Below are 72,089 nucleotides of genomic sequence, written 5' to 3'. Positions count from 1 at the left end.
TTTTTTAAACATTGCGCTCTGAGTTAATCAGATTGTTTTGGGGAGGGAAAGAACCAAGGCTTAAATGGTCGACACTAATACGCCCATACGACCAAGGGGGATTTGACATTCCTGACCTTGAAATATACTTTTTGTGTGCACAGGCGCACTACGCCTACTATTGGATACATCCCCCCGTTATATGCCACAAATAGCTGTAGAGGACTGGCTTGCAGACCCAGTACCACTGAATGGCCTGATATATGGGCCCACTCGTACATACACAACACCGCCCACCACTATCACCAGTACGGTTGATGCATGGAACCAGATAACCTCTTTATTGGCCTTGCCCGTCCTCTACTCCCCTCGACTCCCAATGACTTTCACCCTAGTCTATCACTATTTCAAGAGAAGGGATTCCTAGATCTCTGTAAACAAGTGCATATTGACACATGTGGTGACCTTTTTCATGCAGGGACATTTCGCTCTATGGAACATTTCCTACATGGAATACAACATACACCTATGGACATATTCCTATATGTGCGCCTAAGGCAGGGAATACGATCGATCATCCCTAATTTCCCACAAGAACCTCTAAACCTCATTCCGTTGCATCAAATGTTGGGATCCACTGATGGAAAACATCTAGTGTCAGGCTTATACAACAATATATGAACACACAGAGGAGGAATCATTAGCCCATCTTGCTTGCATTGGGGGAGGATCTAGGGCGTGAAACAACCGACGACCAATGTCAATATTGCTGTTCACAAACGGCACAGATCTCGGCGAGCTGTAGGCTTCGAGTGATACATTATAAGTATCTACACTGCTTATACTATACACCAGTTAGGAAACACAAATTCAAGTTAACAGACACTGATAACTGCAAGTGGTGCAAACAATCAGGGGTGGGATTCTTACATCTAGCATGGGAATGCCCAAAAATACAAGAGTACTGGGAACAGATTTTCGAGAAAATGACTGACAGTATACTAGAAAGCGACCCATTACTCACACTACTAGGCTACGTGGCGCAAATACCCAAAACTCACAGGAAATACCTCGCTATATCACTATTATTAGCCAAACGAAGAGTGGCATGCAGATGGGGGAGGGGCCAAACCCCGAAATTTAAAGAATGTCTGGCAGACCTAACATATTGCCAAGAACAGCTCACCACCTATGCTGAGTTATTGCTGCATGCCTCAAAACCCAAAGACATATCGGGACCTCTCCAAGGATACCTACTATCACAAAATTCCGAAGATATACCTCTCTCACCTACTGCAGATACAGAAACAACATAGATACACACCAACACCAGTCCTCTCATTTAGGACACATGTCCACCAAGTTCACTGGTTCTGATGGACGAATGATTACCGACTATCGACAAATGGGGCTAGGCTGCCTGTCCTTATTTATTAGTCACTTACCGCCCCTGGCTTGTCCATGCATATCGCCATATATGTTTATATACGAAGTACCCTGTCATTACTGTATGCTCAAGTGTATTATTCCATAAAATGAGTTGAAATCGAGGCACTTGACCACAAGGAGACTTTTGTGACTATATTGTAATGCACTGTACAATGCATCTTTATATATTGTCATGATATATGTTTAAAAACTACAAAGAAAGTTTAAAAGAAAGAAAAAGGCTTCCTGCCAGTCATCAGCAGTTATTGTTACCAGCTCCCAAGTCCACGCGTTGCGTAGGCACCCAAAGGAGTTTGGCATGTTGACCACAAATAATTTGTATATTGCAAAGATTTTATGGACTTAAAGCAATGCCAGTAGCACCTATGTCTCTAAAAGGCTGTATTCTGGTATAACCACCACAGCAGAGATGTATTGGGTAATTCTGTGTTTGATCAGCAAATAAAAGTAAAGTTGACATAGGTGACGGTCATATTTGTCCTATGATCTAAGTAGGATTTGAGTGCATTACTGTGCAGCAGGAGGAAAGCCAACATGACCTTGGAGATACTTTGGTTCTGGGATGTAGAAATGCCTTCCCAGGCAAGATGCAACAGGCCACCACAGCAAAGCAGTTCAGCAAAGTGACAGTCCCTCTTGGCACCACAGCAGTCCATCTTTCTGGTAGAATGTCTTAAAGTTCCAGAAGTGTTCTAAAGTGGTGGTGTCTGAGGTCCAGTAATTATACCCAGTTGTGCCTTTGAAGATGGGAAGACTTCAAAGAGAGACCTTTGAAGTCCCTGCCCTACCACCCCTGGCTCCAGACTCAGTACAGGGCGGTATGCATCCCTTTGTGTGGGGACCGGCACAGCCTATGCAGGTGGAAGTTTCAGCTCTTCCCTCCCATCCTCCCTGGGATGGTCCATCAGTATGTTGATGGCCCATCAGTCACAGCTAAGTTCCCTTTGAATATGGCTGTCTGGAGCAAATGCACACAGCCCCGCTGTCACCCGTGACAGACTTATATTTAGGGACAGGCTGAGTAACAGAATGGTTAAAGCAAGAACATGCCAACTTTCTAAAAGTGGCAATTCAGACCAGCAACTTAAAATCCAACTTTACCATAAGTTGTGATTTTAAACTGTAAGTCCAGAAATACCAAACTTGAAATATCTATATTTTCCCTTTTTGAAATTGCAAATTTTTTAGAACACTGCACCTTGTCCTTAGAGCTGCCTAGGGCCTACCTTAGGGCTGACATATGTATTATAAAGGAAGGGTTGGGCCTGGCTAGAGGGTTAACTTGCCAGGTCAACATGGCAGTTTAAAACTGCACACACAGCCACTGCAATGGCAAGCCTGAGACTTGTTTGAAGGGCTACTTATGTGGGTGGCACAATCAGTGCTGCAGACACACTAGTAGAATTTAATTTAAAGGCCCTGGGCACAGCTAGTGTACTTTATTAGAGACCTATAAGTAAATTAAAGTTGCCAATTAGGGCTCAGCCAATGTTGCCATGTTTTAAGTACAGTTTAGTGTAAACAAGGGAACCCGCAAGATAGAAAGGACCTTGGGTATCAACTAGTTATGAAAAACAATTGCCCTTCAAACAATACAATTCAATTAACTAGTTTTAACAAATCAGTTTAACGTGCAAGCTGTTTAGAAAGTTGACGACATTTTGATCCATAACTAGATACTCGGATCATCATAAGGACAAGGAAATTAGCAAGCCTGAAGTAATACGCTGCCTGAATCGGAAGCGTGGAGGATCAGTGAATTAGGGGAGCAAGGAATAGTATACAAGTGGTTAGAAACCGCTCAGATGAGCGTTGTAAGTGAAAAGTCAAAAGTGTTTTTTATGAAAACCTGAATGACAAAAGCGGCGCCACCATGTTTTGTTTGGCCGAGTGGTGTCCAATTTAGCAGGGCGCTGGCTGGGTGCCGATCACACATACAGCCGGTAGCGTAAAGTGGTTTCAAGTAGATCACAAGCAGAATCCCAGCTTGTACGTTAAACTGATTTATTAAAACTAGTGCAACAGCTGTTTACTCAAAAGCTTGCCCAGAATATTGGTATCGGCAAAAAGCTTTTCCCTGAAAAAATGTGTGTTCATTTGTGAATGTCTTTTGTTTGTTCTTGTAGGATACATGACTGTGTCCCACTCGATCACTTTGTGTCTGATCACTACTAATTACCTTGATCCATTAAATTAAGTGTCCGGCTGGACATCTATAATACCATATAGTACTGATTTTGGTCTATATTTATTGTTAATTGAATTGTATTGTTTGAAGGACCAATTGTTTTTCATAACTATGTTTTAAGTACAAAGCACATACACTTTAGCACTGGTTAGCAGTGTTAAAGTGCTCAGAGTCCTAAAGCCAACAAAAACGAATTCAGCAAAAGGGGGTGGGGCAAACAATTTGGGGGTCACCCTGCAGAAAGGGACATTTCAAACACTGATCCATATACCTAAGAATCAGCTGGAAAATAGACATTTGAGAAAGCAACTTATATGGTGATCTCTGGAAGATTGTCTATGCATTGGTGTGTCTCAAGTGAATGATCTCCAATGAAATTGTGAACATCACTAAGATCCTTTGTTTAATTTTCATTTTCCATATTAAATATGTTGCAGTCCTATACTAAAATGTGATTTCAATAACCACTCTATAATATTAGAATAATTCTTGTAAATATGGCTCCAAAGTATAGTATATTTAAACTAGTAATGAAGCATATCGAATCAAATGTATGAATTCTTGCAGCAAAATAGTAGGCTTTGTCAGTTACCTTTTATTTATATATCATTGTATTAGTGTATCTTTTCAAACTACATGCAATGTTTATGTACCTTCCAGTAGAGATACAGATATATGTGTGCAATGTCAGGTGGTGCCCAACCAACAAACCTAACAAATACAGAAAATCATGCAGATAAAATTATCACTGTAGGCAAGCGGGTTACTAGGAAAAACAAATAATAACTTTGCGCTGACAAAAAATGGCATAACAAAGCATATATTAACTGTAGGTTGCCTGCAGGATCTTTTGTTTCAATATCACAGAGTCTAATTTACAAACAAACATGTTCTTCCTTTTTCAAACCACATGACCTGTCTCTACTGGCTATACTGCAGGGGCACTCAGACCGGCATTTGTGCTGTATAAACAGCATAACCTACTAACCTACACATTGCCTACAACAGATCCTCACTAAGCCAAACACAGACTATCACAGAGTTTCAAGGAAGCCTTGGTGACTGCTAAATACCTCCAGTAGATCCATACACAACCACAACAGAATGTTACATGCCCCAGTAGATTTTTACACAGGGATTGCCAAACCTATGCTGAGCTAAGAGAGATCAGAAAAGACCAGCATATAGAAGAAACTCTCATAACCACCGCAAACTCATGAATACCCCGCAACAAACTCCTAACATGCACTCATCATAACAGCCAATAGGCACTCATAAAACTCCCCAAAAGCTCACACAGTTCCCAATTTGTCTCCCAACAAGCCTTAACATAAACATATTCATCTTTAACATAACAATTTTGCTGGGAATTAAAGCCAATATGGGCTTGTGTTTCCTCATGGGCTGGGTGCTTTGTGGTGACTAACCCTGGGCGGAGTTCGCCGAGTTGCGCTACACGAAACTCCGCAAAGTAGTAAAAAAACTTTGCCGCACTACGCGGATCTCCGCGAGCAGCAGAGTTTGATAGAAAAATGCTGTTCGCTGTGATTGCACAGTGCTGGATGCTTGTCGGCACTGTGCGATCATCGTAAACTGCACCATGCACAGCGCAGGCTTTCCTTTTCTGCAGCTCAAGTAGATTTTTACTCGAATGGCAGCTTTCTCAACGCGAACGGGCAGTTTCTCAACCTGAGCAGTCGCGAGCATGTGTAACCACTCGCAATGAGAAACCTGACCTCCCCGCGTTGAGAAATCTTTCCACCCTCGCGCTCGCCTACTTGATGTTGACGATCTTGAACGAGGAAAAACCTCGCCGGGAAGTTGATATTCTTCGCTCGCGCTCGCCAACTTGGTGTTGGTGTACGAGAGCGAGGAAAAAAACTCCGCTACGTGAAGCGGAGTTTGTGGGAACTCTGCGATCTACGCGTAACGCGGAGTGTGGAAAACTCTGCAAACTCCACGAGTGGAGCGGAGTTCACCGCCCAGGCCTAGTGATGACCCACTGGTGTGTATACCCCACACCGGACTAGACCAGCAAAGACTGGTCTATTATGTAAATGTAAATGTAGTATACTTGTAAAGCGCACAGCTGCCCCAGCAACGGGGCGTCCCGGCGCTGTATAACTCTGGGGAACCCGTCCTGGCTTTCCCTGTGGGATGGTCCCTTGCTGGGAGTCCCCAAGGTGGAGCCAGGCATCCCCGGAATTGGTGGGGCCGTTGTGGAGATTAGGCAAGCTAATGCCCAGAGTTGCCGAGTGTAACCCCTGATTAGAGTAAGCACCGAAGCGAGAATTATCGAGTCCGCTGACCAAGGTCCACGACCCTGCCGCGTCGGGAATTGAACCCAGGTCCCGGGCTGACTTCTGCTCTCAGGCCTGCCGCCTCTAACCAGTGAGCCACACTACTCCACTTACAGGTGTCTATATAGTCTTTTACCACTAGATACACCATGATGATTGGCTTTTGTAGCAGTAGCAGGAGGTGAGGCTTTATTGGCACTGGAGGCCCTCTGTTAAAGTAAGATCCTATCTTTCAGTCATTGATCATGGACAGGGACTACTATAATAGGGCGTTCTTGCTAACATGAACTTCCACTCATCAATGCTACATCTTGCAGAATGAGAAGGTAGCTTATGCTCAGCATAATCTCTGTCTACTGCCAAGTGGTAGCTACCATACCCTTCAATAATCATTTCATCAGCCTTAATTTAGGTCCCTGTGATGTGCTTTGCAGTGCAATGGCTTGCTACCCTTCTATGAAGCTGCACACTGACCATATCTTTACTTTTTTAAATTGAACTGACAAAGTGTTTCATTCCACCATGAGACTCCATCAATTTTCTCTGATGTAAAAAAGAAAAGATCTCAGTCAGTCTTTGCGGATCTGGACATCTTTCAAAAAGAGAAGCCAGATGTGTCATCTACCAAACACACAGTACCTCCTCCCCATTTAGGTGGTAGAAGTGCAAGGTCTCTGATGACAGAGCCTCAGTAGGTGCTCCAGAGGAATCCCATATCCAGCAGTTTGTCAGCCAAAGGATCGCTGGGTCATGGTGCTGATAGCCCCCACTACCTGAGGGAGGATGGGGGGCATTTGTTCATCACTGAGTGTCTTTGTCAAGGTTTGCCAAGAGAGGAATGGTCAACCTGGACAGGGAAAACTGACAGAGGCTCCACCATGTAGGGAGAAAACTCATTTTGCATCAGAGCTACTGATTGTTTTGTTTTCCAAAAACTACCTTTCAGGGCAAAAACACCATGCTGCTCACTAGTCATACTGCTCGGCCTAAAGTACATCCTTAAAACTGTGGGAAGTACTATATATATAGACAGTGATATCCCTGCCAATCAGCTGAGGGTTTAAAAATATGATGGGTGGTCCTCTTCTATGGATGGATGCCAAGGACTCCACAGACAGGAAAGGCTGCCCTCCAGAGTCTAAATGAGCACCCAAGCTGCTGTACAGCAAATAAGTAACTCCTAATAACAATTTAGTTATCGAACATAAAAAGGACTGCTTAATAATACTCTTTCTTGAATATATATGTTGACATTTTCTAGGAGAGTTTCAATAGTGCTGGAAACCTATGTGGGTGAGCAACTCCAGATTATTCCAGATTACAATAACTCAATGTCCTTTCCTTGTTGGGAAATCGAAACCAATACACTCAGTGGCAATAAGACGGGAGAGAGGTAAGGAGTACTTGACTTGTCCATGCAGGTCCAAGAGGTCTGTTCTAAAAAGAGATGTACTGAATAGTTAAAATTGTGTTTTCCTGAAATTGCATGCTCTCAAAATCGCACACCCACTAACTTGGCTTCCTTGCATAACGTTGCCTCAAACACAAAAGAGCAAGTGTCAAGAAGCAAAGGAAACAGTGTCCCATTCCGTACTGAAAAGTCATAATAAGGTCAGAGTGGACGCAATGCAAGTGCAACCAAGTCAACCCAACACAACATAACATAATGGATCACCTTTGCTAGGCTCCTCTGCTCAAGACATCTTTTTTGTATAGATTTCTAGTACCCATCCTACCCTATACACATGAACTAAACCTGGCACTATGAAAGACCATGCTACCATTTTACGTATGAAGTGGATCGATATCATCCTGCAGCCCCAGAGTAGGTGAGCACGTATCGGCAATTTAAAGATATAGGTGCTGGGAGTCACCCCCTTCTCAACAAACTTCACCTTAGATCTACAAGGTAGGCTCGATGTGATGCCAAGCTAATCTGTCAAGTTGAGCTCCCCGGGCTCCATCTTGTCTGGGTTTCTTGTTTTTTGCAGGCTCCAGAAATTGCTTGAGGTATTTGCAATCAATTGATTTACATTGTATGGTGGGAGAAGGCAAAGGACAGGCAGTCAGCAGCTCAACATAGGCACCCTACCCGTCCTCGCAGCTACATCCAGTTTGATTATATTTTTAAAACTTCACCAAATTTAAATAAGAAACTCTTTCTGTCATCCAAAACCGAGGCATCAAAAACAAATGATTTATCTACCACTAATCAATAGCCTAGTTAATAAAATATGCACATCAGCCAAAACTAGAACTACCAGGCTTATTTATGAGAGCCCTGCGTCACTTTTGCACCACGTAAAGTGGTACATGTGTGATGAAGGGCTCTCATAAAGATGTCTGGGGCCACGCAAAGCCACCTTGCATGACTTTGAGCGGCCTCATAAATCATGAGTAAGGCGACGCAGCGCAAATCACTACGTCACCTTATTCTGCACCCGGAGGCGTTCCATTAGCGTTGCAGTGGGGTTTCCCCTCGTAACATCCATGGAATTTGATGCAGCCCCAGATTTACAAAGTGATGTAAATGTGCAGAAATGTGCCCCTTCCTGCACAAAAACAATCCTGTGTGCAGTGGAGACATCCTTGCACCGTGGTGCAAGAATGAATGCCTATGTTTGCACTAGGCTGCCAAAACGGCACCAGCGGAGGAAGAGAGCACATGAATGCAACGTATTGCGTAAATATGGTGCATTCCTGCCTTTTTACTTTTGCATAGGCAGCGCAGCAGGCTGCCTTGCTGCCCTGCCCTATGCCAAATGCCATACATGAGGCCCTATATTTAAGCACAGTCCATTTTTTTACTCCACGGTTGGCAACTCAGATACCTCCAGGCTCTGCAAAGATACCCCTCAATAGAAAGCACCTTATATCTTTTGAACCAAAAAAGTGAAGAGCTACATAAATAGGTAAAGAAAGGAATAAGTAAAAACAATTAGAAACAATCACCTTTTTATCTAAGATTGTTTTATTCTTTAAACTAAATAGGAAGCCCGTTTAATGTTTTCTGTTTTATTGCCAATTCGTAAATTAGAATGCATAAAGCATTTAATTCAGTAGAAAGTCTAGCCATTCAATAGAAATCTCCTTTGTAATTTGGGTTGACTAAAAAAACACCTCTACTATTGCCAATATATGCAATTTTTTCACCAGCCAGAGATCTGACCAAATTGTAAAGACCAATAAAGCGAAGAAGGTAAGATAAAGGTCTTTATTCAATACATGCCCTGACACCTGGATGCGTGTCTTCTCAGTACCAGGAATCTGCCTCAACTGTCATTCCAACCGCTGCCCATGCCCAAGGTTCTATTCCAGAATGGAGGGTCGTCATAGAACCTTGGGCAAGTGCTCGCGACCAGGAAGACAGCGTGAGGCACTTACAAAGAACGCGAGGCAATAACATAACACATCTCCTTTTTATCAACAAAACAGAGAGAAATGCAAGGGTGGAGAAGGTGGCTGGGAGTGAAGGAAGGGGGAGAGAGGAGGAGGAAACAATGGAGGAAAATAGGGGTACCATAAGTGTGCATGTGCAAATAAGGGTGATAAACATGGCTGTAAGCCATGTGATATAGAAGGAAAAAGAGGGTGGATAGTCACATATAAAATCTCGTAAATTGTGGGTAACCTGACTTCTCTGCTGTGCCTGCTCACCACAGGTGCCTTAATGGCAACTTCCCTTCCGTGGAAGAAACATCCTTGTTCAGTGTTAGCATTGTCATTGTTTTGGATATTAAATTCTCTACTGGTGATGGGGTAATGTAGTGTCTCAACATCCATTTCCTCACTAGGAGAATTACCTCTTTTCTCAATCTGAACAACGTCACCACTGGGAACAATCATTTTACTAGAAGACCTGCCTACAAAATCATCAAGGTTGCAATCCCTGCTGGAGTCATCATCCAGAAGCCAATCGTATTTAAGGGAGGTAGAGGGCCTGTGATATTCAGGACCAGTTTGCTGTTGAGCTGCAATCCCTTCTCCTCTGCACAAGGATAAGGACAAAAAATGCCAAATCTTTCCGTCACTTAAGAGAGTCGAATTGCAGAAGATTTTCTTGACAACAAAAGGCTGTGAAAAGTGACTCTGTCCCTTTTTGATAAAACCTATTTTTTCACTCTAACTTTATCACCAATGCGAATGCTGACAGGTTTACAACCAAGTCTGGAATCATAATACTTCTTGCTAGTCAAGAGTGTAACACTTTTTCCTTCACCCTTTCAGTGGACCAAGCTACCTTCTTGGGTGCCAACCACCCCACATTATCTTGGGTGATAGGGGTTCTACCTCTAGACTGTAGACGGTGAGACTCGGAAAGCCCATAGGTTGTGCATCAATTCTTTCCTCCAAGAAATGTCATTGTGGTTGGCAAGTTGCATAATGCTTTTTATGACTCAGTTAAATCTCTCAACTGCACCATTACCATCCGGGTGGTACAGAGAGGTGGTTTTATGAATGATACCATTATCTATTATGAATTTTCTGAAATCTTCAGAGGCAAATTGTGGACCATTGTCGGTCACAATGCACTTGGGTAAACCTTCTCTAAAAATTAACTTCTGCAAGAAATGCATGATAGTCCTGGTATTAGCTTTACATACAACCTCTACTTCAGGCCATTTTAAAAAGTGATCAATTAAAACAATGAGAAATAACTGTTCACCATTCTCCCAAATGGGGCCACAAATGTCCATACCTAATCTGGTCCAAGGCATGCTAGGGCTGGAAAGAGGTTGTAAAGGTGGTCTAAAAGTGCGTTGATATTTGTCAGAATTCTCATTCGCAGAGCAGTCTCTTACTTTTCTTGCAATTTCAAGGTCTAATACTGGCCACCAGTAGGATTTTTTAACTTTACGTATAGTTTTACCAATGCCTAAATGTCCTTCGTGGCAAATGTCAAGGAGTTTGGACCAAAGGCAAGAAGGGGGTATGACTTTTCCGTTTCTTAGAATAAAACCTCCTTCATTTGTCAATTTGTGTCTCAACTCCCAGAAGGTACGTAAGTGAGTGGGAACATCTTTTCTGATGGGCCAACTATCTTTGACATACCTTCTCACTTCGCATGAAATGGTATCATTTTACTTGGCTGACAACCATTCGGACTGGGCAATGCATGGTATTTCTTCTTTTATGTTTGCTACAAAGACTAACTCAATATCTGATGTAGATTCGCCCACATCAGGCAATGGCAAACGACTTAAACAGTCAGCAACAGTGTTTTTGACACCTGGAACATATTGTACATCGTAATTGAAATCCATCATCCTGACAGATATGAGTGCAAGGTGAGGCACTTTGTAGTCCTTTGGTAGTGAGGACAAAACAAGGGGTTTATGATCGCCTCCCTGCTGACCCCTCCTCCCCTCCTTCCCTCTTATGTCGCCCCTAGAGCGACCGCGCAGCGGGTGCGCCGATTGTGCGCTGAAGGCGTGCCAAAGGCAAGCCCGTCTGCGCCCGTCCGCGCCAGGACCGCACCCAGCGCCAGGACCCCTGGTCCCGACGACGCCAGACCTCACGACGGACTTACGACGCCGCAACCCTCAACGCACTCAACACCGGCCGAACCCCCGCCTGCTACAGAGCCACCCCGAAACGCACCCACGGACCCTTCACCTGCCAAGCCTGCAAGTTCACCTGCCACCGGACCTGCAACGCACCCGCCAAGCCGAGCACCAGCAGCAACCACCTCAAGTGCATCCTGCTCAACACCCGCTCCGTCCACAGACACGCCGTCGAACTCTGGAACCTGCTCGACACAACATCACCAGACGTCGCCTTCCTCACGGAAACCTGGATGAAGGCCTCCTCAGCGCCCGACATCGCCACAGCCATCCCGGACGGTTACAAGATCATCCGGCGAGACCGCGTCAACCAGACCAGAGGAGGCATCGCCATCGTACACAGGAACACCATCCGCATCTCGACCAACTCCAACGACACCCTCGCTGCCGCCGAACACCTCCACTTCCAGATACACACCGACCCCAAGACCACCCTCAGAGGCACCCTCATCTACAGACCCCCGGGACCATGCACACAATTCAGCGAAGACATCGCAGACTTCATCAGCCCGCACGCCCTCTCCTCCTTGGACTACATCCTCCTAGGAGACCTCAACTTCCACCTGGAGAACAACAATGACAGCAACACCACCACCCTGCTGGACAACCTCGCCAACCTCGGACTCAAGCAACTGGTGAACACTCCCACCCACTACGCCGGCCACACGCTTGACCCCGTCTTCTCCGCCAGCAAGCACATCTCCTTCAGCCACTCCACCGGACTTCACTGGACCGATCACAGCTGCGTCCACTTCAGCTGCAGGAGAAACGCGACCCACCACCACCCACAACAGGCTCCTCGCCGGAACTGGAGCAAGATCACTGCCGAGCAGCTCACCACCTCCCTCAGCCAGAACCCTCCCGCCAGCACAACGGACCCCAACGAAGCAGCCAGTAACCTCACACAGTGGCTGACTGCCTGCGCCGACGACCTCGCACCACTAAAGAACCCTCCCAACAGGCCCGGCAGCAAGAAAACCCCCTGGTTCACCGACGAACTCAAGGACTCCAAGTGGAACTGCCGCACCCTCGAGAAAGCCTGGCGCCACGACCAGACCACAGACAACATGACCGCCCTCAAGCACGCCACCCGCAAGCACCACCAGCTGATCCGCACCACCAAGAAGACAGCATTCAAAGAACGACTGGACAACAACGCCCATGACAGCAAGGAACTCTTCAGCATTGTCAAAGAGCTCTCCAACCCCAGCGCCGGAAACAACGACATCACCCCCTCGCAAGACCTCTGCGACTCACTCGCCTCGTTCTTCCACCGCAAGATCGCCGATATACACAACAGCTTCGGCACACCAACCACGCACCCACCCACCGAACCAACGCCCCCTACCACCACCCTCTGCAACTGGACCCCGATCAGCACCGAAGACACCATCCGCACGATGAACACCATCCACTCCGGATCACCAACCGACCCTTGCCCCCACCACGTCTTCAACAAGGCCGACTCCATCATCGCACCCCATCTGCGGGACATCATCAACACCTCCTTCCACACCGCCACCTTCCCGGAGAGCTGGAAGCACGCCGAGCTCAACGCCCTCCTGAAGAAACCAACAGCGGACCCCACCGACCTCAAGAACTTTCGCCCCATCTCGCTCCTCCCTTTTCCTGCCAAAGTCATTGAGAAGACCGTCAACAGAGAGCTTGCAGCCTTCCTCGAGACAAATGGATCCCTCGACCCCTCGCAGTCCGGCTTCAGAGCCAACCACAGCACCGAGACCGCCCTCATCGCAGCCACCGATGACATCAGATGCCTGCTCGACAACGGGGAAACAGCAGCCCTCATCCTCCTGGACCTCTCCGCAGCGTTCGTCTGCCACCGCACCCTAACACAGCGCCTCAGCAACATCGGGATCCAAGAGAAGGCACTGGAGTGGATCATCTCGTTCCTCGCCGGAAGAACCCAGAGAGTCCGCCTCCCCCGTTCAGATCTGAGGCCACCGAAGTCATCTGCGGCGTACCACAAGGATCATCACTCAGCCCAACCCTCTTCAACGTCTACATGAGCCCACTTGCAGCCATTGCACGACAACACAACCTCAACATCATCTCCTACGCCGACGACACCCAGCTGATCCTCTCCCTCACCAACAACCCCCCCACCGCCAAAATCAGCCTACACGAAGGGATGAAAGACGTCGCCGAGTGGATGAAGAACAGCCGCCTGAAACTGAACTCAGACAAGACGGAAGTCCTCATCCTGGGATCATCGCCCTCCGCCTGGGACGATTCCTGGTGGCCCCCTGCCCTGGGCTCCACTTCCAAGCCAACGGACCACGCACGCAACCTGGGCTTCATCCTGGACTCCTCCCTCTCGATGACCAGACAATTCAACGCCGTCTCCTCATCGTGCTTCAGCACCCTGCGTATGCTCCGTAAGATCTTCCGTTGGATCCCCACTGAGACCAGGAAGACGGTCACCCAGGCACTCGTCAGCAGCCGACTGGACTACGGGAACACCCTCTACGCCGGAACCACAGCCAAACTGCAGAAAAGACTCCAACGCATCCAGAACGCCTCTGCAAGACTCGTCCTGGACATCCCCCGTCACAGCCACATCTCCGGCCACCTGAGGGACCTGCACTGGCTCCCGGCCAGCAAGAGGATCACGTTCAGGCTCCTCACCCACGCACACAAGGCTCTCCACGACCTGGGCCCCAAGTACCTCAACGACTGCCTGACCTTCTATACGCCCACCCGCCAGCTACGATCGACCAGCCTCGCCCTCGCCGCCGTAGCACGCATCCGCAGAGCCACCGCCGGAGGAAGATCCTTCTCCTACCTGGCAGCCAAGACGTGGAACTCCCTCCCCATCCACCTTTGGCTGACCCAGGACCATCTTTCCTTCAGGAAGCAACTCAAGACCTGGCTGTTCGTGCTGTAACGTATCCCCTCCCCCAGCGCCTTGAGACCCTTCCGGGTGAGTAGCGCGCTATACAAATGTCATGATTGATTGATTGATTGATCGCTACTAAGTGTGACATGATACCCCCATATGTATTGCCTGAAATGTTCAAAACCCTATGCACATGCAAGAGCCTCACACTCTATCACGGAGTACCTTTCTTCAGTGGGTGTAATAGAGCGTGAGGCAAATGCAATGGTTCTCTCGTTGCCGATCTCATCGGTTTGACTCAAAACAGCTCTGAGACCTCTACCACTGGAATCTGTTGTAACAAAGCTATGTACGGAAGGGTTAAACCCCTGTAAGGGTGGAGCATCACAAATATTGTTTTTGATTCTGGTAAATGCTTCTTCACAAGCACCAGACCATTCAAATGTATTCTTTTGTTTGATAAATTGTCTCAAAATGTAGGTTTTAGTGGAGAAATCTTGCACAAATTTGGCATAAAACTCCGAGAGACCTAAGAAGGCTCTAAGCTCATCTTTTTTTTGGGAGAGGGAGCTTCTCTTATGGCGGACAGTAGTTCTTTTTTTGGTTTGATGCCCTCCCCACAAATCTTGTGTCCTAGATATGTGACACTGGTCTCAGCAAATTTACATTCATGAATATTAGCTATGAGACCACAATTTTCAAGGATTCCCAAGACTTTGGCTAGTTTGGCATCATGTTCATCTCTGTTAGCGCCCATGACCATTATGCCATCTTGGAAAATTAGGAGATTAGGTTCTTCTTTAAAAAGTACTTGCGTTAATCTCTGGTACATGGCCGAGGCAGAGGCTAATCCAAAGGGTCCTCTTTTAAATCTAAAGCAACCAAAGGGCATAACAAAGGTGGTGAGGCATCTACTGTCTGGGTGTAGTGCGACCTGACGGTATGCTGCAGTGAGGTCAATTGTGGAAAACCATTTGATGCCATTAGTGTGTGACAACATCTCGCTGATCTTGGGTAAGGGGAACTAATCAATGAGGATGTTTTTATTGAGATTGTGGAGCTCCACACATAAGCGGAGTTTAGCATTGGAGTTTTTAACAACGACTAACGGTGTGACCCATTCAGCTGATTCAACTGGTTCAATTATGCCAATTTTTTGTAATTGAGAAGTTCAGCTTCAACTTCAGTTTTGATGGAGAAAGGAATTTTCCTGGACTTGTGTATACATGGAACCACATTTTTTTAAAGTTTAATTTTGTGATGGAACCCTTTTAATATGCCAATGTTATCCGAGAACACTCTAAGATACCTTTTTACAATGATCTTCTTGCACTCCTCTTCAGATTGTAATGAAAGCACAGGATTTGGTCTGTTTGGATCTAAAATGATGCCCGATTTTCCTCGGTCCATCCAACCAAGTACTGAAGGACCGACAGCAGAGACATACAATTTACTCATCATTTGTCTGTCTTTGAATTGGAAACACAGTTCTCTGCATCCTAAAACATCGATTGGTTCACCAGTGAACGTCTTCGGAGAAATGAACTAGTTGACTAAATGTTTCCCTATAACAGGTACACATTTTCCTACCCAAATGTTTTCATTAACAGTGGTGTACGGTGAACCAGAGTCTGCTACTATGGAAATTTGCCCCCCTCCAATGTTTAAATCACACATTAGTTTTTTACTTTTGCCATTAACATTTAGCATATGTTCATCAATCTGTAAGACAAAAAGGTTCATGTTATCATCACCAGAAGACTATATATCATCATGGTCTTCCGGTACACTACATTTTGCATTTGCATTACTTCTATGTTTACTTTGACATATTTAAAAAAAATTCCCTATAATAACATATTTAAAACATTTTTGTTTGCGTGTGGGGCATTTCTTATCATTTGCTAGGGGGAACTTGCTACCACACCTCAAACATTTCCTGTCCCCTGTTAATTTAGTTTTGGGATTGACATCCTTCTTCTGAGAGTTAGAATCTGAATTAGACTTTTGTGCTATGCTTTTAAAGTTCCTGACCGTCGTTTGTTCCGCTGTACAGGTTTTGTTCTTTTCTTCCCACAAGACTGCTTTGGCGCATCTTCCTGTCAACTCTGCACATTTGACAATGTCAATGACTTCTTGAAGAGATGATTCACCTTTTGCCCACAATCTCTCTTGAATGTTGCAATTAGCAGCTCGCATCACAATTTGCTTGTGGATAAACTCATCATGTAGTGTGCCAAAGCGACAGGATAATGCTAAATTTTTGAGTGCTAAGCAACAAAGTGTAAATGTAAATGTGTTGTATTTGTAAAGCGCACGGCTGCCCAGGCGACGGGGCGTCCCGGCACTGCACTCATACCGCTGTGGAACCCTTCCTGGCTTTTCCATGTGAAATGTCCACTCCTGGGCACCCCCAAGGTGAAGCCAGGCATCCAAGCGCTGCTGGGGCCGTTGTAGAGATTAAGCAAGCTATTGCCCAGAGTCACAGAGTGGGACCCATGATTAGACTAGGCACCGAGACGAGAATTATCAGGTCCGGGGAGATTGAGTCCAAGAGCCGCCCAGGCAGGAATTGAACCCTGGTCCCGGGCCAGACCTCTGCATCAGGGTCTGCCGCTCTAACCATTTAGCCACGCTTCTCCACGTAAAGGAAATTGCCACTACTGATACCTTATTCTAAACAAAATTCTTTATCAAAAATGCATAGACCACCGTACAATGCATCCGTGTGCTATTTAATAGCTGTTTATTTAAAAAAAATCTTATTTTGTAATTATTTGAAATTCAAATACGGTCAGAGACGGAAGGAAGGCAAGATGGCGTCTGCAAGTCAGACGTGTTCGTGAGAGGCTCCGCTCGGCTGTCCCGGCGTTTTGCTACAGCGGAGGCTCTCAGAAGCGCTGTGGGGGCTGGTATTGAGTGAAAGCTGTTTTTTGTATCCTCAGGACTCTCGGGACCCTCGGGGGGGTCCACAAAGGTGAGTGTGCAACGACGCGAGGCATACGATACGAGGAGCGAGGAGTGGGGTGGAGCGAGGAGGAGCTGCTCACCTCGCGCTGTGCCGGCTCGAGGAGAGATCGCGGATCATAAAACTGCCGCGGAAAACTGCTGGAAGGTGCGGGAGAGAATACGCGACGTGTGCAGACCCTTGAACATTCATTGAACTCTCCATGACAAGCCTGAAAGAGCGAGGTTGGAGTCGTGACTTAACTGCTTCCTAACTTTGTATTTTGGCTGGACGGTCGACAGGAGAAGCTTTTGGGAGCTGGATATAAGTAAGAACTGCATCAGAGAACTCTATTAGAGGAAAAAATAGCGGTTAGTTGTTTAATAGAGTTTATCGCTATACGCTCCACAGCCTATAGACTTTAATTACTGTTACAGTCAGCTTTATAAGTCTCATTAAACCGATAATCTTACTAAAAAGGGAGAAAAAAACTGAAAGTAAGGAAAAGTAAAGAAAAGAAGACAAAAAGTTTCTCCCCCTTTTTTTTTTTTTTTTTGCAGCTAGGCTTATCGATTTGGCTTGAGTAGCAGTAGTAGTAGCAGTTTGATCAGTATTGGCTATGGGACCAAAAACGGTGCGTGGAGGAAAGACCAGAGCCACAGGAGAAAGCCAGGTTGGTACTCGAGCTGCCCTCGCTGCTAAGTTATCTCAGAATTGAAATAATAGGGAGCCAAGCAGTAAAGACTCTGAGATGGATAAGCAGGCTACCCCTAAGATTCCGCAAATGTTCCAGTCTGTTATTGGGAAAAAGGTTATGACCCCAAATGTCAGTCCTGCTGAAATCAACATTATTGATGAAGATAATACTGGGGTGGAAGTATTTGATAGCTCCCTTAGTCAATCGCAATGCTTGCAGACACCACAAGCAGTGGAAGGGGATATGCTTAGCAGTGTCAATGTGGCTGGTGTGGCTAATTCCGCCAGTACTGAAGATGTAATTGATCCTGCCAGCAGCAAAGACAGTGAATTTTATTCCCTCTCCGAGCAGTCAGATGGGTCTGATTTTAATTTCAAAGTATTTTTATTGAGTTTTAGAACAGAAAAAACAGGCATGGCATAGCAATGGACAATCAACAGGCAAATTAGGCAAACGAGACAGACAGACACGTCTTCTCTAATAAGCATTAGGTGGGCAGGATGAACATGCCCAGATGGGAAGGTGGTGCCCGGAGATCGAGAAAAGCCCCTAGTCGGAGCAACAAGTAAAAAAGCCAGCCCTAAGAACCCGCCTACCCCCCTAACACCCAACTCTAACGCCCTCCCCCCACCCCACCAGTACGCCACACTTCCATAGTAATCGTGTGAGCTATAGCCAGTCTAAGTGTATCAAGGTGCCTCGGGTCGCGTTTGGTCCACCATGCAGTCTGTAAGGCGTAGGATACGAAGGTACTTCGGGCAAGTGATTTCATGGAATTCCCTGGAGAGCAACGTCAGGAGCGGCTGCCAAGTAGTCCGGAATGTATCAGATGTATGTGTGAGTGTGGCCTGGATCCGTTCCATGCCTAATGTGAACCACAGCTTGTGTAGCCAGCCGGTGTGGGTGGGTGGAATAGTGGAGCCCCAGAGCGACAGGATGTGTTGTGACGCTGCCTGCATAGCGATGCCCATCTGTTTGCCGCGAACTGATCTCAGGGGGAATGTAAGCGTATTGGGAAGCCCTAGGAGTGTGTATGCTGGGAAGCGTGGGATCTCAGTGTCGAATGTGGAATCAATGTCATCCAGGACAGCCTTCCAGTACTCCTGCAAGGCGGGACATTCCCACAGGAGGTGAGTCAGTGTACCCCTGCTGCCACAGCCTCTCCAACACAGCGCGCTTCGGGTCGGGTTGCCTTGATTGAGTCTCGCTGGGGTAAGGTGCCAATAGATAGCCAATTTTATCGCCGATTCCCTGGCTTTGGTATTGCGGGTAGTGTGGGCGGCCCTGTAGTATATGTGGTTCCATTCTGTTGAGGAGAGAGGTCTTCCGAATTCGGCTTCCCATCGCCGCTGTCCAGCAGTTTTAGCCGGGTCGGCAACAGGGGAGAGCATCCGATAGAGGTCTGAGATAAGATGTTTATCTGAGTCCTTGGACACGAGCCAGCGTTCGAACGGTGTCATTTGCCGGCCGACCAGAGGGGCAATGTCCGGCTGCAAGAGCCAGTGGCGGATTTGGAAATATTGAAACATGTGAGGGTTATCCACTCCATAGTCTCGCGAGATGTCGGCGAGAGAGAGGAACCCCTCCAGATCAAAGAGGTGCCCAGCTGATCGGCAAGGCGTGTCACGCCATTGCAGGAAAGCTCGGGCGTCCGTGCCGGGCGGGAATGCGGGATTGTCAAAGAGCGGGGTAAGTAAGTCTTCAATTACGCGGACGACCTACAACTCATTTTCTCTCTAAACTCTCCTTCTTCTATTCCTACTTTTCAGGCAGTCATGTCCCATATCTTTCAGTGGATGTGTCAGAACCAGCTGAAATTGAACCCCGGTAAGACGGAGCTCCTCCTGCCGGGTAAGAGCGCCGTCCACTGGGGTCCATATTTCTGGCCGACAGAGCTTGGCTCTCCTCCCACCCCGGTAACCTCGGTGAAAAGCCTCGGGGTCACTATTGACGCTGGGCTCTCTCTGGGGCCGCAGGTGGGGACAGTGGTTTCCTCCTGCATGTTCCAACTGCGCAGGATCAGGAAGGTGGCCTACCTTCTTACTCCCGATGCCTTGCTTCAAGTCATCATGGCCCTTGTTCTCTCCCGCCTGGATTTTTCAAATTCCATCTATTACGGCTTGCCCAAATGCTTTTTGAGGAGGCGCTCCCCGAGGTGAAAGACTGGAACTGGGCCCTGGAAGTACAACGAGCACACCGATTTCCATTTCGTCAATGACCAGCTAGGAGTGGGCAAGGTGTACAACATCCACGTGCTATATTGATTTCACTGAACAATTTGGCAAGACAGACATTGTATGACCTCGCTCGACCGGAGAAAAAGAGATCCGGTAAAGGGATTCAATTTTTTGTTCGTCCAGACTATTGTCACTCTACAGTGGAGAAACGGTGGCCGCTTCGTCAAGTCATTGCACCGTTTCAATCCAAGGGCCTACAGGTTTTTTTGTTACAGCCAGCAACTTTAAAGACCATTCACAATGGACAGAATCGTTTTTTTACTTCTGAGGTCTCAGCTAAGGAATACCTTTGTTCTCTGGGTTGATGTTCAGTCCATTTGTATGTTTTTTTTGCTATTAACTAGATTCGTATTAATTTGATATGATGCATCTAGATTGTTTCTTTCCCCCCTTTTTTTGTAACTACTATTGACATAATGTTTGGAAATGGGAATGGCCGAGCATTTAGAGAGTCTCTCATATCCATCAAAAGGGCAATAGGCCATATTGCCTTGATACAGGGGTAGGGTCACTTGTGGGGGGGAGTGGGTAGCTGGGTGGGTTGGGGGTGTAGGGGGGCACTTTTTGGGTAATGGGTTGGGTGGGTACTTTAAGGGTGAAAAGGGTAAAATGACAGTTCATAACAAATGTTGCAAGTCTGTAGGAAGAATATCATTGTTACATTTATATATTTATGACCAGCGATTGATTGAGGATAATGGCTAACAATAGTTTTCCTATTTGTTCATTTAATGTATGTGGGCTGGACAATGTGCTTAAGCGGAAGCGGGTGATTGAGGAATTGCGGCTAATTTATCCTGATATTATATGTCTTCAGGAAACACATGTCCCCTGGGTAAATCGTAAGATATTAACTGAATTGGGCTATACATTAATTACTGCATCTAGGCAGGCCACTATGAATCGTGGCGTGGCGATTTTAGGGCGACAAGTGATAACTTCTACAGGCAAAGAAAGGGTAGATAATTTTGGTCGCTGGGCAATAGCTGAATGCATCATTGGAGGTGTTGTGACCACAGTATGTATTGTATGTGGCTCAAATTTTGACGAAGTGGAGGTTTTGGACTTACTGAATGTTGAACTTGCAATATGGGGCTCTCCATTGTTATTGCTTGGGAATTTTAATATACATGGTGAATTAGACACTTGGGACCCTCAATCTATTAGGTATGCTGGCCGCAAGCCGAAAGTTTATAGAGCATTACGCCAATTATTGTCTCACCATGGTTTAGTTAATGGATGGCCATTGGTAAATCCTGGGGACCCTGGATATACGTTTTTTTCATCTCCACATAACAAATTTGTCCCTTAAAGTAACCACCCAACCCATTACCCAGAAAGTGCCCCCCTACACCCCCAACCCACCCAGCTACCCCCTCCCCTGTAATGTTTAACATTTTTGCTCCTCGATCATTAATTGTAAGGGCCAGAATGCATGTAATGCCACGTATCACATCGGATCATGGCCCCCTGGTCATGGACCTGTCTTTTTTTAATATTAAGCGGCCACAACGATCATTTACATTTAGTAAAAAGTTAACAGCTGATGAAGAATATGTAGCTCATATTCAAGTATGGGCTAAGCGGTTTTTGGAATATAATAGAGGTACAGCTCCACAACCTATGGTCTGGGACTGCTATAAGGCTGGGATAAGGGGCAAAACTTCTAGTTATGGTTGGGCTCAACAAAGGAAACGGAAAGCTGTAGTAGAAAAACTGTTGCTAGATTTAAAAGATGCTGAGCATGACCTTATTCTGGTAATTAAGTCAAATAGCGATAGCCAAATTGCCCAGACTAAGGTAGCATGCTGTAAGGTGAAGATTAATGGGGTTTGGAGCCAGGATATAGCTATTCAGTATAAAATTAATAAAACCGATAGATACGAGTATGGCGAATCTGCTGGTCGATGTTTAGCTCAAATACTTCGTGGTCGGCAAACATCGCAACGAATAGAGGCACTGGAGAACAATCAGGGCTGTTTAGTGGAAACAACGGATGGTATAATGGATGTCTTCCAGCAGTATTATAAGGAGTTATATACCCAGGGAAGTATAACTCAAGATCTGATTGACCAGTTCTTATCTAGACTTGAGATACCCACGATAGGGCCCCTTGTAAGAGAGGAATTAGAGGTCCCAATATCCATGCTGGAATTAGAGACAGCCCTTAACGATCTTGCCCTTGGGAAAGCAGCCGGCCCTGATAGACTTCCCTTGGGGGTTTATCGAATGCTGTATCCTATTATTAAGGATGATATGTTGGCTACCTTTATCACTGCTCAGTCTGGTAGCCCCCCTCCCTCCTGGGACGATGCAAATATTGTGGTGTTTAAAAAAAAAAGACAAGCCTCCTAACCTCCCGGGGTCTTATAGACCTATCTCACTAATAAATGCTGACGCCAAGTTATACTCTAAGATTTTTGCTAATCCTCTGAGTCAAATTGTCCCATCATTGGTTTCTCACCAGCAGCATGGGTTTCTTCCTGGTAGGAGCACGGTCAACCACTTGCACAGGGTTATCGCTGTGCTTGATTATGCGTCGGTTTATCATAAACATATTGGTCTGGTGTTTTTAGATGCTGAAAAAGCATTTGATCGTGTGGCATGGGCAATGGGGTTTGGCCCTGTGTTTTTACTTGCTTTGCAAACTATGTATAAGCAACCAAGGGCCAAGATCTGTGCGATGGGGCAAGAATCTGCTTTTGTTTTTATCACAGGGGGTACAGGGCAAGGTTGCCCATGTTCACCGCTTCTGTTCGCTATCTATATTGAACCATTGTTGCGAATGCTTGAGACTTCCCAGGGTATACAATCAATGATAGTAGGTGATTATCCTATACGGGTTCTAGCCTACGCAGATGATATTGCGGTAGTAACATCAGACCCAGAACAAGCATTAAGTGAAATCGCGCATTTAACAAAAGAATTTGGGAGATGCTCGGGCTATAAATTAAACATTTCGAAAACCCAGGTCGTCTGTACTGCTGGGCTATGCCCTAATGAACAGCGAGTGACTCATGAGGCTAAATACCTGGGTATTAAAATTAGGATGTCACTCCAGGAGATCATAGCTGTGAACTGGGCAGATATACTAAGATCAGCTAAGCAGCAGTTGGAAAGGGTGGAATGCCTTCATTTATCGATGGTGGGGCGACGGAACGTTTTGAAGATGTGTATATTACCTAGGGTGCTTTATTATTTCCGGACGGTACCCTTGGAATTGACACGCTCACAATTAATGCTGATACAATCTGTAACTGATCGGTTTGTATGGGGTTGGAAAACTGCTCGGCAGGCTTCAAAATACATGACTTTACCACTGTTAAGAGGTGGATGGGGGGTTCCGAATTATGCCTTTTATTATTTAGCTTGCCTTCTTCAAATTATGAGAATTTTGGTGACCGGGGGAGAGACACTGGCATTTGAAAGTCCTAATATTTATGCAATGTTACTGGGATATCAATCTCGACAAGTGTTGCTTAGATTTCTTGAACCTAGCTACTATAAAAGAACTAGATTTAAGATTGTCTTAGCCGCATTTAAAGGATGGAGATGGATTAGTAAATTCATTGTCCTGAAACGCATTAATTATTACACACCATGTAACTCTACCGAATTATTTCCTTTAATATTCTGGGATACTAAGATGCGGTCTTGGGCCGACAAAGGCATCTGTTGTATAGGGGATTTGTTTAATGCTGGCATTATGGTTACTTTTTCTGAGCTGAGAGATAAATATGCAATCCCTCAGAATGATTTTTTTAAATATTTACAACTACGGGATTATATTTTTAAGCATCGCAATATTATGTCTATTGCTACTAATGATCTTCTTAAGGCTCTAAATAAACGGGCTAAGATTGGAACTTTATATGATAGCTTGTTGAATACGCAGAGTGATGATATCGAAGCCCAAGATGTAAAATGGAGTTTAAGACTTGGCCAAAGTTACTTTAACTGCCAATCTACGGCCTCAACACTACAAAACTCTGTTTAATTTATATTATACAACGGTTAAAATGATGAAATGGGGGATATGCATAATAGCCAATGCTTTAGGTGTCAATCTGCGACGGCAGATATTGTACATATATTTTTTGACTGTACTGTGTTGGACTCTTTCTTTTTGTCTATTTCACAATTTCTTTCTAATCTTATAAATACCAATGTGGTGATATCTAGAGAGCTGATGTTATTTGGGCAGTGTAAAGATAAGGACTCCTCGTCATTATATTATCCGTACAGGTTCCTTCTCTTTATGGCTATGTCAGTTGCTCGGTTATGTATCGCTTCTATGTGGCTGAAGCCCGAGGCACCCTCATATGAAATGTGGCGCGCTAAGTTTTATAATGTATTCCATCTAGAATTTAATCTCTACTGGCTAAAGTCAATGAAGAAAAAGCAACTAGGGATCCAGATTTGGCAGCCTATGATATATGATATGGAAAATGAATGTCCTGATTAGTGTTTTTTTTTTGCTTTTGTCTGGCTAGATTGATTTTATGCATTATTGTTCTACCATCTGTTCATTTGTATTATCTGGACTTCTCTTCTTTTTTCCCTGCTTCTTCTTGCAACATATTAATAAGCTGCTTTCTGTATGATTTTGTACATGCTATATTCTTTGTTATGAACTGAACAATAAAAAATTAAAAAAAATTAAATAAAATGAAATTCAAATACAATTATAACAAAATCTGTACAAACAATGGGGATGGACACGAAAAAAAAGTGTACAAAACTGACACATATACCTTCATTCATCACAACTCAGCCATTTCACATTCATACCTCACACATTCATCTTACACAGTACTCAATCAAAGGGGGATTTAATGCACCAATTGAAAAAGTACTAGGTCTGCCAACAGATAATATTTAAACCATTCGTTATTTTAAAATGATATATACACCATATCCAATATCATTTAAACAATTAAATTCATTCAAAGAATATCACAACAGGGTTAGGTGTAATGTTGCCCCAAGTACTGCAAAGATGTTAATTAGCAAAAGAGCAACAAGGCAGACACAATGGTCTACGCATTTCGAATCCCTTTGAATCTTGGGATTCTCCTCAGGACCAACCACAATCAGTATATAATGATTTAATCTTGTCAACCTTATGCAAGAGTCTCTGCCACTTCTAGTTTTATCCCAAAGTGTCAATTGGTGCATTAAATCCCCGTTTTGATTGAGTACTGTGTAAGATGAATGTGTGAGGTATGAATGTGAAATGGCTGAGTTGTGATGAATGAAGGTATACATGTCAGTTTTGTACACTTTTTTTCGTGTCCATCCCCACTGTTTGTACAGATTTTGTTATAATTGTATTTGAATTTCAAATGATTACAAAATAAGGATTTTTTTTAAATAAACAGCTATTAAATAGCACACGGATGCATTGTACGGTGGTCTAAGCATTTTTGATAAAGAGTTTTGTTTAGAATAAGGTATCGGTATTGGCAATTTCCTTTGTTGCTTAGCTTTTCAGGCTCAGCCTACTGATTAGAGCCCTACCCCCTTTGGTTTTTAGCAACGTTTTGAGTGCAGCAACGAAATCCTCAGCAGATTCTTCAGTACCTTGTTTGCGATGAAAATATTTGAATCTATCAACAGATACGCAAACCGCAGGTTTAAAGTAGTTAGGCAAATCTTGAAGTGCGTTGGTGTATGCATCACTTTGGTCCGCCGGTCTTGGTTTCTTGTTGATACGATTGTAAATTGTCATTCCTTGTGCTCCTATACAGTGTAGTAATATCTTCTTCTTCCTCTCTGGAGTTAAATCTTCATCGTTGTTGAAGGTAGAAATAGTTTCCAAAGTTTTCACGCCATTCTTCCCACTTGAGAGAGGAATCACCTGATGTGGGAATAAAAGGTTGTGGAGGAGAGAGGTTCCAAATATTTCCTTTTTTTAATTTTTTTTATTTTTTTTTTTATTTCAGAAAGATGGTACATATAAGGACAAGTTTCGAAAATTAATACATGATGAAAATTGATATACAATTGATATATTTACATACATTTTGAATTAGGCTTGTTAGCAGGAGCGAAAAGAGTAAATATACAGCGGGAGCGAGATGAGTAAATTTATAAATAGGGATAAAATTCAGTTTCAGTTAACTAGAGAGGAACAGTTTTTTTTTTTTTTTTTTTATCCAATTCTATCTATTCTCCAATTAGTTACAGGAGCCCACAAACGCATACCCTTGTTACGCTGCCCCTTGCCTTTATATTCATATAGACAGGATTCTATGTTGTGGATTCCTAGAAATCTTGAAAGCCACATTTGGAAGGATGGAGGATTCGTATCTTTCCAGGCCGCAGAAATTAAAATTCTGAGTACAGCAACAGATAAAAACATTAAATCTCTTTCAACCTCACCTAGACCCAACTTGGAGTCTGTACCTAGTAAAATTAAGGTAGGGGATAGGTCGATGGACTGACCTAGCAGCCCCTCCATAAACTTCATTATTTCTTTTTTAACATTATCCAACTGTTTGCAGGAAGAAAACATATGTATAATATCAGCCTGACTTTCGTTACATCTGGGGCAGTTATCATTTTCACTCAGACCCCAGGAAAATATCTTCGCAGGTGTATGGTAAAGGTTAAAAACAGTCTTGTAGTGTTGCGCACGAAGATTTGATGCCCAAAATATTTTTTTATTTAATACGAGAGAAAGATCCAAATCGTCATCAGAATCTCCTAATTTTGTCGCCCATTTAGATTCGACCTTCTCGATATCATCCGGGATTTGATCCAAAAAACAATTATATAAAATCTTAATCTTCCTACAGCCCCTATGTAATAACTCAATCATTGGGAAATCTGCTGTACGTGAGATCCGTGGCCTGACTGCCTTAATTGCCCTAGTAACTTGACCATATACCAGCCATTGACTATCTGGGATACCAAATCTTTCCTGGAGAGTTCCGAACTCCATGATTTCGCCTTCCTCCATCACATCTCCCAAGGCTACAACCCCCAACCTTTTCCACATCAGCAAATTACTATTATTTTTTAGTTGAGGAAAAAGAGATGAATTATACAGTTGCAAATAGGAATTAACTTTCGGGACACTAAACATTTTCATGATTGCTTTCCAAACCTGCCATGCGCCAAACAATGTCTTCAATCCTGTTTTTTATAAAAGCTTCTTTCCAATTCACACTGGAATAAATTTATGGCCTTTTCACCCAGTAACATCCTATATATCTGTGGTGGGCATTGTTGATCCACAAACCCAGGTGTTGTATCAGGTACAGATATAGATTGAAATAGAATAGTCATTTGAGTTAACAGGCAGGCCCAGTGATATAGCTTTAAATTCGGCAATCCCATCCCCCCCCTTTCTCTGGGCAGTGACATTAAGTTGGTAGATCGCCTTACCCTGCCATATTGCCACACAAATCTGATAAACATAGATTCAAGTTGTTTCATGATCCTGTCCTCTATTACTAAAGGGATGGCCCGAAATAAGTAGAGAACTCTAGGAAACATTGACATTTTAACTGCATTCACCCTTCCTATTAGTGAGAGGTGTAGTACATCTATTCTTTTTAATTCCTTCTCAATGTCCCTAATAAGTGGTAGATAGTTCTCGCTTACAATTTTCTCAACAGTAGCATTAATTTTCACCCCTAAATAGATGGCAGAGTCAACGAATCTGTAGTCAGTTTTGACTATATTTTTGGAGCAGATAACCTGCGTTTTTGTTTCATTTAGAAGATAACCTGACTCTTCCCCAAATAGTTTAGCCATCTGAATCAGAATAGGAAGGGTTTGTTGTGGATTATTTGTTAAAACTGCTAGGTCATCAGCGTAGGCTAGTATTTTACTTGGATAACCATTACATGTCACTGGAATTATCTCTGGACAATCGAGGATACACTGTATGAGGGGGTCAATATACAGCGCAAACAGAATGGGGGAGCAGGGACAACCCTGTCGAGTTCCTCTCTTTATATGTATAACCCCGGATTTTTCGCCCATTGCTGTCACCTTTGCTGTCGGTTCTACATACATGGCTTTAAGGGCCCCTATAATATTCGGACCAAACCCCCTCGCTTCTAAAATAGTCCAGAGAAAGCTCCAATCCACGCGGTCAAAAGCCTTCTCTGCGTCGAGCAGGATCATAGCGACATCCCCCCCCACGGCAGCCTGGGCATCAAACAGGGATATTGCCCTACAAGTATGATCCGTTGTACCCCGACCTGGGACAAACCCATGCTGCCATGGAGAAACAAGTCCGCCGATGACCCTGCCCAACCTCTTTGCCAGAATTTTAGAATACAGCTTGGTATCAGAGTTTATTAATGAAATGGGTCGGTAGGACCCTGCCTTTTCCGCTGGTTTCCCCTTTTTATGGAAGATTGCTATATTTGTTTCTTTCCAAGAGGCGGGTGTTAATCCTGTACACATAACCCCATTAAACAAATCTACCAGAAGCGGAGTGATTTCAGTTTCTACTGTTTTATAGACTTCTAGAGGTATCCCATCAGGGCCTGATGCTTTACCTGAGGCCAATTCCCGCAAAGCAGCTGTTACTTCTAATGATGTAATTTCCTCATCCAATTTTTTTTTAACTGACTCCTCTAAGAGTGGGCCCCTATCTTGTATTCCTTCCCCTGGTTTTTTAGTAGGTTCTTCCTGCTCATATAAATGCTGATAAAATTTCTCGAATACTCTTAAAATGTCCTGGCTTTCTGTATGCCTGATCTCATCCTCTTCTATACAAACAATAGTATTTCTTGCTTTTTCCTGCCTCAGCCTGAGGGCAAGCGCTCTCCCTGCCTGTTCACCGGTCTCATATCTTTTAACCCTATTTGACTGGTAATCTCCTGTGGCTTTTATAGTTACCTCTTTCTGGAGTGCGGCTTTAATTGTCAATATAGCTTCCTGACTTACAGTGGTATTATCTCTTTTGATTATATCCATCATATGTTGCTCTTCTGCTTTGACTAAATCTTTCATCAAACCCTCAATCTTATTTCTATCCTCCTTTCTTAGTTTTGCTGAGCAACTAATAGTTTCACCCCTCAATGCTACCTTAAAAGTTTCCCAAACTGTGTTTCTAGACGCACTGTACCTATTTTCCGCAAAGAATTGAGGGACCCATTTTTTCAGATGATCTATAAATCTATTATCACTAAGGAGCTTTTTCTCAAAAGACCAAGAGTTACTTTTTCTTTCCCTCTGACCTATATTATAAGATAGAATCAATGGGTTATGGTCAGACACCACTTTAGGAAGTTTAAGTATGTCAACTTTCGACAATTCAGAGGACGAGATCAAGAAGTAGTCTAATTTCGAGTATTTTTGGGCAGGATTAGAAAAGTATGTGTATCCTGAGTCCAAGGGGTTTTTGGCCCCCCATACATCAACCATCCCATGAGAGCTCAAAAGAGATCGAATGGATTGATAGACCTTAGGTTTCCGACCTACATATGATTCTGGCCCGACCCAGTCAGCCGAAATATTAAAATCCCCGGCTATAATTAACGGTGTAGCCCATCCCACCAATTCTGTTTCTAAAAAGTCAAATATTTCGGGCTCATCCTGATTCGAACCATATGTCACACATAACGTAAAACCGAGGTCAAAGTCGACAATTACCCATCTCCCATTACCATCGGCCTTCACCTTCCTTGCTTTACCTAGGGAGCCTCGAGTCAGTATAGCTACACCTCGGATTGAAGACGTCTGTGTAGAACAGGCTACTAACTCAAAGCCGCCCAGGGAAAGCAGATTGCGCTTAGACCATGGGAGATGGGTTTCTTGTATACAGATGATATCAATTCTTTCGTGCCTTACTAAGAATGCCAATCTCTGCCTTTTCCTCCAGTCATTCAGGCCTCCCGCATTAATGGTGCATATTCTAACGCTCGCCATTTGATTGTTTATATATCTCATCACTTAAATCCTTCCTCATGTTGTTGTCCTTCTCATCAAATCTTTGTCCAAAATTGTACCACTTTCCTTTTTTCTCCTTTTTCCACCCTTCCACCACCCAATCCCACTCCACATCCCTACCTCCTCCCCTTCCTCCTGAGCCCTTGCCCCACCCGCCCTCCCCACCCCCCCTACTCTCCCCTCTTCGTGAGGCACACAGAACTAGTCTGTGTTGGTGATGGAATACAGTGATTCCAGTGAGGACGCTAACTTCAATAACAATTTAGTGCAAAATTCGTGGAGCCCAAAGCAAATCTACTTACTATAAAAAAAAAAAAAAAAAAGAAGAAATAACCAAACTATCAGTATTTCACATCCCTGCGCGGCTACTGATTACACCTACTCATTCCTGCATTAAATATACATACATTGACAATAATAATCATAATCATATAGAATCCAAATATTCTTGAACTTTGATCTCTGAAGAGAAAAATAAAGTTTTGCCCTTATTTACTATCTTCAGCTGTGCAGGATTTACCAGAAAGGCCTGCAAATTCTTTTCCTGACAGGGCTTAATCATCCCTCTTAGCCTCCATCGTCTTTCCACAGTAGTGTGGCAAAAGTCTGGCCTAACAAAGAAGGATATTCCTTCGGCATTTCTTTTTGTATTTGGTCTTGCAAGGTCTGAAATAGCTTGCCGTAGGACAAAGTTCCCAATGTAAATCAATACTGCTCTTGGATAGGCTCCCTCCTTCGTATTTTTTTTTATGTTAAAAGGTATACGATGGACTCTTTGAACTTCTGTGGGCCAGTTCCATCCATTTAGTTCGGGAAAAGCCTGGGTGAATAACTTGATTATGTAAGCCTTAATGTCAGACCCCTCATTTCCCTCCGGAATTCCAAGTACGCGTAGGTTATTTCTGCGTAATCTATTTTCCATTTGTTCTAGTTTACAATGGATATCAGTCATCTGCGCATCATATGAGCCAACTTTAGAAACCGCAGCTGCCACCTCTGTCTCAGTAGACACAATCCTGTCTTCTAAATTTGCCACTCTATCACCCGTAGTGGTGCAAACTTTGGATAGTTTTCTAACTACCCCCTGCATTTTTTTCATGGCAGTATGTGCTTTCTGACTTTCCCTGCGGGTTTCCTCCCTGTGAGCGATAATCTCTTGGTGTATTCTCTCTAGGAGTGTCATTTGTGCTGATTCCATGGCGAACCCATCTTGCAATGAACTATCGAGAGGCTGATCCCAGGTCAGCGCCTTTTTGTTATCTGACATTTTCTGCGCTGTTGCCGGTTGCTCTAGTTCAGGGTCACTTTCCGAGTCTATGTAAGAGGAGCCACCCTCTTCATCCTCAGACCATTCTTGGCCATCAGATGCGGAATAGAAAGCCTCGCTTGGGGCACTTTCCTTTACATCCCCATTCTGTTCTCCATTTTGTTCTCCAATTATTAGAGTGTCTGTATCACCAATGTTTCCCTTTTTTTCCTGATTAGGTCTAGCAAGTGAGGCTTCGGAGTTTTTCTCAGCTGAATCAGTTAGAATTAAACTTTTATCCTTGATATGGAGTGGTTCATTACCAACTTGCTGTGTATCTTTTAAGTTTACATTCTCCTGGTCTACCATATTAGGATTTATCTTTTCACCCACTTTTTGCATCTCTCCCTCATTTGCTATAATTGTAAATACTGAGGGGTCTCCATTGAGTTTAGTGGTCTTGCTAGACAGAACATATTCCTGGGTGCCTATTAGTACTTCCTCGTTGACATTTTTATTCTCAACAGGATTTAGATTGTCAACCACTCCTTTCTCCTTACCCGCTTTCAAGAAAAGTTCGGCAATTGAAGTTGTTACTTGCCGTGTTCATACTCCTTCCAGCTGCTGCTGCTGTAAATGTTTCTTCTTGCTTCGCCCATCAGCATGGGGTGTGTGAATTTCCCCAGGTTCGGTGCTTTCCTCTCTCCCCGTAATTTTCTCTTTATCCTTCTCTTTTTGCTTTCTCCTAGCGCCGAGGGACTTGTCCACAGGATTTATTTTTGGGGCCATAGCACTTTGCTGGGAGCGTTTCTTCAGCAATATTTTCAATGTAGTGGCTTTCCTTGCCTGTTTCAGATTGCTGCCGCTGCTCTCGATGCCCACCACGCCCCTCAGCCCAGAATGCAGTCGGCACCTCCTCCTCTCCTCGTTCCGCCTCCCAACAGTGGTCAGCCGCTTGCCTCCAGAGAAGGCAGCAAAGAGGACGTCTACCAAGTCCCGCAGGTCCAGCAAGATCTTTTTCGCGGACCCACGGCAAACACAGCATGTAAGTGCAGGCTGCATCAATCCAGGGCTTCCTTTAGAAAATCGCCCTAGTGTCCAAAAAATAATGCATCTCCCGATATAGTCCCGATATCGTCGGAGTCAGCATCAGCACTGAGACGACACATCGGTGACTCCCATCATTTTCACTTTTCTCGTTGCTCCCGGTCAGATAGCAAGCGGCTGCCAGCGGCTCCTAGCGCGTTAGTATTCAGCGCACTTGTGCTCCATTCAGAAAGCACGTCCTCACTGCAGTACTGCTCGACCACTAGTGAGCGGCCGCCATCTTCACATTCGTTATTTTAAAATGATATATACACCATATCCAATATCATTTAAACAATTAAATTCATTCAAAGAATATCACAACAGGGTTAGGTGTAATGTTGCCCCAAGTATTGCAAAGATGTTAATTAGCAAAAGAGCAACAAGGCAGACACAATGGTCTACGCATTTCGAATCCCTTTGAATCTTGGGATTCTCCTCAGGACCAACCACAATCAGTATATAATGATTTAATCTTGTCAACCTTATGCAAGAGTCTCTGCCACTTCTAGTTTTATCCCAAAGTGTCAATTGGTGCATTAAATCCCCGTTTTGATTGAGTACTGTGTAAGATGAATGTGTGAGGTATGAATGTGAAATGGCTGAGTTGTGATGAATGAAGGTATACATGTCAGTTTTGTACACTTTTTTTCGTGTCCATCCCCACTGTTTGTACAGATTTTGTTATAATTGTATTTGAATTTCAAATGATTACAAAATAAGGATTTTTTTAAAATAAACAGCTATTAAATAGCACACGGATGCATTGTACGGTGGTCTAAGCATTTTTGATAAAGAGTTTTGTTTAGAATAAGGTATCGGTATTGGCAATTTCCTTTGTTGCTTAGCTTTTCAGGCTCAGCCTACTGATTAGAGCCCTACCCCCTTTGGTTTTTAGCAACGTTTTGAGTGCAGCAACGAAATCCTCAGCAGATTCTTCAGTACCTTGTTTGCGATGAAAATATTTGAATCTATCAACAGATACGCAAACCGCAGGTTTAAAGTAGTTAGGCAAATCTTGAAGTGCGTTGGTGTATACATCACTTTGGTCCGCCGGTCTTGGTTTCTTGTTGATACGATTGTAAATTGTCATTCCTTGTGCTCCTATACAGTGTAGTAATATCTTCTTCTTCCTCTCTGGAGTTAAATCTTCATCGTTGTTGAAGGTAGAAATAGTTTCCAAAGTTTTCACGCCATTCTTCCCACTTGAGAGAGGAATCACCTGATGTGGGAATAAAAGGTTGTGGAGGAGAGAGGTTCCAAATATTTCCAGAAGCCACGGTGGAAAGAGAAAAGGTAAATGAGAAGGAAAGAAAGAAAGAAAAAAATGGGTGGTGGTGGAGCTCTATGCTAAAAATAAGGTTAAAACTGATAAGCTGTGTGCATCAGCGAGTAATGATGCATGAAACAGGTTACAAATGACAGTGAGGTAACCATAAGAGGAAACAAAGCTGTGTGTATCAGTGAATGGGTTTAGAACTGTAAGCTGTGCTGGAAATAACACTTTGCATAAAATTGGATGATTTCCTGATGGCACACTGAAAGGTAGCAGAATGTGTACTGGATAAAATGGACACCACTGGGACCGGTGAATGATCAATAACTGTTAGAGGAGGTGAAGTGGGGCTGAAAGATGAAAATGCTGACACAAAAATTAAGATGAAATTTGAAGCAGCCACATTAAGCATTGTCAGAAAGAATGATGCTAAATAGATGCACTTGGCAGTGTGTGCATCACTGAAGAAAACCACAGTGGTAGGTAACAAGGCGTGTAACATGTACTGTAAGAGAAACAGGTAGTAAAGTAGGTAACACAGCGTGTTACAATAATATATGAATGCCAGACATTCATTTGATGCGCTTTAAAGTGTGCACATCACTGATGAGGAAAATATGCTTGTCAGTAACACGAAGTGTTACTTAAGATGGCCGCCACGTTTTTTGATGCGTAGCCCAATCTAAAATGGCTGACGCATACGTGCGTTCCACTGACATTACATTTTGATTTGAAGATGCACAGGCCTGTGAGAGAGCCTGAGGTGAGGCGTTGCCCAGGAGTAGCGTGGAACAAACACACGAATTGGAGTTGCCACTTATGGACGTGTGTGTGTTGCGGGCTGAAGGAAGGCAAAACAATACGCAGGAATAGCGGCGGTGAACAAGTTGCTGAGGCAGGGCAGCAGTAAGGAAAAAAGCACTGAGGCAGGGCCTCATCTGTCATTCCAACGGCTGCCCTGCCCAAGGTTCAATTCCAGAATAGAGGGTCATCATAGAACCTTGGGCAAGTGCTCGCGACTAGTAAGACAGCACGAGGTACTTACAATGAGCGCAAGGCAATAACATAACACAAATGTAAGAAAAATACTGAAACATCAACTACATTGAATCATATTTTGAGGGACATGAATACACATGAGAATATCTTCCTCCATAACAGTTAAGGCTGTGACTGGTTTAATGTATAAAATAAATGTAATGTATTCCATATCTCAATTACAAATCTACAGGTATTTTGGTGTGCGAGCCTTTCACTCCATAACGGTTTTCAGCCATGCATGTTTTGTACAAAATAATACGCGCTTCACGTTCAGTAAAGAACTTGTCGATGCAGGCCTGTTATGGCAGATCAGGGCATAACATTAAACATAACATAATATGGTTCCTAATAATGTATATCAATCAACAAGGGGCCTGATCAATCAGTACTACACCTAACTCTATAAATCCAGCAATGGAGTGGCATCTATACTTTATGACTCATTACCGAACCTCAGTCCCTCAGCTGTGGTGTATTCTAATTCTAAAAAAGTACCTATACCATCATAGTCCACCCAACGTGCATGAAAAAAAGTGTGGAGCGGAAAGGAGGCACCTCACGGTAGTAACGCCAAGGGGACTGCTAGCTGGTACTCGTCAGCAAGTCCACTTATCATCATCGGTTACCACCTTTCCATAAAGATAAGTGTGTGTGTCTTTAACCAATCAAAATCATGAAACCAAACTATGAAAACCTAAAAGTGATACCATGATAATAACATGTCTACCCAATGGACCCCATGAGGATCTAAACATGCAATCCTCAACTAAAACTTGGTGAAGCTAACTCGCTGAAACTAACTTTATAATACTAATAATTTATACCAAAGTAACTCTAGATGTAATACTGCATAATTATGGATGTGGGTGACAGCTTCTAATTTGAGTTTCCCTGCCTAAGTGTAGTTTTATCTCAAATTCGAAGTTTTTCGAACAAATTTCTGTTTCTACAGTTTGCACTACTTGCTCGCCCTCTCTTAATTTGTTTACCCCTCAGGAGCAAATAATCCCATATTCATGGGATAAAAACAAGACAACATGGTCAACATTATGATGTTATCAGTTGTCACCAGTAGTCAAATAATACATGATGTCACTTCCACTACTCATGGTATTTTGGTTAATTTATATCTCTGGCGCTGAAGTTAAATGCAATATATGATATTACTGGGACGTCTGAAACTACTATTGCCCTTGCAAATCGCAGACCTCCTTGGACAAAGGAACAGGGAACAGATGAGAAATAAGTATGGATTATCCTATTTCTGTATGGAAGGTGTGAGTCACTCTGCTGGACAGAATCTATTCCCAGTGTAAGACATGTAGAACTGCTGCCAGCATAGAGCTGTAAAAACTGACAAGTTTTGTATCAAGCACAAAGAAATTGTTTGTACCGTTTTGAAGAGAAACGTTTGGTTTCTCTTGGACATATCAGTTGAAACGGGAGGTCTTTGTGATTGAGAAGTTGTTGTGCTGTTATCATCTTCCAGAATGTTCTTCCTCCACTCCTTTCGGCACCCGTACCCCTCTCGTGCCCACTCCTGCATTATGACGTATCAGCTGACATTCATCAGCTGACATTCTAGAATGTCAGCTGAAAGGGCAGTTGTTGGAAAGAACGATTGAGGCAGTTGACACGCATTGTGTCACTGCGCAGTCCTCCCGTTTCTGATGTGCTGTTGCTAGAAGAATAATACACCTATCTCCACCTTACCTGCGGGAGAGTGATTCTTCACAAGATAAGTCCCTCCTTACTTGTAGTCTGTCCCAGAAGTCTTTGTGTTGTTTAAGAATTGTGAAAACAAATCCCTGATGACTTGACTTGCATCGTTATGGCAGTGTTAGGGGTGGGAAATGTTTTAGCATTAAATAGAGATTCTTTACCCAGCCGCATTGTTGGATGGGACTTTAAAAGTCAAGCACCACCAATTGTAAAGGTTTCAAGGATGACATAGGAGAACACAACTTTTAGAAAATTGATGGCTGCTCTGCCCATGGAGCAAATACTTCAGGACTGGCCAGTAAAACTAAGGCTATCATTCATTGTATACAACATATTCACTTGCTGGTGATTTATAGGTTTCACCTGCAGATAGCACTTGCACTGTTGCTCGCAAAATATATTGAAGACTAAAAGCTTATAAGGGGCTTAGAGCCCGCCTATTACTTATCACTGATTAGCTTCGAGGTCACTCTTGTTTCTTGCTTCTTATTGGCTCCTGCTTCGAGTGCTTGTCCCAGCTGTGAGGCATGGACCAGCTACAGCTTTCTGTTGGTGACCAGTGTCCTTCCACCGGCCGAGTACATCGGCGGAACTTTTTTTTTTCCCTTCATGCACTCTATAAGAGTGCTTGTGTCCGCTGTCCATCCCCCCTTCCCTGGCTGTGCGTGATTTTGCTAGTGATGGTTGCAAAAAACACAGTTGATGGACAGAATGTAGAACAATGTCATACATTCACCCCAGTACAAAGATCTGGGCCTAAATCCATCGTTTTTTTTGCACTCCACACCACCCTGGGTTAGACACTGGCTATATGCAAATCAGCTCTGACCTTGTGCCTCATGGGAACAGTCCAGTCCGAACTACCAAGCCATGTCTTTCCCAGACCGGAATCAAGCATCCAAGGACCGGTTTATGGCTATCAGCCTTCATCAGCCTGGATAGCTTGACTCCAGTGGTGTGGAGAGCCTGGGACTCACGTCTGAGCATACCCAGCACACTCGGGGTGAAAATTGCAAAAAACACAGTTGATGGACAGAATGTAGAACAATGTCATACATTCACCCCAGTACAAAGATCTGGGCCTAAATCCATCGTTTTTTTGCACTCCACACCACCCTGGGTTAGACACTGGCTATAGGCAAATCAGCTCTGACCCTGTGCCTCATGGGAACAGTCCAGTCCGAACTACCAAGCAGACCGGAATCAAACATCCAAGGACCAGTTTCTGGCTATCAGCCTTCATCAGCCTGGATAGCTTGACTCCAGTGGTGTGGAGAGCCTGGGACTCACGTCTGAGCATACCCAGCACACTCGGGGTGAAAATTGCAAAAAACACAGTTGATAGACAGAATGTAGAACAATGTCATACATTCACAGCAGTACAAAGATCTGGGCCTAAATCCATCGTTTTTTTGCACTCCACACCACCCTGGGTTAGACACTGGCTATATGCAAATCAGCTCTGACCCTGTGCCTCATGGGAACAGTCCAGTCCGAACTACCAAGCCATGTCTTTCCCAGACCGGAATCAAGCATCCAAGGACCGGTTTCTGGCTATCAGCCTTCATCAGCCTGGATAGCTTGACTCCAGTGGTGTGGAGAGCCTGGGACTCACGTCTGAGCATACCCATCACACTCGGGGCGAAAATTGCAAAAAACACAGTTGATGGACAGAATGTAGAACAATGTCATACATTCACCCCAGTACAAAGATCTGGGCCTAAATCCATCGTTTTTTTGCACTCCACACCACCCTGGGTTAGACACTGGCTATATGCAAATCAGCTCTGACCCTGTGCCTCATGGGAACAGTTCAGTCCGAACTACCAAGCCATGTCTTTCCCAGACCGGAATCAAGCATCCAAGGACCGGTTTCTGGCTATCAGCCTTCATCAGCCTGGATAGCTTGACTCCAGTGGTGTGGAGAGCCTGGGACTCACGTCTGAGCATACCCAGCACACTCGGGGTGAAAATTGCAAAAAACACAGTTGATGGACAGAATGTAGAACAATGTCATACATTCACCCCAGTACAAAGATCTGGGCCTAAATCCATCGTTTTTTTGCACTCCACACCACCCTGGGTTAGACACTGGCTATATGCAAATCAGCTCTGACCTTGTGCCTCATGGGAACAGTCCAGTCCGAACTACCAAGCCATGTCTTTCCCAGACCGGAATCAAGCATCCAAGGACCGGTTTATGGCTATCAGCCTTCATCAGCCTGGATAGCTTGACTCCAGTGGTGTGGAGAGCCTGGGACTCACGTCTGAGCATACCCAGCACACTCGGGGTGAAAATTGCAAAAAACACAGTTGATGGACAGAATGTAGAACAATGTCATACATTCACCCCAGTACAAAGATCTGGGCCTAAATCCATCGTTTTTTTGCACTCCACACCACCCTGGGTTAGACACTGGCTATAGGCAAATCAGCTCTGACCCTGTGCCTCATGGGAACAGTCCAGTCCGAACTACCAAGCAGACCGGAATCAAACATCCAAGGACCAGTTTCTGGCTATCAGCCTTCATCAGCCTGGATAGCTTGACTCCAGTGGTGTGGAGAGCCTGGAACTCACGTCTGAGCATACCCAGCACACTCGGGGTGAAAATTGCAAAAAACACAGTTGATAGACAGAATGTAGAACAATGTCATACATTCACAGCAGTACAAAGATCTGGGCCTAAATCCATCGTTTTTTTGCACTCCACACCACCCTGGGTTAGACACTGGCTATATGCAAATCAGCTCTGACCCTGTGCCTCATGGGAACAGTCCAGTCCGAACTACCAAGCCATGTCTTTCCCAGACCGGAATCAAGCATCCAAGGACCGGTTTCTGGCTATCAGCCTTCATCAGCCTGGATAGCTTGACTCCAGTGGTGTGGAGAGCCTGGGACTCACGTCTGAGCATACCCATCACACTCGGGGCGAAAATTGCAAAAAACACAGTTGATGGACAGAATGTAGAACAATGTCATACATTCACCCCAGTACAAAGATCTGGGCCTAAATCCATCGTTTTTTTGCACTCCACACCACCCTGGGTTAGACACTGGCTATATGCAAATCAGCTCTGACCCTGTGCCTCATGGGAACAGTTCAGTCCGAACTACCAAGCCATGTCTTTCCCAGACCGGAATCAAGCATCCAAGGACCGGTTTCTGGCTATCAGCCTTCATCAGCCTGGATAGCTTGACTCCAGTGGTGTGGAGAGCCTGGGACTCACGTCTGAGCATACCCAGCACACTCGGGGTGAAAATTGCAAAAAACACAGTTGATGGACAGAATGTAGAACAATGTCATACATTCACCCCAGTACAAAGATCTGGGCCTAAATCCATCGTTTTTTTGCACTCCACACCACCCTGGGTTAGACACTGGCTATATGCAAATCAGATCTGACCCTGTGCCTCATGGGAACAGTCCAGTCCGAACTACCAAGCCATGTCTTTCCCAGACCGGAATCAAGCATTCAAGAACCGGTTTCTGGCTATCAGCCTTCATCAGCCTGGATAGCTTGACTCCAGTGGTGTGGAGAGCCTGGGACTCACGTCTGAGCATACCCAGCACACTCGGGGTGAAAATTGCAAAAAACACAGTTGATGGACAGAATGTAGAACAATGTCATACATTCACCCCAGTACAAAGATCTGGGCCTAAATCCATCGTTTTTTTGCACTCCACACCACCCTGGATTAGACACTGGCTATATACAAATCAGCTCTGACCCTGTGCCTCATGGGAACAGTCCAGTCCGAACTACCAAGCCATGTCTTTCCCAGACCGGAATCAAGCATCCAAGGACCGGTTTCTGGCTTATCAGCCTTCATCAGCCTGGATAGCTTGACTCCAGTGGTGTGGAGAGCCTGGGACTCACGTCTGAGCATACCCAGCACACTCGGGGTGAAAATTGCAAAAAACTCAGTTGATGGACAGATTGTAGAACAATGTCATACATTCACCCCAGTACAAAGATCTGGGCCTAAATCCATCGTTTTTTTGCACTCCAACCACCCTGGGTTAGACACTGGCTATATGTAAATCAGCTCTGACCCTGTGCCTCATGGGAACAGTCCAGTCCGAACTACCAAGCCATGTCTTTCCCAGACCGGAATCAAGCATCCAAGGACCGGTTTCTGGCTATCAGCCTTCATCAGCCTGGATAGCTTGACTCCAGTGGTGTGGAGAGCCTGGGACTCACGTCTGAGCATACCCATCACACTCGGGGCGAAAATTGCAAAAAACACAGTTGATGGACAGAATGTAGAACAATGTCATACATTCACCCTAGTACAAAGATCTGGGCCTAAATCCATCGTTTTTTTGCACTCCACACCACCCTGGGTTAGACACTGGCTATATGCAAATCAGCTCTGACCCTGTGCCTCATGGGAACAGTTCAATCCGAACTACCAAGCCATGTCTTTCCCAGACCGGAATCAAGCATCCAAGGACCGGTTTCTGGCTATCAGCCTTCATCAGCCTGGATAGCTTGACTCCAGTGGTGTGGAGAGCCTGGGACTCACGTCTGAGCATACCCAGCACACTCGGGGTGAAAATTGCAAAAAACACAGTTGATGGACAGAATGCTAGTGATGGAGCAAGGTGGAAACAAACATTTTTGTATACCCCTTGTGAAAGTAACTTTCCATAACAGTAATATGTACTAAACGTATGGTTTTGAAATTAACCAACATAGAATAGCATGCACACACACAAATACACGTGGGATATTAATTTGCATGTAATTGCCAAGCATAATTCACTAATTTGTAATGTAACACATCATAAAGGGTACGCATTTGTCATAATCTAATTGGAAATTGCATGAATGTGCTTTTTGTTGTTTATTTGTGGCATAAATCATGAAGATTGGTAAGTAAATTCACGCATATGTGTTGCTTAAAGCTAGGTAAATACTAACTGGGATATTATTAGAAGGGGGGAGGGAAACAGAAGGGCTTTATTTCTTATATTGACGTTTATTTGTGTTTGTTTCTATAATAGTTCCTAATTTGAGGCCTACCAAAAGAAAATGGAAGCTGTCTGTGACTCTGAGGTGGCGGTCTAAGTACGCATGCGCCAACTGGAAGCACGAGCTGCCTGTGCAGTATGGGTCAAGGACAGTGTGGCCTGTCACATGGAGTAGATGCCAAGTTTTATGGAAGTCAGCAAGATGATCTGTGGGAATGAGGCATTGAATAACAATTTAAAGGACACTTCGAAGGAAGTAAAACTTGAACAATGGCACCACTATTTTTTCAATCATAATGATTACTCTGCATAAATTGAACAGTAAGGCGATGAGGTGATGCTCATCCACCTCTAAATTGACCAATCACGGACACTCTAGGACATATGAGTTACAAATTTAGATAGATAAATTGGTGAAAAAGGGTATGAAGGAGTACATTTGGGACAATGAAAGGAGCTTGCTTTTCGACGTAATCTTTGCACCCTGAGATACTGTCGGTCTGCGCAATTTTTCCTATGGCGCAGGGACTTTGACATTTTTGTGAACTTTAACTTTTGAATGTGTCCGAAGTCCTATGAGAGGGGAACATCGAGAGAGATAGAGAGGTGTTTTCTTTGGGAACTATTGTGTTCTATGCTGATATCTGTGTCTCTACATCTTGGTAATATGTTTTTAACTTATTTTCCTAAACTGTCATGCTAATAAATGAATGTTTTTGAATGTAATCTTTCTTTCAGGATTATTGATGCATAACTGAATTATTCTTTCAAGTAAAACGTAGAGATCATGCTAGGAGATTAAATCTCTAAATACAAATTTAATAAATGGAGAATTAAGCAGGTCTTGTTGTCCTTTAGTTAACTTTTACTAGCTGATCCATCGAAAATGAATAGTGGGGTGTTTTAAATCTTTCCATCAGAAAAACAATGGTATTAGAATTAAAACTGCAGGTGTAAATAATGTATAAATCTTAAGTCTAAGCACTCCGCTATAGCCCCGCGGCTCTCCTTTTGGTCTTCACTGAATCCTCGGAGCAGAATAAATGTGTGAATGAATGAATGGTAGAAGTTATGGGCCCATTTGTGAGAAATTAGTGAATAGCTCCGTGGGTTAAGGTGATGGGTTATGAAGAATTTTTGGAGCCGCGCTGCACCACTAGCTCCCTTCGATCTGCTTCCCTCCTCCCACTGCCCATGCTCTTGCTCCTACCTATCTCCTCCATCCCTTCCTCATGTTGCTATTAGGCTTTCTCAATGTTTTTAAAAAAAATGATGCACATCAGCGTGGGATGCTGTACAACATGTCTTAAAGTAAAGAAAAGCAAAGTGCTATGATGCGGTCAACGCTGGCCACGCCACAGCACATTTCTTTTCTTCATTTTAAGACATGTTGCATGTGCAACATGTCTTAAAATGATCATTTTAAAGAGAAGAGTTATGTTTCCATGTTTGTCTAGTCGCTTAGTAGTATTAGAGGGATCATGCTGTGTGTCGCCTGCTAGGTGCGCAGGCCCTTTAGCTCCGGGTTCACCTTCATAAGCGTCTCTCCCTAGGTTATTACATTGGTGTGCCAACCCTCCTATCTCAACTGTCTGGCTAAAATTGTTATGTAGTTAATAAATGTCAGTGAGGCCTGAGAGAGTTTCAAAACAGTTTAGGTGGGTGAATGAGAGAGGCTGCATAAAAAGATGTGTTTTTAAGCCTATGGGGAGCGACCCTTGTCTCAAACTAAATCCTCGATAGGGGGGATAGAAAAATGAGTAGGACCTTAACGATTCGTTCTCACCAAGTGTGTCCTTAATGTGCCTCATGAAAAAGTGCACATACCTAGAGCCCCTTAAGTTAAGGACCACGCAGTCCCCTTCGACAGATTTAACCTTGTGACCCAACCAATTCACCCGCCTGGCCAAAATGAAGTTGTCAAACCAATTTATCTGGATGAGGTTTTGCTATGGCACCAGTTGGCTGATTTTATTAATAAGGCTTTGACAGCTTTCTTGGTGGCCGGAAGGGAGATGGGGGACTCCAGTCAGAATCAAAGTATAAGGTGTACAATCTGGTGGTAAGTTTATTTTATCTGCTGTGCCCTCCCCAGTTAAGGGAATATATGCTGGAGCATTGGTACTTGTGATTCCTAGTTGGGCGCTAACCCCATTTAACAGATCAGGGCTCAGCCAGTTAGATACCCCTTGTTCCAACTTTTAATTTTTTTTAGGGGGTACTATTTCGCAGGGGGTATGATCGGGGTATTCGTGGGTAGGGCCTCTCAGGGGGAAGTTCACCCATGATAGAAGTCAGTGTTATGCTTTGGGGGGCCTTCCTGTTAAGAGGTACAGTGTCTATGCTTCTGGGTTGAATGGCCTTGTCCCTCTGCAAGTAGGGTACCGGTTTCTTGATTAAATACTCAAACATAAGGGAAAGCTGCTCTTCAAGACAGCCTAGCTGAACTGAAATAGGAGCCTAACTTGCTGATTTTTTTCAAGAGAGAAGTCTGTTCTTTTAAGTGGGGCCCCTCTTTCCACGCCCCTTCATGTTCTACAAACATTGCCTATTGTGCTGTCTTGTCTAGTTCTTTTTACCATGGGTAAGTGGCTCTTCGATTTGTAAACAGCCCCTGCCATTTCACTTAGTTTCCTCTTTCCCCCTGCTGCGTGCGAAGATCCATTCTTCTCTGTAGTTGGATTGGGACCATACTAATTTCTGTTGTGTTTGGCTCATGCTCCAACCTGATTCACTATTGTTATAATAGGCAAAAGTGGTGCTAAGGTCCTAGGCTCAATGTCCATCACAATTGAGTCTGTGCTGGGGTCTACAATGGGTGAGGGGGTGAGGCGGTGGAGGGGGCTAGCGAGAGTCTTCGATCTGCCAGCTCTATTTCCTTACTGATTGCCCCAATGTTTTTACCTTCGGGTAGCTTCACGAAGCTAGGGTACGTCACTAGGTTCTCTAGGTTCACAGAGTCAAAAACCAAGAGGGTAGGCCCAGCCCAGCCTCCTCCGGATGTGGACGGGCCCACCCTTGGCCTGGGCTTTTCCCGGGCAGAGCGCAGGCGAGCTTGAGGTGCCTTTATGGCGCCAGGAGGGCTGACTTCACCTCCCGAGACAAAAATGCTCTGCACGCACTGGGGGACCGAGCCCCACCCCAGTGCCTGGAACAGGTGAGGTATTGCCCCAGCCGATCTTTTGCCTGATGAAACCCATGATACGGAAAGCTTGAGGTGTCTTTATGTCGCCGGGAGGGCTGACTCTGCCTCCTGTGCCGGAAGTGCTCTGTATGCACTGGGGGGGCAAGTCCCACCCCAGTGCCGGGAACAGGTGAGTTATTTACCCCACCAAACTTTTGCCAGATGAAACCCTGGGTATGCACCCGGCGGCCATTCCTTTAGGTCACTCATGTGATCGTGCTCCCCTTATCTTGGGACGCAACAGCTAGGCCAGCCGTCTGCCTTTCCTACTCTCTCCTTCATGTGTCCTGGTGATGTAATGCCTACAGTTATGGCAGCACTGTTTCTCTAAGGTGACATTGTAGTGTCCTTTGGCTTCGCCATCTTAGTTTGCACCTCAGGGTAAACATCAACCCAATTGCCCAGATCCTGGCTGGCCCCATCTAGCAATCCCAGTTTCCGGTCAAGTTCCCACTGGATGCGCTCCGTCGCACCCATACAATGGCTATGGATGACCACCTTTAATGCCTCCCCTTTCACCCGGCAGTCAGAGGCTGTGCTCTGGTTGTGTGCAAAATAATTTGAGATGGCTTCCAAGAGGCCTTCTTGATAAGTGTCATCCTCCAGGGAGCTGGGATAGAGACGGCACGTTGGGATCACTGGTCTAACTGCGGTCAGTTGGAGTCGCAGAAGTAGCGAATTATGATCTGAAATAGTATGCCCCAGATACTCGGTGCGTTGGACAAATTGACGAAAGGTACAGATCACAGGAACTTGTTTAAGCAGACGTGGAGTGCATATAAACGGGAGTAGTAGGAGTAGTCCCGTTCTACCCTGCGGGATGTCCTCCAAACAGCCTCAAGCCCCATGTTATGCGACCAGTCCCGAAACCCCTATGCGTGTCTGTGGGCAGGTGTCCTGGGGGAGGGAGGGGGGCAGGGTGGAGTGGTCAAGGTCAATGTCTGCCACACAATTGAAGTCCCCTCCTACAAGCATGTCCCTCCCGGGGAGAGAGCCTTACAGGGCCGACAGTCGGCCTAAGACCAGTGGCTGAGCCTGGTTGGGAGCGTATACACAACCAAGTGTCAGGGGCCTGCCGTCTAGTCTCCCTTCCACAAAAACATATCTGCCCCTGTGTCTATGCAGACCGCAAAGGCCTCGAAGGGGAAGCCTGCACACATCCAGATCAGGGTGCCTCAGGCGTATACAGTAAATTCCATGGCATAAACTTGGCCCCTCCAGCGCCTCCGGAGGCGCTGTGCTTCACCAGCAGCAAGATCGGTCTCCTGCAATAAGACTATATGAACTGCCCTATGTTTAAGAAACATATATACCTTATGCCTACGGATTACTGTTCCCATGCCCATGCCCCTGATGTTCCAGGTCATTAAGAAGAACTCAATGCATGTTAAATTCAGGTGCATGGAGTACGTTCTCAGTTGGGACAAAGCTCCACCTCCTAATAGTCACCAAAATACCTTAAATACTTGTCCTTACTTTCAGATTGATGACAGGTCACATCCACCAGCTTTATATTTTTTTTACAAAACACACAACTCCAGATGAATATAATCCCCACGAATAAGCTGATTTATTCAAATAGATTTATTTATAATCTGGCTATTCAAGGCTATGAGTATGTGAAAGAAAATGTTGAAGAGAACATTATTTGGGGAACAAAGTTTTGGCTGATTAAAGGCAAAGGGTCTTGATTTCAGGCATGCATTATACCTAAAGAGATGGTTTTCGTGAACAAAACTATCCAGCGGACTACCTGTCTGGGATTCAGTACCATGAAGGACTTTAAAAAGCCTTCTATGCCAATAGTTAATTTAACTCTGTTTAATAATTGGCAATCACAACTTAACATTTCTGATTCAGACAGACATAAATTAAATGATTCATAATGGAACATTTAATTCTCATCAGTGGTGTGGTTCAGTCGGCGCCGGATTTCTCCATTTGGCTTGGGAGTGCCCGCTGGTCGGGGACTTCTGGAGGGTAGTAGTAGTCCACATCCGGAAGGTCACGAGTCTGCGTCTTGACCTGACCCCGCTCCACTGCTTGTTGGCCCTGGTCCCCAAACCTAGGAAGAGGAATCTGTCGTATAAAATGCTGCAGCTGCTCTTGGTGCTGGCTAGAAGGCGGGTGGCTATTACCTGGATGGGACAGAGGGCACCAGACCTGACATTATGGCTTCGAGATGTAGGGGAATGGACATTAGCTGAAGAGACGCACATGCAGCATACGCGTAAAGATGAAAGGCTACAGGAGGACTTGCTTGCATGGCGTATGATGTGCGCTGTGGGGTCGGCTGGCAGCGACTCCGATGCCACTAGTGCTGCATTGTTCTCCTCCGAGGAATCGGGACCTGAGGAGGGGGCGGTGGGGAGGGTGAGTAGGTGGTGGGGTAAGGCCCTGATGGCTGCGCACAAGTTACTTATTGTCAGTTTCTATACTTGCATTGCATCCCGAGGAATTGATTCTTGCATCTCCTGTTATATCTGCAACTGTTGGAGCCATACTAGGTCTGTGAACTGTGTACACCTGTATTTATCAATGCTGATGCCAATTATGGGGGGACTGTATTGTTTATCTTGCTGAAAAAATAAAGTTAAAAAAAAAAAAAAATTCTCATCAGTTCCCTCCTGAAGGTTTAGCCTAATGGCCCTATGATCCTACTACCTGCATGCATCGATTTCTTTCCAGCACCCCTGGTCCTAAAGCGAATTGACCTGATCTACTTAAACACCTGTAGTAGTTATCAAATATAGTATAGGCATACTGTGCCAATGCTGGTTAGCATATTTCAATCTTTCCCGGTGAAAGAACATTTATCCTCAATGAACAAAACATGGATTTCTCTAACTTCCTTGTAAGTCCACATCCCACCAGAAACACATGATTTTTGGCAACAGGAATCTATGCCATTTATAATGAATTGAACAGATTCTCACAAAAAGAAGCTGCAGAAAGAATTTGGCAAATTGATAAGGAAAACCTGCAAACAATTTGTAAAGTTATCAAAAGTGGTATAGACATGCTATCTTAGAGTCTACTTGTTAAATCACATCACGTGTGATCAGCCTTAGAACTCCTCAAGGAGTCTTAGGTCTGTTACAACACAGTCAGGTTCAGTTAAGAGCTATGATAGAATTAAATTGGGCATTACAAATGCTCAGATTAGGTTTCGTGCTTTGGCATCTTTTAAATGAAGCAGCTATTTTTGCACCATATAATTTGACCCAACACAGAAAATAATAGCAAAAAACGAATCCCCCATTTACTTTGTGCTGAGTATCGAACAAATGAAAGAAGCGCCATTTTTAGTTAGTGACCATCCACCTATCACCTGGTTACACAACTTTATTTTCCTACCAATCACAGCTTTTCATTTTCACTACTGTCAGAAATGTAAATCATTAGGCTGGTACAAAATAATTCACAATTTACATCTGTGTCATTCATGGAAGTTTCCTTCCTCCTTCATTTACTTGAATAAAGATGACCCAGTGTTTTTTAGGCCATCCTGCTGTAGAAGCCCATTAAGTCACTCTCTTCTGCGTGTTAGCATTTTGTTTTATGGAATGTGTAGTGCTTTGATGCCAGGGTTAATTTGTGTTTTATCAGTCACTCTTACTACATCCATCCCCACAGACCATGAATTACTGTACAATGTATTTATAAAGTTTTAAATATGGCTCCTAATAGATGTTAGTTAATGTTACATGCTGTGGCTTGCAACCAAGCCAGTTATACTTGATCACAGTTTCTAAAACAGTACACTGCTGTGGAATGACCTTGTACCCACCGTCTCAAAATGTAAGCAAAAATGTCCTTTAGCCTAGTATTGATATGCAATGCATGTATTTTAAAGAAATTAGCAAATTGGTCACAGTGTTACTGCAAGAAGTCCCTTTGTGTTCTGCGGTGGAAACGTACAAATTGCAAATAGCCAGAACAGACCAGCTTTGCTGATATCCTGCATAATATTTATACATTTGTCTTCAACAACTGGCATTGTGCAGCTTTTTAAGAATAATGGATCTGTTCGGGTGACTGGATTTAAAACAGTATTTAGACTGATTCCATCACTATTCCATTCTTTGTTTCACAGTTTCTTTTGAAGATTTCCAACCATTATACTGCTCATCGGCTGTGGTATTGTCATTTTTTTCCTGTTCCGAAGAAGGAAATCAATGACATGGAGTAGACCTATCCAGTTGAACAAAGATGCAGAGAGACTGTAGCGCGTTATCTGGGACATGCTTGACTTTCCAAACTTAGCAATGTCACTTTTTGGAAAATAGACAATGGACATTGAAACCCGTATTCTGGTGTATAAACTGTCCAGCTGAGAACATCCTGGATCTACATCTAGAGCAACCTCCAGTGGTTTTCATTGACATGGAAATGTTGCTTCAACTGTTGTAATCACACCAGAGACAATGCCGAGCAATGCGCTTGTTCCTAATACAAAATGCGAACTATAATGGATCAACTGCAATAGTGCTAGTCTTTGACGAGTTGCCTAATGACTGGCTTGACTCGCTATTAATGTTCGAGCCTCCAATCCACTACTTTCACCATCACTCAGTACTTTGGAATTTCGACTGATTGTTGGTCCATCTCATGTGTGAGCTGAAAACAACAAGCACACATTAACTGGATTTCACACTGAACGATAATGATGTGTCCTCAGAGGAGGATTACAAGTAGACTATAGCTTACCAAAGAGACTGTATCAAAAAACTCAACCACTTCCTGGTTCATGTGGTGGCAGTCAAACAGATCTCAGCAGGAGATTTCTCAGGTCTGCAGAGCCTCCTCTGTGTGAAATATATAACGTTTTTGAGCATTAATTGATCAAAAACTACTGAACGGATTTACACCAATTTACAAAAAGCACTCTTTCTGGACCAAGATCTAGCTTTCTGCCAAATTTGGTGTAAATCCGTTCAGCGCTTGAGGCTGTAGCTGTGTCTAAAGTTCCTATTGAAATATAAATAGGGAAAACACGATTTAGGAGCCCCTTTGTTTCTCTGCCCCTGCTTGACAGATCACCCCATAACTTTCCATGTGCAAACTATTGAAAAACAAGCACTTTTTGTAAAGTTTCATGGAGATTGGCCACATGGCTCCAAAGTTATTAGCAATACAAAAAGCCATTTCCTATGGAAAAACGATCCTAACTATAACTACACAGTGGTAACTGCCAGTGGGAGATATATATACACTGTACTTTAACAATTTACCATTTCGCTAAAGGAATCTCAGGAAATGGTGAGCACCCGGATAATTAGTATCCCTGTTCTTGATCTCTTTAAGGTGCTGGAGAACTTGCTTATGTGCTGGCAAAATAGTGCTGCCTATAAACGTTTTGGGGCAAGAACAATAAATCATATTTACTGCTTACTCCGTTCTGCAATTTAAGGCAGTTTTCATTCTGATTTTCATCTCAAACAGTGTAACTATCTCAGTGATATTGAAGCAGGCGTTACAGTTTGTTACATGTCTTAAAACTTCCCATGGTGTTTAGCCATTGCTGTTTCTTCAAAGCTACCTCACTTTTTACTAACTCATCTCTTTTCCTATGCTGCGATCATTCTTAATAAAGTGCCAGTGCTTGTTGATAATGCATCTGACTTCCCCATGGTGATTATGCTAAGAAGTTATGAGTCTACATTCTTGTTTTTTATCCCTGCTCTTATTCTGGGTCCTAACTAGGACACTAGTGATGGAGCACGTAATGCATCTTGCTTGTAATCAGTCCTCTCGACATAACGTTAATGTACTAATCAACATGTTTGTTTTATTAATATTGCATTTCACAAAATCATTGGGTATCTAGAAGAAGCTTGCATATGTGTTTCTACTAACGATAATCTGCTTGCACTAAAATGGCTGCTGCTACGCGGGATTTCCTAATGCGCATGCGTCTGTCATACTCATGTGATATGACGTCTTTCTCGGCTTGGAGGGAAACTTTCGCTTCTGCAGCACTAGAACTAAAATGGCTGCTCTGTGTTACAGCATGCATGAAGCTTGCACTGCTGCTTTTGCTAAGCTGTTTGTTCAGCTTAACCTTTACGCAATAGTTAAATATAAAGTAATGGGAACAGAGTAGAGATAAGTGGTATACAGTGCATTTATTTATTCTGTGTTCTCAAACTGTTTCTTTTCTATTCTTACATGTAAATCAATTGGGGCCTGACGCTTATTGCTGAACTCCATCTTGGAGAAAATTGCGACTGCGCATGAATCACAAAGTCCATGAAGCAGAGTGACCTTTGAAACGCTGCCAAAGAGCCAACTTGCTAGAAGATGCTTGTGGGAACCTTACCTCTTGACCCTACAGAGGAAACTAGAGTTCCAAAATCGACTAAAATGTTACAACTATTGGAGCATTCATTGTCGGGTGGAATAAAATATACATGGGAAAATAAAAGTTGATGGGCGGGAACGTTAATAGAATATTCAAAAGAAAAGTTTCATTTTAGTATGGTGTGATGACCTCTCCTCATTCCTTGTCCAATCAAAATTGGGGATCCTTACATTTGCAACATTGGGGGGTGGTACACTGACCTGGAAAATAGTATAACTAGGGTAGGCTTAGCTAGTTAATTTGTCCGACTTGTCCGAATAGCTGACCTGTCACTGACCCAACACACTCAATAGGTGATCAGGAGCAGAGGTGCTGGCGGAGCCCTCTGTCAGAAGGTTCGAAACCCATATCGGGGTTTCAAAGCTGAAGTGCTGGCGAAGCACTTTGTCAGAGAAATCAATAACCTTTGCCGGGTTCTGGCTGTTAGCTGCAGAGAGGGAGTAACACAGGTGTTGCAACTTTAACTGCGGTGCTGGTCTTAGCCCTTGGTGGTCCTGTCTTGATCCAATTTGGCTTTACCTGTCCTGATTCTGAATCGCACCTGCCTGCCTTTATGGTGCCTGCACTTTCGGGGTTCTGTCCTTTAAACTGACCCGTGGCCGGGGTTAGTTCTTCAGACCATTCTAGGTAAATATAAAATGTGGGTACTGTCATTGTTCTGATTCCTTCTCTTTTCCCACCCTAATGTTAACTAATAAAAGTTTTGCATATTGTCATATATCATTGTTCTGAATTCCTTCTCTTTTCCCACTCTTTTGTCAAATGTGTAAAGACTGCTTTATAAGAACTCTGCATTATTTCATTCTAATCATAATTTTCCTAATTGAGAATTTTCTATTGTTCAATGCTTGGATTATGACATTTTAAAGATTTTAGATTCAAAAGTTTAGAACCTTTCCCGAGTTGTGGTTATTTTATGAGTGCAAATGGTATTCTACCTATTATTCTAACACCTTTGATCCCTTAGGACTTTAGGTACCGATGACAAAGATTGGTAAGACAATGGTATAGGTCCTAAATGAAATGTATAAATCACTGATTAGAGTAAGTGCACAGGTTACCTGATTAAAATCTCATCATATGTTGTTTATGGGCCCAGGTGAGTATGGTAAACTGAGTCGGGTGACCTGCGCGCTCTATCACTAGTCCTGGCAGTGTTCAACACACCTTCTGAATATCCTCTTACTCTGAGTCTGACCTGGGAGTGAAGTAGGTACCCATTAGGGGTCCCCTCTACTGCTCAAACAATTCCCAATTGAAGAGAAAGATGTTGCTTGTGAGGCACCATTCAATCATCTTCAATAGCATTTGATTAGGTCTGTAGTATTTAATTGGTCTTACTTTCAGAAAATGCCTGACAGGGATCATGCCATCTTCACGCTGAATGCTTGTGTATAGAGTAGACACATTTACGCTTATCATTAACATATCATCCTCGCATTGAATATCAATGGTTCTTTTAAAAAAGTCTAATGTGTCCTTGATAATGAATAGAAGATTGGTGACGAATGGCCTCAAAAAAATCATCAATGTTTTTAGACACATTCTCAAACAGACTATTAATCGCTGCTCTTATAGGTCTGCCTGTAAGTTTTTCACATTATTATGCACTTTAGGGATCATACGTATTCTCTTGTAGTACACTTGATCATTTAATTGTGTGTAAGCCTCCTCTGTATATGTATATGGGTCATAGCACCACAATACTACCTTTGTCTGAACCTCTCACTACACAGTCCTCTTTCTCCCTCCATTTTCTGATAGTCTGTATAATCTCTCTTTTGTTCCTCGATATTTCCTGTCAGGAGAAACCAGCAACTGTAATTTCCTCAATTCAGCGATTACTGCTTCAGAGAACAAATCTATATTGTCATGCAACGAGGGGGGTATAACCTTCGCTTTTGCTTTAAAACCGTACCCTCTCCGTCTCCCACAAACATGTTGATCATACTAAGCATCTCTAGATCATTGAAATCATTATCTGTATTTTCAACACCCATTTTCAATTCCATCAATTTCCTCATAAAATTAACAACGCCGATCTACCATGCATGGTGTCCTGAGAAATTATGTCTTGTCAGATGACATAAATCTTATTATGACTGCTATGATTTCACATGGCATAACTTATATAATATGATATGGTTTAAACAGTGCATGGAAAAAATATGACATTTAGTAAATTGAATGGTAAAAATTATTAGGGTAAGTTCTACCTAGTCTTGCATAAATTATATAGTTAAGTTATAAGTATAACTTTATAATTTCTCCAGTTTGTATAGTTTAAGTTTAAGTTCCAAATTATAACTTAGCTTTAACCTGTTTTTTTCATTAAATATATATATATTTAATTTCTATAAATTCTCCCTGTCTCTTCAAGAGAAGAACCTGAGAGTTCATGTGAAAAGAAAGCTCTAAAGAAGTATAAACTTATGACCAAATACTCAAAGTTTGTGTTTCATGACTTCATTCCTGAATTCTTCTCCGAATACTTGTCCTCCAGGAACCTCTTGAGAATAATTCTCCATGCAAAAAACAAAAATCTAATCTTTAACTTTGTAGCACAAGTGCCTAGCACAGATGCCATGGAACACAAGGAAAATGATACCCAATGATCCAAGATTTATTTATTTATTTATTTATTTTTACCATTTGTTAAGCGCACTGTTACCGGGCGGTGTCCTGGCGCTGAAACGATACATTATCTCCAAGAGGCAAAGAAAGTTACTGGAGGTTAAAAAGCCATGTTTTGATATTTTTCCTGAAGGTCAGGAGATCATTGCTTTGTTTTAGGGCGAGATAGAACAATATCACAAGATATCTCAAAACCCTAGCAGATATCATCAAATAAAGGAACATTCTGGAATATCTCGTGCTGGTGATTGTTAGTTATGCAGCACTGCGTAAAGAGAACTGTTTCTTTCTGTTCACTGGATGGCCCATTTAATGCCATACCGATCCTTGTACAGTCTCCGTCAGCAACATCAACTCCAAAAAAAGATATATCCCTTCAGGCTGAGTGGCATACATTAGCATGAAAAATAAGAGTTGGAAGGCCTTTGGGTTTTACATTTAAAGCTGGATATTCCCTTTGATAATGTGGTAGATAGACCTTTCATTTATGTTCATTTGAGGTGACTATCCTTAGGACAGGGGAAATTAATTCCCAATTATTTGAATTAAGTAATGTGTTCAAGAGGAATACTATCAAGATTATAATTTTACATTTTCTTTTAAATACGAAACAGCATTGCTTTTATTTTAATGATTATTTTTATAACATAGTCTTTCTTGAATTATGCACCAATGCCGAGTCTGTAGTTCCATTTTGGAAGTCTCATGGGGTGTTGGCCATAAACAGAGCATCACCTGCATAACAGCAGATTGGGATGTGAATTTCCCCAATATGCAAGTAGCTTCTTTCACTGCTGAAGCCTACAGCAAGTATGCAAGAAAAATATAAAATAATAGGAAACCAAAACACACCGCTATTTGAAGCTTCCTGTGAGTGCTGGCCATTCCTGATGGGTCACAAATTGTGACCTGCCTCATGAATATTGATGAGGCAGCCAATAACAACTAGAGAGAAAGGGCATGAGCAGGCACTCCTGTACCCCAGTCAATATATGAACAACAACAAAGGAGTGACTAAAGTGAAAAAACAAATAAATATATATAAACAACAATGTTTTTGGTGTCTTTTTGTATCTATACTTCTACATATAAATGTGTATATCACAATCTATACACACACACATGTACACGTTTATTTCCCTTATCTTACTCTCCCACCTAGGAACAGAGCAACCCTATGAAGGAAGATACCTCCAAAGGGAGCCCGTGCCCCACGTAAGTATCAGAAGGAAAGGGAAATCTACCCTTTTTAAGAAGGACCCTCACTCACCACTATTTTGGCCGCAAAAACGGCCTATTTCTCTTCGAAGATTCTCGCAGCTGAAAACCAGCCGAGGGAAATCTTCTCGATTGTACATAACTTGGCATTCTCCGACAGAACATCTCTTAAGCCCTCCCCTTCCCAGGATCTTTGTCATTCTTTAAATACCTTTTTCCTAGATAAGATCATTATCATCAAAGCTAACATTCCCCCACCCTCCCCGACTTTTGTTGACCCTCAGTGCCCTTCATCCAAGGGACAGCTTGACGCTTTCCCCCTTCTTACTAAGGAATCCCTGCTCTCTATAATTCCCCTTGTTAAATCTGGTTCCCCGTTGGACACTTGCCCTGCTCACATTCTTCGTCACATCTATTCAGTTTGTCCGGATCCCCCCCTCCATTTCCTCAATAGTTCTCTTTCCCAGGGGGTTGTAACCAATTTACTGAAAACAGCTGTTATTGTTCCCATCTTAAAAAAGCCTGGCGCGGACCCTTCGGTCCCTGCCAATTATCGCCCCATCTCTCTCCTGCCATTCTTGGCTAAAGTGCTGGAGCGCCATGTCACCAGGTCCTTAAGCACTTTTGTGGAGGAGTATGGGGTCTTGGCTCCCCGCCAGGCTGGCTTCCGCCCGCACACTCCACAGAGTCCGTAGTACTTTCGGTCCTTGACAACCTCAGGGAGGGTATGGATACCAATCAAGCCCAGGCTCTGGTCCTCCTCGATCTCTCAGCCGCCTTTGACACGGTCGATCACACCATCTTGCTTTCCTGTGTCAGGGCGGCGGGGATCGGGGGCACCGCCCTGGTGTGGTTATCCTCCTTCCTGAGGGACCGCACCCAGGCTGTTCGCCTGGGTGGCTTTTCTGCGGACTTCCGGAAAGTTCAGTGCGGGGTCCCCCAAGGTTCCTCCCTCTCACCTCTTTTGTTTAACCTCTACATTGCCCCTCTTATTTTTTCTTTGCAGCAAATGGAGGTCAACGTATACAATTATGCGGATGACCTCCAACTTGTTTTCAATCTGTCTTCTTCCTCTGCTTCCATTTCTAATTTTCAGTCCATTATGATCTTTATCCGGGACTGGATGAACTACAACCACCTGAAACTTGACCCAGATAAGACCAAGCTAGTTTTGACAGGTGGTTGCTCCAGTCCCTGGTCCCCACTGTTTTGGCCCCCCTCCTTAGGTTCTCCCCCGGTCCCTTCTGCCTCTGTTAAAACTCTGGGTATTAAACTCAACTCCCAGCTTACCCTTCACTCCCAGGTTAGCTCCGTGGTGTCCTCTTCCTTTTTGTCCCTACGCACCATCCGTAAGGTATCCCGATTTTTTTCCTTCGATGCCTTGAAATTGATCATCTTGGCGATGGTAATTTCCCGCCTGGATTATGGCAACGCCTTATACGCAGGTATACCTGCATACAGTTTAAGGCGTTTGCAATTGATCCAGAACCAGGCGGCACGGTTGGTGTTTAATCTCCCTAAATTCCATCACGTAACACCCCTCCTCAAATCCCTGCACTGGCTCCCTGTCCGCGAACGCGTCCAGTTCAAGCTTGCTTCTATCATCTTTCAAGCTCGGCTGGGCGCGGCCCCGGCTTTTATCTCATCGGAGCTCGTTCCCTATGTTCCAACCAGGGAGCTACGCTCATCCACACAATCCTTATTGTTAGTTCCCCGTTTCAGGAGGAAAAAATGGGGAGGAGCGAAGTTTGCGACCCTTGCCCCGGTCCTGTGGAATTCCTTGCCTTTGGAGCTCAGATCTATAACTGTCTACCCCCAGTTTCGAAAAAAACTCAAAGCTCACTTATTTGCTAAAATCTTTTAAATAATTTTTTAGCTGCCTCTCTTCCCCTTCCTTCTTTTCTTATCCCCGCGGTTCCCGTCCTAGGGACCTGCCTGCTGCAGCGCCATGAAACCGCTGGTGAAAGTGCGCTATATAAATATTTTAAACTCAAACTCAAACTCTAGTTGGTGACATGCTTCATCATTGGGTCCCCGCTGGGGTAGCCGAATGGCCCCCCAGCGTGCTACAACGCCTGATTTACAGCGGAGCGGGATGTGGTGAGTGCAACAGGGCCCAAATTAAGATGTGAATATAACTGTGGGTGCAAGATTAAAAAATACAAGGTTGGAGCCTCTACAAAAATCTTTAATATCGGTCAACCCGTATTGGACTAAAAACAAGGTGGACGGACTTCCAAGGTTTTATATTACGAAATCTGGGTCCTTAAAAACAAACAAATGGTCAACATGTTTCTGCTGTTTGAACTGCAAATTCGGTCAGCATTCGTCAGGACCTATACAAAATCCTCCGGTGGTATGCGCGCGCTAAAGTACACCCTCCCGTGAGGCTCTGAATGTGATTTTTTTTTTTTAAGGATAGTCAATATAGTCTGACTCACGGTTAGTATCCGTGGTTGCTCACTGCGGTTTGCAGGAACGCAAAAAACTTCACGCGGTGTCTATTTGAGCACACGCGACTCCCCGCCTTGTACCTGCACTCTGGACTGCTGTCTCCCCGGAAGTCCCACCTTGTTTTTAATCCAATACGGGTTGGCCGATATTAAAGATTTTTGTAGAGGCTACAACCTTGTATTTTTTAATCTTGCACCCACAGTTATATTCACATCTTAATGTGAGCACTGTTGCACTCACCACATCCCGCTCCGCTGTAAATCAGGCGTTGTAGCACGCTGGGGGGGCATTCGGCTACCCCAGCAGGGACCCAATGATGAAGCATGTCACCAACTAGTGGTGAGTGAGGGTCCTTCTTAAAAAGGGTAGATTTCCCTTTCCTTCTGATACTTACGTGGGGTACGGGCTCCCTTTGGAGGTATCTTCCTTCAAAGGGTTGCTCTGTTCCTAGGGGGGAGAGTAAGATAAGGGAAATATAAGTGTACATGTGTGTGTGTATAGATTGTGATATACACATTTATATGTATAAGTATAGATACAAAAAGACACCAAAAACATTGTTGTTTATATATATTTATTTGTTTTTTCACTTTAGTCACTCCTTTGTTGTTGTTCATATATTGATGAGACAGGTCATTTGCGACCCAATTGGAAATTGCTAAATGTGTCTGAGACACATTAGTATATTCCGTTTTGCGAGTCTCACAAAAATTGCAATTTGCAACACCAATAATGGAATGGTCGTACATCTGGCCAGTGGTGTTCAAAATAACAATAGACCGGGATGCTGCCCCGAGTAATTACCAATTGCTGAAACTAATTCAAGCATTCCATCTATTAATTTTTGTATACTTTAGCTGTAGTGAATAGCAATAGGAAGCCTGGACTAGTATGGTTTTCTTCCATGGTCAGATAAGGCAGCTGCAGTATATGGCATTCTGCAAAATGCTATTTGAATATTAATAGAATAACATATTCGTCTTTGCTGCTCTGAATATATGGTTTATGCTAAGCCGTTTTCTAAATGCATATTAGTTATAAACAAAGCTGTTTAACCAGAACCAGATCACAGGGGATGAAATCATTGAAGTGATATGCATTCAGAGCAACACATATTTGGGGTGGGAGAGGGAGAGGGGGGAGAGAGAGAGAGAGAGAGAGAGCGAGAGAGAGAGAGAGAGAGAGAGAGAGAGAGGATCATAATATATGCAGTAATACTTTATTTGATTTCTTTAAAATCATAAAAGGGTGGAACAGACAACCTTGGTACTTGAAGCATCAGAGCAATTGATCAAGTTCAAATTACCATATAAGGTTGTGATCCGAAAAGTCTGCTCCATGTTTCCTTTCTGTGTGTGCCCCTTTGATAGTACTCTTTAGTAGGTGTAAATACACTGAGGTGGCACTGAGCAAAGTAGAGCAGGTGCCACTTCCTCCTTTTGTACTGAAGCTTTTGCTTACAGAGAGGGCCAACCCAGCTAAAAAAAAGGCTCCACAGTGCACGTGTTATTTGGCTAGTGATGCTGTAACCGTTTGCACTGCAGGTAGAGAAGATAAGAGACAAAAGAATGATTAGGCCGCTAGGAGGAGCAGGGTGTCGATAAGACTGGGCGGGAGTTTAGTCAGTTTCACACGAGCACCACACAGTTTGTACACAGAGGCAGAGCTTAGCTTTATTTAGTCATATTTTTCCGAAAACAGAGATCGGGCCTATCCAGCTTCTTATCTGCTTGATTCACTTTAACACAAATAGCACGAATACAGCTCTGGTATTTTTCTGATTGGCTAGGGTGCGTTGTTGACACTGATACTCCAGCGAAAAGTCTATTTTTTGTATTTTCTTATATAGAGCAAAGTATTCCAAGGGCATTATAACACTAGATTACATTACATAATGTCATATATGCATTTTTTTGTGTTTTTAGACTCATGGGGATTAAGTGATTTGCCCAGAAACACAGGATGTTGAGACGAATCTGGTTCCCCATTTAAAAATAAATCTGTAGTTCTGGCCATTAGGCCACAAAACCAGTGCTTTAAATGGAAAAGCACTAGGGGCCATATGTATCATTGAAATTCGCATTCGCAAAGGCCGAAATTCGCAGAATTTCGGCCTTTGCGAATGCGAATTCGCAAAATGATATGTATGAAGGAAATCCCGATGCAAAACAAGGAATTGCAAAATTTGCGATTCCTTATTTTGCGATTGCATTTAAGGAATCGCAAATTTTGCGATTCCTTAAATGCAATGAAAGAAGTAAAAAAAAAATTGCTAAATGGCCTTAAGGAATTGCAAATTACCACCAACTTCTAGTTGGTGGTAAGTTGCGAATTCCTTGAAAAATGCAAATTTTTGCATTTTTCAAAGTGCCATGTGATGCACATACATGCCCTTAGCGCATGTATGTGCACTACATGTGCACCTATGCTTATTTCAGGGGTGCAACAGGGTGTCCTTTGGACACCCCTGCACCCTTGAAATTATTCTCAATTTGAGATTAGCAAATTGCGAATCGCAAATTGAGAGAAAATTCCCATTCCTTCCTATGGACCTTCTGGCCCATAGAAATGAATGGGAAAGTATTCCTTAATTGTGAATTCGCAATTTGCGAATTCACAATTAAGGAATATTAAGAAATCGCTAAAAAATTGCATTTTTCTTGATACATACCATTTTGCGATTCTGAAATAGCGATTTCTTAAAAATCGCTATTACAGAATCGCAAAATGGTTCCTTGATACATATGGCCCTAAGTGCCTACATTTCTCTAATTTGAAAGGGAAAGTACCAGCACTCCCCAGCACTACTGCAATACTTTTAATGGGAGAGTACAGGCCCTTCTGGGTAGCCAAAAGGTACTCTGGTTAATGAATATTTATTTATATTTATACCTGAAGTTCTGTGTTTCACTCTAAGGTTCCTTGCTTATTGGCAAGAGCACAAGGTGGTACTGCGAAACGTGGAAACTGTATGCTCTGAGACCCAGATCAAAATGGCGTCAACGGAAAAGATGATGGGTCGGCGTAATGTAACATTTTTTTTAAAGAATGTATTTATTTTCATTTTCTCAGTTTCATCTTGTTTAGATGCAACTAAGGCATTTGATTAGCTTGACTGGGCGTATTTGTCAGTCCTGTTGGCATGCTCAGGAATTAGCCTTAAATGTATTCAGTTGATTGGTCTTCTTTACACGGGCCCAACGGCGCGCCTCCAGCTTAATGGCATGGTCTCGCCACCGTTTCGGGTTTCTCGGGGCACGTGACAGGGATGTCCGCTTTCCCCCATACTTTTTGCCATTGCCATGGAGCCCCTAGCTGCTCGTCTTAGGCAACATCATGCACATTGACGCCTTTCGTTCACCTCAACGTGCTGCTAGTCTCAATGTATGCAGACGATGTCACACTATATGTCTAGCATCCTGCTAGAAACCTGGACCCCCTGGGTAGGGAATTTATAAGATTTGGCACACTCTCCGGAATTTCTATTAATCGGCTACGCCAGTGGTTTTTCCACTTACAGACATCGCTGAGGAGTTTTCCTCAGAATTCCCCCATCATTGGGCAAAAGAACCAATCGAATATCTGGGAATATGGTTAAGTCATGAAGTGGACGTCCTATGGAGTTCTAACTATGGGTGATAAAAGGGTTGGAGAGTCAGATAGTTACATGGGTTCGACTCCCACTTTCTATGACTGGGCAGCAAGCCATCAATAGAATGATTATATTGCCTACATTTCTTTATTTGTTCATCAACCTTCCTCTTCCACTTGCAGGTATCTTTAGGCAAAAACTGCAGCCAAGCCTGGTGACGCTGGCTTGGGCTAGGCGGCAGCCCGGGGTTGCCTGGGAGACTCTCACCCTGACATTCGAATTGGGGGGCCAAGGCATGCCAGATATGGACTTATATTATTATTGGGCGCAGGCACGGTTTGCATTTTACTGGCTGTATCCTACACAGTTCATGGCACACACAGCACCGGAGCATGACTTTGCAGCCACACAGCCACCCTCTATGGTATTGTACAGGGCGCGGTCCTGGACTAAGGAGTGTGGGATAGACTTAAGTATCCCCAGCTCACCACCATGTGAGCAGCGTTCCCTGAGGGTCTGTTCACTCCAGCAAGTACTCAAAGGGGACATGTTGACTTTGCTTGATCGATTTACCTATTACAGCCGTGCGCGCCTCCTATGCCTCGTTCCCTGTTGCGCCCTGTACTGCCTGTATGTGGGAGTTTTCTCTGGAACCTTTCCCCGCGTAAATTGATCACCAGATTTTATTCTGAAATGCAGCGCACTGCACCTGTTTGAACCCCCACTGCACGTTCTGACTGGGAGAACTTACAGGGAGTGTCCATTCCAGAAAATACGTTGGTGCAGATTTACAACTTCTGGCAAATCAGCAGGGATGCGCCAGAACAGATGCGTCACGCAATCCCCCCTTGCGCCACCACGGATGCATCGCATTTATAATGCGGCGCACCATGGTGCAAGGAGGGGCAGATGTTTGACGCATCTTGTGGCGTACGGGTGGCGCATTGCTGGAGTCGTGTCGCAAGCGCGCCACAACTCCTGCAATGCACGGGGCCGCCCATACTTGCCGTGGTGCGTCACTCCTGATGCCTGCTTCAAGCAGGTGCAAGGATTTAACGCAGCAGCATCGTACAACTGACTCAGTGAAATCATGTAGATTTCACTGCGTCAGTTTTACGGGGCTTTCCTGCGAGGGAACGCCCACCCTGCGACAGAATGCAGGTTTCATGTGGCGCAGGGCTTTACAACAGCCTAGATGCGTCACGTTGTAAACAAGTTACCGCTGCGTCACAAAAGTGACGCAACGGCGGCATAAAAGTGTCCCAAGGCGCTTGTAAATCTACCCCATTGACTTTCTCTTGTGCCCAGTTGCGGTCACAATCGCCAAATTATAGGCTACGGCTGATTCATTAAAAATTCCTGCACAGGCTGTACTGAACGTTGGAGTGGCTGTGCAGAAGGAGACTCTTGGAGGAGGCGTGCAATGTCAGATGCTCTGCCCCTGTGCAAATTTCTTGCATTTGTCGTGGGACTGCCTCGGGAGTTCGGCGATATTGGAAAGCCATTTTGAACGCTATAGATGAGATGTCAGGGCAGTAAGAGACTGCACGCCTCTTACTGCCCTGCTGGAATATTTCAAAGAGGTCCCCCCAGAGTTTTGCAATCTGGTCGCTGTGCTGCTGCTCCTGGGTAAGCGAAGGGTTGCAATGTGCTGGGGTCGCCAATCACGCCCTCATCTGGAGGATTGGCTAAGAGATGCTACGTACTCTCAGAGCCAGCTGGCGACCTACTGGGACTTGATGTGTATCTCCTACCGCCCCAGAGAAATATGTGAACCATTTCAGGCCTATATGCGCTTGTGTGAATCAGCTGATGACACTGCAGATTGGTTCTGGGAATCAGTGATGCACTTAACATCTTCCTCTAACAGTCGGCGTATGCAAATTGTAGATGACTATGGGCCATATGTATCAGGAAGTCATTTTGCGATTTTCAAATAGCGATTTTTTGCAATTCGCTATTTGAGAATCGCAAAATGCTATGTATGTAGGATTTGCAATAAATTTTGCGAATGCTACATATTCCTTAATTGCGAATCTCAAATTGCCTTGAGGCCCATATGAATGAATGGGAAGACATTCTCAATTTACGATTAGCAATTAGCGAATCGCAAACTGAGAATGCAATTTCAAGGTGGCAGGGGTGTCCAAAGGACCCCTGAAATAAGCATGGGTGCACATGTGGCGCACATACATGCCCTAAGGGCATGTATGTGCTTCACATTGCACTTTGAAAAATGCAAAAAAGTGCATTTTTCAAGGAAATTGCAAATTACCACCAACTTGAAGTTGGTGGTAGTTTGCGATTCCTTAAGGCCAATTAGCATTTTTTTTATGCTTCTTACATTGCATTTAAGGAATCGCAAAATTTGCGATTCCTTAAATGCAATCGCAAAATAAGGAATCGCAAATTTTGAGATTCCTTATTTTGCACGCAGATTTCTTTGATACATACCATTTAGCAAAAACGCGTTTGCAAAGGGGGAACGCATTAGTGCTTGATTCATATGGCCCTATGTGTTAGACTTGGTATCTTTTGGCGTGTTTCCCCTGAGTTTTTGATTTCAGGCCTCCCGGTTTCAACTCTGTTTTTACTGGCTTAGTGTTTCTGCGCTCTTTTCTCTCAGCCGATCAGTGGTTAAGTGCAGTGCTCCTGTGGTAAAATGCATTATGGATTGGTGTTTCCATGAATGGCCTATTTGATTTATGTGTCAGTCCCTAGTAAAGTGCACTGGGTGTGCCAGGGCCTGTAAATCGAATGCTGTTAGTGGACTGCAGCACTGAATTGTGCCACCAACACAAACAGCTCGTAAATGTAACTCTGGCATGCCACTGCAGAGCCTGTGTGCAGTCTGATACTGCCATGTCGACTTGGCAAGTGCATCCACTTGCCAGGCCCTAACCTTCCCTTTTCTTACATGTCAGTCACCCTTTAGGGAGGTCCAAGATACCCCTGTGGGCAGGGTGCCATGTGTGTGAAATGTAGGACATGTCCTGGTGTGTGTGTCATGTCCTGGGAGTGAATTACTGCCAATTTCGTTTTTCAGTATTGCAAGGCTACCTGTAGGAGAGTAGGGTCTGCAATCCTATGATCACCCAGATTTTTTGCTTTTTGCTGCACTGGTTTACGACTTTCCCTGGCTGTGGGCCTGCTAATCAGACCCACAGCCTAGCTGTTCTCTCTATCCAAATTGTACTCAGGTACTGAATTGGCACTGGGCCCTCTCCAAGTCCCTGTACCCAGGGCTGAGGTGCACCCAGAAGTCTCCCAGGGGCTGAAGCATGTATTGTGCCACCCCTGGATTGACTAACTAAAACTGACACAACTGGCTGCACGACAGCTGGGGCAAGGTGGTGTACTCACCCTTTGCTTTAGATATAGTATACCTATATCTAACCCTAAAATGGACACACAGATCTCCTATCAGTCACTCCTATGGCAGGCCTTAACAATCCTGAAGGCAGAGTGCTTGGAATCGTGTGAGATGGTGCTCTGGCATGAGCTGAGCCTGTCTGCGGCTTTCGGGATCCATCCCTTAGCCGTTTCCATGATATCGCATACCATATACTCTTAAGTGCATTATAATCCTCGCGGTTATGTGCCAACTCTGGTATCGCTTTATCAAAACATGTCGAGTAAGGTGTCATACGAATTGGAATACTAACCCCTCGCCAATTCTGGCGACGGGGTTAGCATTCCACCCTTCTAGAGGGACACGACATGCATGTAACCTATAACCCGGTTAAAAGTCAGACAGAGCCTTAGCATCCACAAAATGGATGCTGCCACCGAGACACAAGTCTGCCCTCCTGCTGCTGGGAGTCCTCCCAGAGCAGGAGATAAGGACAAAGGGTTTCCTGCCAGGGGCGGTGCCAGCACCGTCCCAGACAGGATTTTGTGTATTGTAAGCAGGCAGGGCTTTAGAGGAAGGTGACTGCACGTGGCACCCCGGTGCTCACTGTGCATAGGCTAGCTGGAACCAGTTCCAGGGTCACTCCAGACCCTGTGCTGGGGAAAAGCCCGCCAAGGAAGTGGGTGTAACCACCCCCCTCCTAGTCCCACCCATAGGGCAGGACTTAGTCGCGTGCCAGCCCCTTTTTACAGGATAAAGGTAGGAACTGGCCCCCTTCCAAATCAGATCATCTTTGAATCCTGAAACTACTTTCCACGAAAGGAACTCAAGACTTCTTCCTAAGATTTCTCCCTTGTGACTAAGGAGTAGTCACCCTGCATCCGCAGGCACCATCTACAGAACACTGCGGTCTGCTGCAAGTCCTTCCTCCGGAATCCGACTGCCCAGCTCGACGAGAACCGGCTTCCCTGGCACCTCTGACCTCTACCTACTTCATCAGTCACGCTGAGATTCGTGGGTGTGACGAGACCTCGAGGGACCGGCCATCTTCAAGACTGCACGACTTCTGAACAACAAGCCCGCCGAGTGAATTCCTGGTGAGTGCTTTGGGGTCCGAGAAGCCCCCACCCTGAGCAGCTCCAGCACCGAAGAGCAGCCCCCCAGCATCTCCACGATCTGCGTGGGGCCCTTCTGCTTTTTACTGCTCACCGCGTTGTTTGGCTACTAGCCCGCTGGCTTGTGGCCTTCCTGACGACGCCCGACGACATTCTGCTGCTGGTCTGGTTGCTCCAGACTGGCCCTTGCTTCCCTCCATCGGAGAAGTACCCTGGACCCTCCTGGTCCACCCAAGACGCCATTTTAGGTCCACCGCGTGGGCCTTGCATTTGCCAAGACTTGTTGCCCAATCCTGGGTCCAGCGACGTCGACAGCAAGAACCTTCGTGGGACAGCTCGCACCTCCATCCTGGTCGCCGACAACGCCTCCTGGTCCGAGAGACTGCAGAGCCCAGCAGCGCCCACTCACCTGACTGCGGTGACTTTGCCCGGTGCCATCCTGGTGCCCACTTAATCACTGGCTAGTGATTCAAGAACTTGGTCCCCTCTGCTTTCAGGTTTTCTTCTTCCTTGATCCAGGCTTGGATCCATCGAACTTTTCTTCACTGGTCGCCTGCCAGCAACTTCTTCCTTCCAGGCTCCTGGTCCGGCAACGAGATTCCCGACGTCTTTTCAGACCTATGCAGCTGCAGCCCCTGGGCTAGGTAACTTCGGCACTTCGGTGTCCCAGCATAGCCTCACTATCCTAGGGTCAGGATCCACTGTCGTTTTCTTCCTACCAGGTCGGGTTCGCCCGTGAACACTAACTTTGCCTTTACTAGCTTCCATAGACTTTGTCCCGCATCCCGCGTGAGAGTGCACACTCTGCACCCGAGTCCCCTAGGTCTCCTAGAAGTAATCTAACGATTCCCTAGTTAAGTCCTAGCGATTCCAAAGCCTATTAGTACTGTACTTACCTGCTAGTAATTTCGCATTCCACTTTTAAAGTATATGGTTTTTCGTGCCCCTCGGGCATTTGTGTATAACGTGCTAACTTAAGTATTTTCGTAAGAGTTTTGTTGTGTGCCTAGCACCCTGTCCTTATAAAGAGTACAGGGTTGTTGTGATTCTAATAAATACACTGTTTATTTTCATAACACTTGTGTGGTGTCCTTTCACTGGGTGTTCAAGGGGTAATGTGATGGTAAAACAGCTGGCTTAACACGCCCTCTAGAGTCTTAGCCTTAGACTGCTCGTATCCATGCTACTAGGATAGCTGGTCTATAAGGTTGACTTACAACCAATCATCAATAAGGGTTGTTTGGACTGATATATAGTGATCACTAGAATAGTGAACACTGCACATCAGGCCAACTTCTCACATTGGTGAGCAGCGGTTGGGATTTGAGCTTGCTGTTGTTTTACCACACATGCCCTAAGAATATCTTGTGAAAGATCACATAAGTACTAAAGGTACATATAACTTAGCTTAGAATACTCTGAGTTCTACTGAACCAGCTGTTGTAGCTCCTAGGGCCTAGCACCCCCTAAACTACAACTCTAGCAAGGGATCAGTAGGCAAACATATAGTGTAGGTAAGTGCACCACTTACACCTCACTAGAAAAGCATGTCGACTCAGGGGGACTCTACTGAGACTCCCCTGATCAGTGTTGACCCTCCACAGGTCACTTCAAGATATGCAGCTCTCAGTTTTCAGGAGATGAGACAAATCTGTGTCTCCAGGAAACTGAAGCAGGGGTCTAACCCCACCATTCCCTTTCTGATAGGTCTCTTAGAGACATATGATGCCAGAAAGCTTTCTCAATTACATGAGAACATGCCAGCCTTAGAGGGAACCTCTGGGGATCCAGACCTCCCCAACACTGATTCAGCAGTTGAGGAGGAGGATCAAGAGGAACTCTCTTGGGATGAGGTAGACAAAGGTCTTGAGGTAGTCAGAAGGCTAACTAGGACCAACTTAGACTTACTTGGGCTAGGATCTGGGGGACCCCCAGTACTAACCCGAAGTGGGCCTAACCTTGGAGTTAGGAGAGATAGATCTCTTTCTAGGGACTCCAATAGATCTCTGCACTCTAATGCCTCTTCTCAGGGGAGAAGGAATCCTCCACAGAGGAGATTTACTTCCCCTCAGAGAAAAGAGCATGAAGCTAGAATGAGACAAGCTGAACTGAGGATTGAAAGGGAAGAACTTGCCCTGGCCAAAGAAAAGCTTGCCTTTGCTAGAGAGCAGCAGATGAGTGGGCTAGCTCCCACTGGTGGCAGCAATCTCCCAAGAGATAGAGAGAAGGGTTTAGATACTAAACACCTGACTAAAATAGTGCCCCCCTTTAAGCAAGGGGATGATATCCAGAAATGGATGGCTGCTCTGGAGAGGGCCTGCACTGTGCAGGGCATTCCCCAGAGTCAGTGGGCAGCTATACTGTGGCTCTCCTTTGATGGTAAAGGTAGAGATAAGCTCCTCACTACAAGAGTGGAGGATGCTAACAATTACCAGGTCCTGAAGAATACACTGGTTGATGGGTTTGGTTTAACCACTGAGCAGTACAGGTTGCTGTTCAGAGACACCCAGAAAACTCAGTCTCAGGACTGGTCTGATTTTGTGGATTGTGCCACTAAGGCTTTGGAGGGCTGGTTGCTGGGTAGCAAGGTTACAGATTACACAGGATTGTATAATCTAATGATGAGAGAACAAATTTTGAACAATTGTCAGAACCAGTTGCTGCACCAGCACCTTGTTGATTCAGATCTGACCTCTCCCCAAGAATTGGGAAAGAAGGCAGACAAATGGGTCAGGACAAGGATCAAGCAGAACCAGAACCAGAACCAGGGTGGTCAGAAGAAAGCAGACCAGAAGGGTAATGTTAAGAATGAGCAAAATGACCAGAAGTCTTCACCAGGTCCCCAACAAACCAAAGAGGGTGGGGGTCAGGCTTCCCAGAAGAAGAAGACTCAAGAAGGCCAGTCAAAAAGGTGGTGCCAGTACTGCAAAAGTAAATCTCACTGGTTTAGTGAGTGCACCAAAAGAGGAGGACAAACTCCTGCCACTACAGCTCCTAAAGCAACTGCACCCCCTAGTACAGTCAGTAGTGGTAGTGTCACTCCCAAGGCATTAGTTGGGTTAACCTTGGGTACTGAGGGGTCTGACAACTTAGTTGGCACACTCACTCAGGCTGTCCTTGTCTGTACAGGGGATATGGATATGTCCCCTGAAATAAGTCCCAATACTTTGGGCAAATACAGGCAGACACCTTTGATAAATGGCAAAATGGCTCAGGCCTATAGGGACACTTGTGCCAGTGTCACCATGGTGACACCTAACTTTGTGGACCCTGGACAGATCATGCCAGGTACTGATTTCCTGGTGACCAATGCCAGCAATGTCACTACTAGTCATAGTGTGGCAATTGTGGCTTTCTCCTGGGGTGGAGTGAAGGGACAAAAGAAAGTTGTAGTCAGTTCAGACCTCCCAGTTGATTGTTTGTTGGGCAATGATTTGGAGTCATCACAATGGTCAGAAGTGGAGCAGAGGACTCACATGGAGATGTTAGGCTTGCCAGCACATGTGCTTGCTGTGACTAGGTCACAGGCCAGAAGATGCCCCACTGAACAGGTGCTGGATCCTGAAATTATGGACCAGACACCTTCCAAGAAGAAGAGCAGTAAGGGTAAGGCTTTGCCTTCCCCCTTGCCCCAGGTTGAGGATCAAGTCTCTGAGGAGGCTGATCTAGAAGAGCTGAGGGAAACTGAGCCTAAAGAGCTTGAACTTGATCAAGTTGAGTTTCTGGGCTCAGGGGGACCCTCCAGAGCAGACCTGGGGAAGGAACAGTTGAGCTGCCCTTCCCTTGAACCCCTCAGACAGCAGGCTGCTGCTGAGGCTGCAGGGAATGCCACAGGTGCCCACAGGGTATACTGGGAAGATGGACTCCTGTACTCTGAGTCAAGAGACCCCAAGCCTGGTGCAACCAGGAGGCTGGTCATCCCCTTGTCTCTGAGAGGTTTCCTTCTCACCTTGGCCCATGAGATTCCCCTTGCAGGTCACTTAGGTCAGACAAAGACTTGGGACAGGCTTGTCTCACACTTTCACTGGCCCCATATGAATGAGAATACCAAGGAGTTTTGTCGCTCATGTGTCACTTGCCAAGCCAGTGGTAAGTCAGGTGGCACAACAAAGGCCCCCCTCATACCACTACCTGTGGTGGGGGTTCCCTTTGAAAGAGTGGGGATTGACATTGTTGGTCCAATGGAACCCCAGACAGCATCAGGACACAAGTTTATACTGGTGGTGGTGGACCATGCCACCAGGTATCCTGAGGCTATTCCCCTTAGGACCACTACAGCCCCTGTAGTGGCAAGAGCCCTAGTTGGAGTGTTCTCCAGAGTGGGTTTCCCTAAGGAGGTCGTTTCTGACAGAGGTACAAACTTCATGTCAGGATATCTGACTGCCATGTGGAAAGAGTGTGGAGTGAACTACAAGTTCACCACACCCTATCATCCACAATGCAATGGGCTTGTTGAGAGATTCAACAGGACCCTGAAAGGGATGATTCATGGACTACCTGAACCTCTTAGGAGAAGATGGGATGTCCTGATCCCCTGCCTCTTGTTTGCTTACAGAGAGGTCCCACAGAAGGGGGTTGGCTACAGCCCTTTTGAGCTTCTGTATGGGCATCCTGTAAGAGGACCCCTGTGTTTGGTGAAGGAAGGATGGGAGAGACCTCTCAAAAAGCCTGCAACCAACATAGTGGACTATGTACTTGGTCTCCGCTCCAGGATGGCTGAGTACATGGAAAAGGCATCCAAAAACCTTGAGGCCAGCCAAGAACTTCAAAAAGCTTGGCATGACCAAAAGGCTGTTCTGACGGTGTACCAGCCAGGACAGAAGGTGTGGGTGCTGGAGCCAGTGGCCCCAGCAGCTCTGAAAGACAAATGGTCTGGGCCCCACACCATCATTGAGCAAAAGGGAGAGGTTACCTACTTGGTGGACCTTGGAACTCCCAGGAGCCCTCTCAGAGTGCTCCATGTTAACAGGCTCAAGGCATATGTTGACAGGAAGGACATGAGCTTGCTCATGGCCACAGATGAGGGACAGGAGGAAGAGAGTGACCCTCTCCCAGACCTGCTCACTCAGAATCCTGATGATGGGTCAGTTGATGGTGTTGTCTTTTGTGGCAGCCTCACTGAACATCAGCAACAGGATTGCAGGCAAGTTCTGCAATCCTTCAGACATATGTTCTCTCTGACACCCAGCCAAACTGATTGGTGTACCCATGATGTTGACACTGGAGACAGTCTGCCTGTCAAGAGTAAAATCTACAGACAGCCTGATCATGTTAGAGACTGCATCAAAACTGAAGTGCAGAAAATGTTGGAGCTGGGAGTCATTGAGCCCTTAGATAGCCCTTGGGCTAGCCCAGTAGTTCTAGTGCCAAAGCCTCACACCCAGGGTGGTAAGAGAGAGATGAGGTTTTGCGTAGACTACAGAGGCCTCAATGCAGTCACTAAGACTGATGCCCACCCAATACCAAGAGCAGATGAGCTTATAGATAGATTGGCTTCTGCCAACTTCTTAAGCACATTTGATTTGACAGCTGGGTATTGGCAAATCAGGTTAGCTGAGGAAGCCAAACCCAAGACAGCATTTTCTACCCCTGGAGGGCATTATCAATTTGTGGTAATGCCCTTTGGACTGAAAAATGCACCTGCCACCTTCCAAAGGTTGGTGAATCAAGTCCTCACTGGGCTGGATGACTTCTGTGCAGCATATCTGGACGATATTGCTGTCTTTAGCTCCACCTGGGAGGATCACCTGGTCCACCTGAGGAAAGTGTTAGAGGCTCTGCAAAAAGTAAGCCTCACTATCAAGGCCACAAAGTGCCAGATAGGGCAGACACAGGTTGTATACCTGGGCCACCTTGTAGGTGGAGGCCAGGTTCAGCCACTGGAGAGTAAGATACAGGCCATCAAGGACTGGACTCCTCCAATCACCCAGACTCAGGTTCGAGCTTTCTTGGGCCTGACTGGGTACTATAGGAAGTTTGTCAGAAATTATGGGTCCATAGTGACCCCCCTTAATGACCTGACAAGCAAGAAGATGCCAAAGAAAGTTCAGTGGACAGCAAGCTGTCAGAAAGCATTCAATGACCTAAAGCAGGCCATGTGCACAGCACCTATCCTCAAGAGTCCAGATTACTCCAAGCCATTCATTGTCCAAACAGATGCTTCTGAGTTGGGTGTGGGAGCTGTTCTGTCTCAACTGAATTTTGATGGTAATGATCAGCCTATTGCTTTCATTAGTAGAAGGTTGACACCCAGAGAGAAAAATTGGTCAGCTATTGAGAGGGAGGCCTTTGCTGTGGTCTGGGCCCTGAAGAAGCTGAGGGCCTACTTGTTTGGCACTCACTTCACCATTCAGACAGACCATAAGCCCCTCTTGTGGCTAAATCAGATGAAGGGTGAAAACCCCAAACTGCTTAGGTGGTCCATTTCCCTACAGGGGATGGATTTTACAGTGGAGCATAGACCTGGGACTGATCACAGCAATGCTGATGGGCTCTCCAGGTATTTCCACTTAGAGCAAGAAGACTCACCTGGTCAAGGTTAGTTTATTGTCCCAAAGTTTGGGGGGGGTCATGTAGGAGAGTAGGGTCTGCAATCCTATGATCACCCAGATTTTTTGCTTTTTGCTGCACTGGTTTACGACTTTCCCTGGCTGTGGGCCTGCTAATCAGACCCACAGCCTAGCTGTTCTCTCTATC

This window comes from Lissotriton helveticus, chromosome 9, assembly GCF_964261635.1.
Source record: "Lissotriton helveticus chromosome 9, aLisHel1.1, whole genome shotgun sequence".
Classification (NCBI taxonomy): domain Eukaryota; kingdom Metazoa; phylum Chordata; class Amphibia; order Caudata; family Salamandridae; genus Lissotriton; species Lissotriton helveticus.
This window is presented reverse-complemented; position numbering follows the sequence as displayed.